The following is a 56,025-nucleotide window of genomic DNA, read 5'->3' on the forward strand; positions in this document are numbered from 1 at the left end:
CCATTTGTCCTTCCCTCAGGGCCTCTGAGAAAGCCTTGGTAGCAGCCTGACTCCCTGAGTCTTCTGAATTTGTTGTGCTGTCTGAGTGGGTAGTGTGTTATTTTATGCCCTTCATCCAATCCAGAGTTAAAACATCAGTGTTGTATTTCTTGCTCATATTACAAATTGATCCCGAGTCGATGGGGGGATGGTTCATTCCATCGCTCAGGTACTGAGGCAGGGGTATAGCTGGTTCTAAAACCTTGTGGTCACTGTGTCAGAGCAGATCTCGGGGGCATCTTACAGTGCAACGAGATCTGCTGGCTATAAATGATGCTCGGCACTTCTGCTCACAAGAGCTCATATGGCCCTGCTGACAGGTCATTTGAAAGATGGTTGACTGCTCAGGACTCAGTTTCTTTCTTTTTTTGTTTTTGTTTTTGTTTTGGGGTTTTTTGTTTGTTTGTTTGTTTGGTTTGGTTTTTCGAGACAGGGTTTCTCTGTGTAGCCCTGGCTGTCCTGGAATTCACTCTATAGACCAGGCTGGCCTCAAACTCAGAAATCTGCCTCTCAAGTGCTGGGCTTAAAGGCATGTGCCACCACGCCTAGCAGTTTCTTTATTTTTATTTTATTTTAAAGCTTTATTTATTTTTATGAGTACACTGTAGCTGTCATCAGACACACCAGAAGAGGGCATCGAATCTTATTACAGATGGTCGAGACCCACCACGTGGTTATTGGGAGTTGAACTCAGGACCTCTAGAAGAGCAGTCAGTGCTCTTAACCACTGAGCCATCTCTCCAGCCCCCTGGACTCAGTTTCAATATATTGGTGGGAATAGACAGTATTCAGTAGTGTGCTCCTATACAGCTGAGTCACTCACGCTGAGGCTGAGCGACTTGGTCACACTCTTGCTATTTGCAGGGCTCTGGGGTCTTTCTCCCGCATCTGCTTCACTCCATGGCCTTCACCCATGGCCTTGTACACTCTGGAGTGTCCAGATGGAAAGCTTTGGTGCAGCCTCTTTCTCACAGTCCTGCAGTTGGGTATGCTCTTGACCTGTGGGTTTCATTTGCCATCTGTGATCTACCTTTGTAAGAAACCTGTGTAGTATTGGAAAGAGTGAAAATCTGTATTCGCCTGGAGCACGGCGTTGCTCATCCTACGTGGGCTTCCCCATGGTTCTCTCAACATCGGTTTCTCCAGAGTTCTGACCCCTGTGGAACGCATGGTCCCAAGGAGTCCAGCCTGTCCGGGGGAAGAGGGAGGAGCCTGAGCTTGCCTACCAATGGACTGAAGTCTTTGCCAAGTCTTTGCCAAGGCCTGGGATTGGCTCTTTAGAACAGTGGCCTGCTCTTATCCTGAGACATGTGTCCCTACACCACAGAGGAAAATCTCACCCTTGTGTTTCAAATTCCTTTTCTTGTCCCATTCACTAAATGTGTCTGTGCAAGAGATGTTGGATATCTAAAGAGCTGTCTTTCAAAGTAAACATCTCTTATTTTCCTCCTGCAAAGGCTAATTTCATTCTGTTAAGAGCTTATAGCCTGGGCTGGAGAGATGGTTAAGAGCACTGACTGCTCTTCAAGAGGACCCAGGTTCAATTCCCAGGGCCACATGGCAGCTCACAACTGACTAACTCTAGTTCTAGGGGGTGCTGGGAAAAACCACACATATAGTATCAACTGTCTTACCTGTGTTCTCAGTTGTTAACTGCTGTGCAGGCAAGCAGGATGTGTAAATGTCATTTCCTTGTCTACGTACAAAGAAAAGGCTAGATGCTTGGTGAAGATCATTTATCCCTGACCTCAATGCCAACTGGATGAGAAAGGACTGTGGCTTTTTACATAATAAAGAGCTGGGCTGCTGTAGCTGGGCTGGCGCTAGGGAAGGACTGGGGAGTAGACAGAAGGGAGACAGGGTGGAGCCGGGAGTGGAACAGTGAGAGCCATGTGAGAAGTGATGGCAGAGAAAGCTGCCTAAGTTAGATAGATGGTCTAGCTGAGAGACTGCCCCAGCAAAAAGGCCAACAGCCGTAGACTGTACAGATGTCTCTGTGTCATTATTAGCACCTCAGGTGGGACCCTGGAAGCCCACAATAAGAGGTCTGCCACCCTCATACATGTAGGCAAAACACCACTTTACATAAGATGTAAATAAGTTAGTAAATGAATAAATACAGTAAGAGCCTTCTCTCTGGGAAGGACTGAGCCTAGAGCTAAGCAAATGGGCAGAATGAAGGGTTATTTGCCACCCCAAGCCCATTTATTTTACTAGTTATAAAATATAAAAATCTATACAATTGACTTTGAAATGAATGATTCAGATATTTTTTTAATATTTAAAAAAACATTAGAGCAATTTTAAAACAAAGGGACATCATCATATTTCTGTGTGTGATTGGATAGCTTAACTGCGGGTCCAGGGTGGTCAGGAGCTCTGCTATCCAGACGTTAGAGCTTCTTTGCCTAACTTCTTTGTTGGCCACTTTTACTTATTTTTAATACAGTCTTCTTAGTTATTTAAAATATTTATTTATAGATTTTTTTTTTCTGCAAGTATGTCTGTGTACCATGTGTGTACAGTGCCCTTAGAGGCCAGAAGAGGGCGTTGGATCCCCCGGAGCTGGAGTTACAGTAGGTCTTGAGCCACCGTATTTCCATAGATGCTGGGACTCAAACTCTGGTCATCTGGAAGAGCAGCCAGTGCTTGTCGCCACTGAGCCGTCCCTCGGCCCTCTCTTAGTCACTCTGGTTTTTGTTTTTTTTCTATTAGTCACTTTTATATCTTTGGTTTCAGCCTGTTCTTTAATGGTTGACAGTCTCCTGCAGGTCACTTTTTAAAAATCCTTTTTTCTTCTATATTTTTTATGACCAAAACCCCTTTTGCTGTTGTGTTTTTTAGCCCTTGAATTCCTTCTAGTTCAACTCCCGTTTGTGATTTGTTAAATTTTGACTTTTTTTGTAAATTCTATAATTACTGAGTTATAATTACACACAGCAGTATTGATTCATTTACATCACATGTTAGTTAATCTTATTCTGTTTTGTGTGTGTGTGTGTGTGTTATAGTTTTGTGTGTCTAGGGAACATTTTCTGAATTCCTGTTTAGTTTTCACTGGCAGGAAAAGAGGAAGTGACATAGCAGCTCCTGAGTGACTGGGGAGTTAGTTACAACATGGTTACCCAACCAAGAGCCTGTAACATCCTGTAATGTACCAGATAATTTCTGAGCAAAACCTCATTCAATACCACAGCTTACAAATGGTCTCATCATTGGCAAGGAACCTGGAGATCACACAGCGACTGCGGGTGGTGTGGGTGCTTGTGGTCATTTCGACCGCTTCAGGGGACTAAGTCCTCAGTTTCTGCCTGATAGCTGTGGTTAAGTGGGCAGTGTCTCCTTCATCTCCCTCTGCAGCCTGGCCTGGTCCTGGGCTCACTGGGCGTGTGCTGGGCAATAACTCTCCCACTCCCTCATGCCATCTGTTCTTTGCCTGCTGTGCTCTTTCAGCCTTTCCACACTTTGGTCAGTTTTCTACATTACACATTTCTTTGAACTAGATATCAAAAGTCGTTCCAGATGGACATTCTCTGATATACTTAATTTCTTTTGTCTTCCTCATTATTTTGTCCATTAAATAAGCATTCTTGGGCTTCTGTTAATGTGACAAGCACTCTGGAAACAATAAGCAGCGAGACAGAGTCAGACAAAAAGGGTAAACATCTTTCTTTTTTTTAAGATTTATTTATTATTATTTTTTTTAAAGATTTATTTATTTATATGTAAGTACACTGTAGCTGTCTTCAGACACTCCAGAAGAGGGAGTCAGATCTGGTTAGGATGGTTGTGAGCCACCATGTGGTTGCTGGGATTTGAACTCCAGACCTTCAGAAGAGCAGTCTGGAAGAACAGTCGGGTGCGCTCTTACCCACTGAGCCATCTCACCAGCTCCCCAATTTATTTATTATTACATCTAAGCACACTGTAGCTGTCTTCAGACACACCAGAAGAGGGTGTCAGATCTCACTATGGATGGTTGTGAGCCACCATGTGGTTGCTGGGATTTGAACTCATGACCTTTGAAAGAACAGTCAGTGATCTTACCCACTGAGCCATCTCTCCAGCCCCGGCAAACATCTTTCAAAAGATGACTTAAGGCTATAAAAAATAGGGCACCCTGTCCAGGCCTGGAATGTTAGCACTGGGGTAAGCTGAGGCCAGTCTGGATTAATGGCAAGACTCAGCCTCAAAAGTCCAAGCAAAGCAAAGCAATGTGAGAAATCTTATAAAAAGTAAACTATCCTGACTCTGAAGACTTCATCTTTCCTGTGTAGATTAACCGCGGAGGTGAAGGCAGGTTCCTTCGGACTGCTGTGGTTGCTTTAAATACCGGTTTCCTTCAAGCTCAGTGGCTCATTTTTCCACAGTTGTGACCCTCTTCCTGTGGTCCAATATGACCCTAGTTCCCAGCCACACCCTGAATCCTGGCAGATGAATGGAGGGAGGGATTAAAAGGTGAAGACTGGCCGGGCGTGGTGGCGCACGCCTTTAATCCCAATACTCGGGAGGCAGAGGCAGGTGGATTTCTGAGTTCGAGGCCAGCCTGGTCCACAAATTGAGGTCCAGGACAGCCAGGGCTATACAGAGAAACCCTGTCTCGAAAAACCAAAAAAAAAAAAAAAAGTGAAGACTGAAGCCAGACTCGGGTGGTGAATGAATTTTATCCCAGCAGAGGCAAAGACAGGCCCATCTCTGTGAGTTCGAGGCCAGCCAGGTCTACAAAGTGAGTTCCAGGACAGCCAGGGCTATACAGAGAAACCTTGTCTAGAAAAAAAAAAACAACAACAACAACAACAAAAAAGTTTTCTCTGTGACTTGGAAAGATTTCTTCTTGACAGGTTTATTCTTGATCAACCAAGTATAATCCCAGTTTGTCTTTTGGCTCAGGTGTGATTGGTATTAATGTAATTTTGGAAGTTAATATGATATCTTAAATAAGCCAAGAAGCCATTGTTAGCAAACAGTACAGAGTATCTTGTGCCATCTCAGTTTCTCTCGGTAGCCTATGAGTTTATACAGAGTGAGCAAGACACCATGTCTACCTCTGCCTTCCTAGGGTGTTGAATGTTAGCATTGTAAAAAAGCTGTTAGCACTACTCACCTAGGTTTTTGATGAGGCCAAAAGTAATCAGAGAGAGGAATTTGAGCCAGTGAGAAGTTGTATGTGTGCATGTTTGTGTTTGTATGTGTGCACATTTGTGCATGTGGGTGTGGAAGCCAGAAGTCTACTTTGTGTGTTGTTCCTCAGGCTCCCTCCACCTTGTTTCTCCCAAGTGCCTACAGCTCAGAGTAGGCTTGGCTCACTAGCTATAAGCCTCATAGAGCTCCCTATCTCTGCCTGCTCAACACCTGCCCACCTGCCCAGCACCTGCCCAGCACCTGCCTAGCACCTGCCTAGCACCTGCCCAGCACCTGCCTAGCACCTGCCTAGCACCTGCCCAGCACCTGCCTAGCACCTGCCCAGCACCTGCCTAGCACCTGCCCAGCACCTGCCCAGCACCTGCCCAGCACCTGCCTAGCACCTGTCCAGCACCATGTTCAGGTTTTCCTCCTGGAGTCCAGGTACTGAATTCTTGTCTTCATGCTTATGTAGCTAGCTGAGCTACCTCTCCACCAATGGTAATCTTCTTTTTGGAGACAGCTGTTTCACATATTCCAGACTAGTCTCAAACTCACTAGCTAAGGATGGCTTTGAGCTTTATAGCCTCCTGCCTCAGTTTCTTGAGTGCTGCCATGTTTTGGGAGGTGCTGTAGGGTTTGGTATATATCAGGAAAGCATTTTACAACTCAGTCACACCCCAGCCTTCAATAGTTGTCTTATAGTATATAGTATTTACATCTTTACCCCATTAACAGGATGTTGTGTTTTTATCCTTATTTTACACTTGAAGAAATAGAGGCTCTGTGAGGATCAAGATGCTGCACTTAACAAGTATTAATAGCTGAAGCTAAAAACCAAAACATACCTTTCTTATCAATAAAACACTTTATTTTTAATAAAAGGAATTCAGTGAAGTTACTGAGTATTAAGACGGCAGCTTCAGTATCCTGTGGTTTCACTTTTAGAAAGATGCCATTCTGGGCTGAAGAGATGGCTCAACTCTTAAGAGCACTGACTGCTCTTCCAGAGGTCCTGAGTTCAATTCCCAGCAACCACATGGTGGCTCAGGACCATCTGTAATGGGATCTGATGCCCTCTTCTGGTGTGTCTGAAGACAGCTACAGTGTACTCATATAAATAAAATAAATGCATCTTTAAAAAAAAAAGAAGAAGAAAGATGGCATTCTGGAAGAAAAAGTGATATAACAACCTTTTCACTCCCAGTGGTTATTACAGCTTTAGTTAAAAAAAAGAAAGAAAAAAATAGAAGAGAAAGGGAGGGGCTGGGAGGTGAGTCCCGTAAAAGGCTGCTCCTCTAGAGTATCCGGGTTTAATTCCCAGTAACCACATGGCAGCCAACAACTGTAACTCCAGTTCTAGGACACCCCAACTTGCTTCTCGTTACACCGCGAGCCTGTACTTTGGAACTCCAAGTTCCAGAATGCAACGCTCCTCTTCCCCTTGGTTCTCAGGGGTCGTCGAGACTACAGTTCCCAGCATGCAGCACCGTCGCCCTTTGTTTTTGACGCCCAGATGGACCCTGCTTCGGAAGGACTTTTTGGACTCCAGAGGACGCTTCCTCGAGTCACAGCCCACCTGGAGGCATGTGGCTACGGGGAAGTTCTGGCCGGTTGAGTCTGTTCAGGCGAAGCTGCGGAGAGATGGTCTGGCGGCTTTGCAGAACCCTGCCCAGGCAGCGTACCGGGCAGCCCCAGCTGGGTCCTCCCGGGGCCTTCCTGCCTTTGAACAGTGGTGGCGGGCGGACACTCTGTCCCCGGCACGCTTGAGAGCGGGGGCCGCCATCTCCATGGCCACGGCTGCGAGCGGGCCCTGCGCCGGCGGGTCGCCGCGGGACATCCTTTGGCGCGTGAGTTAGCGAGCCGTGGCGCTCCCTGCCTCTCTGGCGGTGCCTGCGCGCTTGGCTAAAGGGGCCTGTCTTGGAGGCGCTTTAGGAATAGCGTGTAGGGATCTGACCGCCTCGGGGATTGGGTGCAAGGGTGTGTGGGCGTCCCCGAGTGGAAGTTAGGTCTGGGGTGTTGAGCTGGAGTCCGAAGTGGAAGTTTGTCAGCGTGGTTGGGATGGCCCGAATGGAAATTTGGTGGAAAAGTTGTAGAGCAAAAGGTTAGTGATTCGAGCTAATGCATAATAAATGGCTTGATTCCTTGGGCTAGGAAACGGGAAGGGCTGCTCTGTGTTGAAAGAATGTGGCCTTAGCAGACTCTGGGGTTGGGGAGACGCTAAACCGAGCATATATTCATGGTTTATTTAAGACAGCCTACTCTAGGCTTCAGCTAAGGAGAGCTCACCTCCTTGCATCCATTCTGTGTTTGGGGGGTGGGGAGTGGGCGCAAGGAGAGAAGTAAAGAGAATGCAAATAGTAGTGGTTCATGTTAATAGCCTAAATGGAGAAGCAGGATTTGCATGTCTGAGTTAGAGTAACTGACTTCTTGATTGAAGAGTTGTGTTTAATTTTAGGTTTTGGGTTGGAGGATAGTTACCAGCATCGTTTGGTCAGTAGTGCTTCTACCCGTCTGCATCACAGCCTTTATAGTCTTAAGCAGCATCAATTTATTCCACCCTATACAGTGGCTGTCAGGTAAGTGGTGATTTTTAATTACTGTCTGTATTGACATTAAAACATTACGTAAAGGCACTCACTCTCTGCATTTCTGCACTCACAGAACTGTCATTTTTGTTATATAAAATCAGTAAGTGTGTCAGGGATTATGTATGATGACAGGACAGATCATTAGAAGACTACTTATATACACAGCTAGGTGTGATGGCCCAGTGTCCTGGGAGGCAGAGGCAGGACGACCTGAGTTCAAGGCCAATCTGGGGCATATATATAGTAAATCCCTAGAGGTGCAGTAAAAAAGAAAAGGAAGCCACACAAGTATTTATCCTTTTGTCTTTTCCTTAAAAAAGGAAAAGAAAAGTTGGCTTATTTGTATTTTTCATGTGTATAAGTATTTAACTTGTATATATGTATGTTCATCACCACGTGTGTGCCTGGTGCTTATGGATCCCCCTGGAAGAGTTGCAGATGGTTGTGAGCCACCATGTGGGTGCTGGGACTGAACCCAGGTCCTTTGGAAAAGCCCTCTGCTGAGCCATCTCTCCAGCCCCAGTTCCCTTGTCTTTTCTTGTTTTTCCTTTCCCTGCCATCCATTTAAAATTGCAGATGGGAATTGTGACTGGTATTAAAAAAAAAGTCTAATCTAGCTAGTTGTAGCACATTCTTATAATCCAACTCTTAGGAGAGTGTAGCAAGAGGCTCCAGAGATCCTGGCTAGCCTGGGATACATATAGAGAAACTATTTCAAAAGCAATAAGAAAAAGCTATACAGTTATTTAAAGAATACTTTATTCTTATGTTGTAGCCAACAAAGAGAAGAGAGGCCAAAAACTAAAGAATGTCAGGGAAGACTTAGTACAAGTCTGCTGAGACAGAGGAGATGGAAACAGGCTGGATGCTTATTGGAATCTTTGGATGTGAAAATAAAATGATGATGTTAGGAGCTGGAAAGACGCTGAGAGGGTAAAGTGCTTGCTGCTTGAGTTGAAGACCTGAATTTAGATTCTCAGTACAATCAAGAGTCAGCTGTGTGATGCATATCCTAACCCCAGTGTTGTGGCTCATTGGCCAGCCAGCCAGCTGCTGAGCTCTCGGTTCCGTGAGAGACCCTAGCTCAAAAAATAAGGAGAGCCACAGAGGAAGAGAGCTAGTGTCGCTGTGGCCTTTACATGTGTGTGCATGAGCAAGCACACTCATACAAGACTCATTATGGTCCATGAGTTCACTGAAGCACAAATTAAAAAAATTAAAAAGTCATAAAGGTACAGAATAGGTTTTGAAGTCTTGAAAATATTCCCTAAGACTAAAAAACACAAATTACTTTGGGAGATTTTTTTTCTCAATAATATATTCCTTATTTTTCTTATAAGAAAGTGTAGGCCATCAAGGAGTTAGAATTTGTTGTCGTTGTTGTTTGGCCTTTGAGAATATCGCTACTAAGCGATACAATCATGCTTTAGCTGATGTGTGTCATATTTGCTGAATCATGCAGGACTGATGAACATAACCCATAAGCCCTGGCAGAGATGGCAGATGATTAATTGTTGGAGACCTAGGAAATCTGGGATTAATTTTGGTTTCTGAATTCTACTTTGAAAATAATTGCTTTCATTATTAAGTGAGTCTATTCAGCCAGCATGTCTCATGTCTCTTTCTTTTGTTCATATTTTTAGATAGTAACATACTCATAGTTTAAACTTGGAAGCATGTTGGTTGTTGAGTGTCTGGTTGGGTTTTGTTGTTTAGACTAACCCTTTTTAGGACTGGTAAGTTACACTGTTTCCACATTACTTTTCCTTAGCTGAGGCACTAATTGCCTTTACTATATAAAGTTCAGAAATACTGTTTACATTTTGAAAACAAACTTGGCTTGTTACTATGGTAGCTTTCCTATGATGAAATGTTTACATATGGTTGTATTTTCTCTGTTAGCAACATCTGTGTGAATTAAAAGAAATTCTAATACCATTTTCCAGTACCCAAAACAAAATCTGAATAATTTACTTTGGAGTTCTTGTGTTGATGTCCTATTGGACCTGACAGCAGCATACAAGTAAATTCTTAAAAATTCTTTGAAAGTTAAAATTATAGTTGTAGAGTCTGTTGAGATGGCTCAATGGTTAAGGATGTTTGCTGTCTAAGTGTGGAGACCTGGGCTTGGATCTCAACACTCACAGAATAAACCAGGTATCCCGTAGATGCCTGTAACGCCAGCTAGGAGAGATCTAGTGCCCTCTCAGGCCCGTGCCGTGTACACAGATACATTTAACGTTCACAAATACATCTGCATACACAAATAAATGAAGTTAAAAACACCATAGTTGTAGTTCAAATGTTGCAGTGTGCTGAACACAACTGAAAAACTGAATGAGCATCACTAATTCATTTCTCTTGTGTTTTAGATTCTTGCAATGACTTCTATAGTTCCCAAGTCATCTTTCACCTCCTGCTGCTGGCCGTGGTCATTATAATAATAAGTATTTTCAATGTGGAATTCTATACAGGTAGGTTTCAGAATTTTAACTTTCTTAAAAGTTTGAGCATCAGATGTGGTGGCACATGCTTGTAATCTTAGCACTGAGTAGGTCTGAAGGAGGGTCACCATAAGTTTGAGGCCAGCTTCCGCCACATAGTGAGTTAGACAGTTAGCCTAGGTTAGATGGCAGATTTTGTCTCAAACAAAACAAAAATAATTCATCTTACTTAGGGCAGACTTTAAGAAATGTGTGCATAGCTGTATTCTGTTATCCTTTCAGTTGTACTTACAATTACTTTGGTGTTTCTCTTTTGAAGAGACATTTAGACCTTTCATGATAGTCGTTTATGAGTCTGCTGTGGGGAAGCTGGGTATATAAAGAGGTCAAGTCATAAAGACAGAGTGGACTGTTAGTGCCAGGGGCTGCAGCACAAAGGGGTCAGGAGGGCCTGGGGCAACTTGCCAGCAGTGTGACTGTCCTCCTGTCTCAGAACTGTGCATTTAAAAATGATTCAAAGGTAAATTTTATTTTATATTTTGCCACAATGAAAAATGTAAAACCTTTTATTAGTTCACAGCTAGTGTTAAAGCTGTGAGTTAGTAAATGAATTATTAGATAATTCTTGTAAGGTAGGGGACTACATCTGGACTGACCTCAAGGTTATAACACTCCTGCCTCAGCCTCCTGGGCACTGGGATTGCAAGCATGTGCCACTGCATTTGTGGCTGTTGACTTATTTTTTCTTTCCCCAAATAACAAAGTCTGTGGTTTTATAATAATTACAGAAAGCTGGGCTTTCCCTTGGGCGCAGCCTGGATTCCAGAACAGTGCCCACTTGGCTTGTTCCTTCTCTGCCTTTCCAGATTCCCGAGTGGTCACTTACGGCCTTTCTGATTATTTATCGCTTATTCATGTATTCCATCTACTTATAGTTTTTGCTGTAACATCTCTTAACTCTTTAGTATTTAAAGAATTCTATATTTAAAAATAGTGTGTAAAATTTTAAGTCCTTACTGGGTATTGTAATACATATTATTTTTCTTTGCTTTCTTAGTGCTTTCTTGGTGGCTAGGTCTCTTTGTCTAGTCAGCCCTGTTCAGAACCCCTTGGCTTATGGCCTGTGTGCTCTTTCCCTCTCTCCTCTGCTCCTGGGCCTTCTCTATGTAGGGCCAGGTGAGGGCGCTCGAGTCAGCATTTTTAGTTTACTTTATTTTTATTTTTATATTTTGAGACCAGTTTTCTCTGTGTAGACCAGGTTGTCTTAGAATTCACTCTGTAGACCAGGCTGGCTTCAAAGTCAGTGAAACTTGACTTTGAATAAATAATACTCAAATTATTTATTTGAGTTTGCCTCTGCCTCCTGAGTGCTGGGATTAAAGGCGTTCACTCTTGTTTTTAAAGCCTCACTGGTCACTTGGCTCGTTCTGTAGGAGTAGGCCCTATGTGCCGTGCACTGGGCAGGTCTGAGGGAGCACAGAGGGCCATCTTTGACCCAGTGTGGAGGCTGCCTAGAGGAGCTGATGGCTCATCAGACTTTGAAGGAGGAGTTGTGTTAGGCAGACAAAGAAGAGAAATGATTTTTCTAGGAAGATGGAGCTTGAAAGAACATTGAGAGACATGGCAGGGTTTGCCACGTTAGGAAGTTAGTCACATAATTGGCTTTGGGGACATTTTTGATGGGGAAGAGGAGGTGTTAGCCACATCTTTCCTAAAATGCCAAGCCCCCTGTTGCCCACACTGCCATGGCTTTTCCTTGGGTGACCTAAAGGAAGGTTATTACCTGCTGTGTCAGGGAGCCCAGGGCTGCCGGGGCTCAGGCACAAACGCCCTTTACCCTTTCCCACAGCTGTCCACCACGCCACTTCCAAAGAGCTCTTTGGATTGTTGGAGAGGTCCTAAAACTACCTGTGTAGGAGCGAGTATGGAGGCTCAGTGGGTTACAGAGAACCAGCTCTAACCTCTGCACATACCTCACTGCAAACAAATGACTGGATGTAATGAAAATGCCTATTCAGAGTTGGGTGTAGTGGCGCACATGTCCGTGATAGCGCTATAAACACTTGATATTCATTATTGTAAGTTTCGTCTTTGTGGCTTATTTTTCACAGATGGACTCTTAATGAATCTCAAATGTTGAAATAAAGGCAATTTGGAGCTATCTTCTAAATTATTTATTTTATGTTACTTAGAAAAACGTCAGAGTTGGCATTATATTAGCTATCAGGGAATACTAAGTTAAAGAAATGAGCCGGGCGGTGGTGGCGCACGCCTTTAGTCCCAGCACTTGGGAGGCAGAGGCAGGCGGATTTCTGAGTTCGAGGCCAGCCTAGTTACAGAGTGAGTTCCAGGACAGCTAGGGCTATACAGAGAAACCCTGTCTCAAAAAACCAAAAAAAAAAAAAAAAAAGAAAATAGGAAAAAAAAAGAAAGAAAGAAGAAAGAAATGAACAGGCCAATTGCATGAGGACACATCTGTAGTCAGGAGACAGGCAGGAGAATATTTGTAGTTCAGAAATGTCCTCCACTCTACAATCAAGTTTGAGGCCAGCTTGGGCAACATGAGCCCTTGTCTATAAGAAAAACAAACGAAACCAAGGAAGTTGAAGTGAATTGTGTCAAGGCCCTATCTCGATTCTCTAGGTTTTCTTGTATGTGTATTTCTTTATTTTCAAGAGTTTTGAGGTTGGGGTCATTAGCTGGAGCTTTCTGTAGTGGATTTCCGTCGGTTGGTTGTGTCTGTGGTGCGAGGGAAGGCGCTGCTCCTCGACTTGAGGTGCCACACTTAGAAAGCTGTGCTGTGCTCTCTGCAGTTGTGCCCTCCATATCCGGCTCCAGACTGGCCCTGATAGCGCGGATCCTGCATCCCCAGCAGCTCACGCACTCCTTCATCCACGCCGCGATGGGAATGGCTGTGGCTTGGTGTGCGGCCATCATGACCAAGGGCCAGTACAGCTCTCTCGTGGTTCCCTGCACTGGAACTGAGAGGTATGGTCAAGTTTTCTTCTTTTCTTTCTAGAAAGCCTGTTATTTACCAGGTCAAAGGAGACCCGTGGAGATCACTAGTGTTGCACCCTGTTTTCCAGACTCTCACAGGCATTCCTGTTTCTGTGTATCAAGTTGTTAAGTGATATTTTATGTTTGAGAAAATTAGCAAAATTCTCAGTATATTTGTGTGTGGAAGGTGCTGTGTGGGCACTGTTGGGTTCCTGAGGGTGATTCAGGGACAGTCTCTGAGCTGCCTGACAGTTGAGAGTGCTGGGACATAGCTGCAGAGAGAGAGGGAGGAGGAGAGGGAGGCACGGTCCAGGTGAGTCAGGAGCGGGCTGTCCTGATTTAGAGGTTAGTGCTCCCCAGGTCTGCAGTCTTTCCAGGCATCCGGAGGCCCTGAGAAGGTGGCCTGGTTAGGAGAGACTGGAGAAGCTCAGATCGTCAGCACCTCCACTAGGTCCATGCAGATTATTTATAGTTCCTTATCAGATGCAGCCAGCTTGCCTTTGGAGCAAGATGACTGTTTCACACATTCTTACCTCAGATTCCCAAGGTGACAGCAGTAGTGACAATCCCTGGCGTCAGGGGAGAATACTTCAGTATTTGTTTGCTCCCGTTTACCTAAAGTGAGTCATTTGGTTAGAATTTGGGGCATTTCTTAAGTTATTAACTTGGAATTTTGCCTTCTGGCAAATAGCCTTAAAACAACAGTGATGTGTTTTCAACTATTAATAGCTTAACTTTTTCCCTCAGCTTAGATAGCCCTGCTGCTCAGACCTGCTTGAATGAATATCATCTGTTTTTCCTACTGTCCGGAGCATTCATGGGCTATAGCTATAGTCTTCTGTATTTCATTAACAACATGAATTATCTCCCGTTTCCTATTATACAGGTAAGATACAATTTGAGCATTTCCTAGCTATCATTTGGTAATATCAACACTGTCATGTCTGTGTATGGCCAGCCTCACCCGATTATTTCAAGATTTGATCAGTAAAATTAAAATGGCCTGACCGCCAAGCTCAGGCCCATGAAGGTGCAGTAGCACAGATGTCTGTAATCCCAGCTCGCTCTGAGGTCAGCCAGCCTGGAGGATAGCAGTGGAGAGAACCTCTCCTACACAGTTTAACTTCAGAGTGTTTGAGGGCTAAGCCGAGCTTCCTTCCCCGCTGCCTCTCTTGGGAGGCTGCTCCCTCTTTCCTGGTCACTAGTCCCACTTGCTGGGACGGAGCAGGCTGTGCCATCAGGGGAAGTGTTGTGGAGCCACCTGCTTAGGGATGTGCACGTGATTTAAGAACACTCAGCCATTGTCTCAGACCCTTTCCAGAACAAGACATGGCTATGTAAATAAAACTCCTTCACCTGGTTTGAGTGCTGTAGTAAAAACTATGCTTCAGTTAGGGTGTGTGTGTGTGTGTGTGTGTGTGTGTGTGTAGTGGACACATGCGCACATGTGTGTGCTTGCTCACCTGGGTGTGTTGGGACCAGAGGTTGATGTTGACTGTGGTCCTCAATTGCTTTTCACTTTAGATTTTGAGACAGAGTCTCTTACTTAATTTGGAATTTATTAACTTGGCAAAGTGGGCTCCAGGAATCCTCCTGCCTGGTGTGCCTAGTGCTAACATAGGCATGTGCTGCCATTTCTGTCTTTTCACATGAGTGGGGGGAATCTAAACTCAAGCCCTCATGCTTGGATGGCAAAACCTTGACTAAGCCATCTTCTCAGCATATTCACTGGTTTGTTTTAAACTAAACTGAAACAGGTGAGGGTCTTAGCAGTTAAAAGCACTTGGCATACAAGTTGATGATCTGTGCTCAGTCTCTGGGTCCCGATTTCTGCTTGTGTTTTTATGTACTTCATTTCTGCCCTGACTGGGAGATCTGGACATGGTGAGAAGAAGTGAGGCATAAAGCAGTCATGTAGTGATGAGAATGTTGTCCTTGAGGAGGGGTCGCTAGGCCTTGTCACATGCCCATGGTGTTGGTGAGCCGAGCTGGGGACAACAGATCTGTGAGGAGGTCACGTCCTCACCTTCTGCAGCTGTGAGTGTGAGAACAACGCTTCCGCCTAGGGCCGCTGCTCACTGTGAAGAGGAGAGACAGTGGATGCACTCACAGCATCTCAAGGAGAAAACCTCCGTACAGGATGCCCCGTGGTCCATGGTCTCAAGGCCAAGCGTAACAGATACAGAGAAGGGGAAAGAGAAAGTGCTGGAGAAAATAGGACACTCCTGAACATGTTGCTGGGCCTTGAGGTGAAGTGGACGTCTATTTTACAGATAGACGTTGATCACAGGAGCATTAGTTGACGTTGCTGATAAGTTATTGTATCTACCATATAGTGCCAAATTTTAGTACTTATTTTTATAATTTCTTTTGATAAAATTTTGGGTTCTTGTATCTCAAAAGTTTATTCTGATATGATAAACTTTCACTTTAGATTAACTTTGTAAGATTTTCTTTTTGAGGCAGGGTCTTAGTAGTAGACTCTGGATCTTCCTGCCTCAGCTTCCCAAGTGTTAGTTACAGGCGCGTGCTATCGCGCCTCGCTTTAAAATTTAACATTTGACCAAAATAGACATTTGGGACATGGCTTGTAGCCACACAATGTAGTCATCTGTCAGGTGCTGTCCTCTGAGTACTGCTGGGCAGGGCAGTAGTGGGGGGATTGATAGGGAAGAAGTAGATGTGAGAAGACAGGCCACTCCCTTCCCCTGAGCTGAGCCTCTAGGATGCTGGATACCTGTAATCACAGACTTCTTCTTTACTTACTTTATTTTATGTGAGACAGGGTGTTACAATGTAGCTTACTTGTCCCAGAATTCATTTTACACACACACACACACACAAACACACACACACACACAAACACACGCCAAATTGGCCTTGAACTCACAGACATCTGCCTGCCTTTGCCTCCCAAGTGCTGGGATTAAAGGTTTGGGCCACTCTGCCTGGCCTACGTACTTTTTTTTTTTTTTTTGGTTTTTCGAGACAGGGTTTCTCTGTGTAACCCTGGCTGTCCTGGAACTTACTTTGTAGACCATGCTGGCCTCGAACTCAGAAATTCGCCTGCCTCTGCCTCCCGAGTGCTAGGATTAAAGGCATGTGCCACCACGCCTGGCGCCCCCCACCCCTTTTTAACAAGCAAAAATAATCATTATCATTATCATCATTGTCACTGTCATAATTGTTTTTGGTCCTGCCTGTCAGCCAGCTTCCTAAGAATAATAGAGTTTACACATTGTACATATCACTTAGGGTTTTTTTTTTTTTTTTTTTTTGGTTTTTCGAGACAGGGTTTCTCTGTGTATCCCTGGCTGTCCTGGAACTCACTCTGTAGACCAGGCTGGCCTCGAACTCAGAAATCCGCCTGCCTCTGCCTCCCGAGTGCTGGGATTAAAGGCATGCGCCACCACTGCCCGGCTCATTTACTATTTTTTTAATGTAACCTATGAGAAATCTAATCAGCCCATTAGTTGTTTTGCTTTAAGCGTGCTTAATACAATTAAAATGCTCATGTCAGATATTATTTTATTTCTCATAATATTACTATGACCACCACCAACTGCTATTATTTTAGACAGGGTTTCCCTGTTTCCCTGGCTTCCCTGCAACTGGATATGTAGACCAGGCTGGCCTTGCATTCAGGGAGATCAGACTGCCTCTGCCTCCTGAGCTCTGGGGTTAGAGGTGTGCATCAGCACACCCTGCCTAGATTCCTTTTTTTTTTTTTTAAGGTTGATTTTTTAAAATTCCATGTTTGTGAGCAGGTGTGTACATTTGCATCCAGGAGCCCTGAAGAACCTGGAAAGCCCTTGGGATTTGGAGTGACAGTTGTGAGGTGCCTGATGGGGGTTCTGGGAACTGAGCATAAGTTCTAATCCCCTGAACTGTCTCTCTAGCCCCCGTAACGACAAGAGTGATGGGGGAACGTCCCTAATGTTAATATTTACAAAGGCATGAGCTTCCTACCAACATGCCTTGTGTGCAGGCACTGACCAGATGAGAGCTGTAGAGCGCTGCGTAGCATCTAGTATGTTGTATGCAGTAAATAGCCAAGGCCCTCTAAAACCTAACTGGAAGACATTTGAGCTTGGGAGCAAGTGGAGGCATGGTGGATGCTCGTGATGCCAAGAGCTGCTGTAGGAGATGTGTCCTTGCTGTTGTGAGGTGATAGGTGGCAGCACCAGTGCCTACGTGGAGGAATACAGTTTCATGTCTGTACTCTGGAATCTTTGACTGCAACAGTGGAGTGGAAGCTGTACAGTTTGTGACCACATAGACATGCTACAATCATGGTACCAAAGTAGCTTCCATCTGTTACTGCAATTCTATGCTTTTCTTTAGCTTCTAAACTTCCTTAAAGAGGGTCAGTTCCATTAGCATTTCAGGAAGAGGAGGAAGCAGCTAGCCAATGTTTCTGAAGTGTGGTTTGGTTTTTTTGTTTGTTTTGTTTTTTGTTTTTTTCGAGACAGGGTTTCTCTGTATAGCCCTGGCTGTCCTGGAACTCACTCTGTAGACCAGGCTGGCCTCGAACTCAGAAATCCGCCTGCCTCTGCCTCCCGAGTGCTGGGATTAAAGGTGTGCATCACCATGCCCAGCTTTTATTATTTTTTTAATATGGTAATTTTTGTTGTTATTAGAATTGTCAAGTAATAAGGGATTGCTTTTATTTAGCAGCTATGTTGATTTTGCAGATGATTGGAGCGATGTGAGTGCTTCTGTTGCAGCATCCAGGAAGCTGTACATGCAGATGCCTGGGCTGGTGCTACCAGGCGTCTACGGGGAAGTTAGCACAGAGTCCACAGGGTCCAGGCAGGGTCCATGCAGAGCCGTCTGTAGGACTATGGACTCAGGCTGGCCTGCTGGGAGTTGGCTAGCCATTCGGATTGGCTGTTTACACTCTTCAGTCCTTGGATTTGTCATCTGTAAGATGAGACTAGTTATCTCCCGTTAGAGGGTTGTGAGGTGTAAATGACTTAAGCATGATCAGAATAACCTGGTACATAGTCAGTGCCAGGAAAACAGTCTCTGCCGTTGCCTTCTTCCCTTTACTCATGGATTTGATTTCTACAATTTTATTCTCAGTAGTTAACCACAATCTGACTCTACTAAACAGAAAATTCCACAAATAGTAAATTTTAATCAAGAACTAGACACGAGTGTTTTATTTTTATTAGATGTTATTGTTGTTTTACTGAAACATTTTTATCATAGGTATGTTTTATACGTAGGAACAAGTACAGTATGTATAGGGTTTGGTGCTACCTGTCCTCTACTAGGGTTTGGGATATATTCCCCATGGAAAAAGAGGGGAATATATCATATGTTCCTGATCAATAACATCTTATGAATTAGTATTGTTCTTTTCTTATTTCTGATCTTAGTTGTATAGTGTTAAAATTGTTTAATTATTTAAACATCAGAATAGTTTTTTTCTACAGTTTTCTAAGTTACACGTGTGTGTGTGTGTGTGAATGTGCACATGCACATAGCTTACTCTTTTTTTTTTAAATATATATTTTTCTCAAAAATTGTGGTCAGAACACTTAAAAACTACTTTCTTACAAATTTTTAAATATGATACATTATTCTACAAACAAGGTACATAACAGATCTGTAAAGCTTAACTGAAACTTTGTATCTTTTGACCAACATCTCTTAAATCTTCTAGCTCCTATTTATACTACAGAAAATTATCATTTTTCAGGATTTCTATCAGTTCAGATTTGTCTTTTTAAGATTCCACATGTGAGATCATTGATATTTCTCTTGCTGTGCCTGCCTGGCTTCTTTGAACATCATGCATTTCAGGCTCATCCACGTTTTAAACATGATTTTCTGATCCTTAGAAGGAAACCGTATTCCGTCAATACGCTGTACTAGGTTTGAATGCTGCCTTTTCTGGAGACAGTAGCCGCACACTTTGATGTGGCTCAGTCTAAGATGCTCAACTGGAACTCTGCAAATTGAGCAACTGTTTCATAGCTTACTCTTGTACTATGCTCATGTGGGCTAGAACTCAGATCATCAGGTGTGGCAAGCAGGCATCTTTATCCACTGAGCCATCTCCTAGGCTTTTTTTAAATTTGATTCTGGGTGGTGGGGATTGAGCCAGGCCTCACACGTGCTAGGGAAGCATGGAGCTGGAGCCCTCCCTCACTTGCTCGCTCAGTCTGAATGTCTGGGTCTCACCTGCTGTGCTAGTTAGTCCTTCACCAGGATGATGCTGAGTGTGTCCCTTCACATTTTTCTTGTTGTTTTTCACAGCAGTACAAATTTTTGCGTTTCCGGAGATCTCTCCTCTTACTAGTTAAACATAGCTGTGTGGAATCCCTGTTCATGGTCAGAAATTTCTGCATTGTGTATTATTTTTTTGGTAAGAATTTCTACTTTCTAATATAGTTTATTATTAGCTCATAATGTAGAAAAAGTCAGTCACAAGGTTACTCTTTATTGAATTAATATTTTTTATATATATTTATATTGATCAGCCCAACTGATTTCATTGTTTGAATTGTCAGGATTTGGTAAGGGAATTTTTTATTAAAGGAAATGTGGGGTGTGTATGTGTGTGTAAAATACTCTTTAAACACAGAGAAATCCATTGTGTTGCAGTACTAAATAAATTGTGAGCAATTACATTCACCTCAGAAAAACAGGCAGTACAACTCAGGACAGAAAGCTGTTGTAGAGGCTGAGAGCAGGGCAAAGGGGAGCTGCTCGGGGGCGGGGCCAGCTGTTCACTCCTGCATGGGGAGAACGGTCTGGAGATCTGAGCACAGCAGTCTGCACCATTCAAGATGATAAACGTGTTAGAGCCAGAGAGCGGCTGCAAGAGTTGGTTCTCTCCTGTCGTGTGGGTTCTGGGAATTGAACTCAGGTTGGTAGACTTGGTGGTGAGCTCTCTTACCTGCTGAGCTATATCTCGCTGCCTTGAAGCTCCACAACTACGTGCTTTGCTCTCACAAGTGAGAGGCAGGGTGAGTGACTTCTTACCTGTAGACTTGAGGTTATAATGGAATTGGTCATAGTTCATGATACACATCTGTTACCCACACGCTTTCTGTACTGAAAAGCTGGAAGTGCTGCACACAGTCCGTCATAGTTGTCTTGCTTATCGTAGTTGTCATAGTTGTTTTGTTTTAATAACCATGGTGACTAAGACATGTATATTTCAGAGTCGTACAAGTCTTCCAGGATTTAGAAATTATTTTCTTCTCTATTCCTAGTCAGATAGTGTAGCATTTTAACTGAGGTCTCCTTGTGTACTTGAACCTCATAGTTTAAGGCATGGTGAAGAGTTTTACTAACTTCTCATGATCTTCTCTTGGTCTTGTTTTCCCAGGCCATATTCCCAAAGCATGGATTAGCACTGCTCTGGACCTTCACACAGATGAGTGAGTCAAGTCTGAGTGGACCTCTGTTTCCTTCCTTTTACAGTTCCATACTTTGTAGCAGCTTTGTTTAGGTTTATCCCTTACCTTCTTTTAATTGAAATAAGAATCAACAGACGAGAGGGTGGTACTTGGTATGACAAGAAGGTGCTGGCTCCTGCCCCTGCCCATCCTGTTTATAGGTTGAAAACTCCACTCTGTTGCTCATCCTTAGCTGCTGTGGGGTCAGGTGAAGGCTAAGCTTTCAGTGACTGTTCTTCCTGGCTTCCTCACCAGTCTGTCCTGCGATGGACTTAGCGTCTCACGCTTAGTTAAGTTTGGGTGTTGAATGCCATATGCTCTCTTTGTGCCATTGCATTAGTCTGCAGTTAGTCCAAAACCAAAGGGAGAGAGCCTCCGCCTCCCTCCCTCCCTCCCTCAGACCTCTCCCAGACATAGAAACAGTGGTCCGCTCTGTTGCTGTGCCACCAGGTACCTTCTGTACTAAAGGAAGGTGAGCTTTCTGAGTTGCTGTGTCTTTTGTCATTCGTTATGTGTCAGATTTTATCCTGTTGATCCTATCTTTGCTTTATTAAAAATAAATGTAATTTTTTTTAAAAGCTGGGTTGTGGTAGCAGATGCTTTTAATTCCAGCATTTGGGAAGCAGAAGCAGTCAGGTGTGTTGAGTTCTACAGAGCCAGTTTCAGGACAGCCAGGGCTACACAGAGAAATCCTTTCTCAAAAAACCACAATTAACTAAATGTAATTTTTTTCTCATAGAATTTTTTACCTACCTACCTTCCTACCTTCCTTTTTTTTTTTTTTTTTTTTTTTTTTGAGACAGGGTTTCTCTGTGTAGCCCTGGCTGTCCTGGAACTCACTCTGTAGACCAGGCTGGCCTCAAACTCAGAAATCTGCCTGCCTCTGCCTCCCAAGTGCTGGGATTAAAGGCGTGCGCCACCACTGTCCGTCTATATATTTATTTCTTTAGTGTGTGTTTGTGTGGCCACCAGAGGCCATCTTGTGGCGCTCTCTTTCCACTATGTTCGCTCCTTTTACCACGTGGACCCTGGAGATTGAACTCAGGTCGTCAGACTTGGCAGCAAGACCGTTACCCACTGAGCCCTAACACTGGCTCTCTCGATGGTTTAACTTTTGATGATGTAGTGATGGTTTAACCGTCACATAAATACTGAAGAAATTTGCACACTAGTCACATGTCCAAGTCATTCCTTTGCCCTTGCTTGAGACGTCAGTCATATGGTGAAGGTGCAGCCAGGTGGATGCCTGAGGGGCACTGCTGCAGTCACCTTACTCAGTGTGTGCTCCACACACAGCCAAAGGGTTCACCTAAGTCGCATGGAGGTGCATTCCTGCAGCCCTAGGACTAGTGAGGCTTTTTAGCATTCTAATAGTTTCTAAAAGTTGTTTAAAATGCAGAGACCATTGTTTTTGCAGCTCTGAACCCGTCTATATGGCGCACATGAAGCTGATGTGTCTGATCCAGAGGTCCTAACCATGTTTTTGAGACTGCTGGCCTTGCACTTGAGATCCTTTTGACTCCCTTCTTCATTTCTTGTGTGCTGGATGACACACAGGAGCCACCGTACCCTCCTCCTCACATGTTTAATAGGTTTAAGGAGTTGCCATGAATCAGCAGTAATACTTTGACCTGTCCTAAGTAGTTAGGCCTGTAGACACTGCTCTGGTCTCCACAGTAAGTGGTACTGCAGGCCCAGTCCCTGCCTGCCTGAGGTTTCCCCTTCCTCTGAGGAAGTGTGAGGGAAAGCGCTCCAGTGAAGTACCAGCAAGTAGGGTGTGTGTCTTTGGCGGAATCCTTGTCTTTGCCATGGAGTTAATGGTACTTGCTACTTTCATAGGCAGGCTCACAGGCCTCTTGACACGATAGGCGGTCTCCTGAACGTCTCATTACTCTACCACGTCTGGCTGTGTGGCGTCTTCCTCTTGGTGACTTGGTATAGCTCATGGATACTCTTCAAAATCTATGCCACCGAGGTCAGTAGTGGAATTTTCTTGTCACTACTGTTATGTTTCAGAGTATAGAAAGTTGTGCTCAAAGCCATGCCACTCTATTGGTTTTCAGTTTGATCGCTCACTCTGTGTTTCTGGGGGACAGAGTTTCTGCAAATTAAACAGGGTGGTATTGACCGTGCTTACTTAGAGCCTGGCTTTCTTCCTGGGATTTTGAGTACAAGGTAGGCCTAATGATGCTATTAAAGTTGATACTGTTAACATATAAATATGTGGTTATATAATATTTACTTTTTGAAAAACATCTTGAAATTTATGCTGAAGAAATGATTCTGAGAATAGAATTAATATGGACAGTTTTATTCTATGTGTATGGGCATTTTGTGTGTATATATATATATATATATGTATGTATGTATATATATATGCACCACATACATGCCTGTTGTATGGATCCCCTGAAACTGGAGTTAATATACAATTATGAGCTGCCAAGTGGGTGCTGAGACTTGAACCTGGATCCTCTAGAGGAGCAACCAGTACTTCAAACTCTCAATGTATTTGTCATAGAAGTGTTTTATTTGATCTTACTGTCTTTGTGGTCATTTTCAGTGGTTTCACAGGATTAATAGATATTAGTTTAATAAAATTGGGACTGTGACACTTTAGAAAGTATATTAATTTTTGTTTAAAACCTTATGTGTATGAGTATTTTGCCTACATGTGTATCTATGTACCACGTGAGTGCCTGGTGTCTGGATCCCAGAAGAGACAGTTGGGTCTCCTGGGACTGGAGTTAAGGACACACACCCTTGCAATGCATGCACTGAGAATCGAACCTATGTCCTCTGCAAGAGCAGCCAGTGCCTTTAATCACTGGGCTGTCTCTCTAGCCCCACACAGTAGCACTTCTTTTTAAACAATGCTTTTTCAAGGAGCACTGAAGATGTTGATTTGATTGTATTTGTTTCTTTATAATGTCAGCCATTGCTTACTGACTAAAGCGAGGTCAGGAACAGAAATCCCGTCATGTCACATTAAAGAATGTGTCTGATTACATTAAAGAATGTGTCTGATTGTATCCGACAGGCGCATGTGTTCCCTGTTCAGCCGCCTTTTGCAGAAGCCTCAGATGAATGCCTTCCTAAAGTCTTAAACAGCAACCCCCCACGCATCGTAAAGGTACCACAAGCGTGCATCTTAGGACTTCACAGTTATCTTTGACTTACCTTACAGAATTAGAGTCACAGCATAGCTAGGCATTTCGATATATTTTTTTGAGGGCCTAGAATAGTGGTTTTCAACTTGTAGGTTGTGACCCATTCACAGGGGTTGCCTAAGACCATCCTGAAAACCCAGATATTTACATTATGACTCATAATAGTAGCAAAATTACAGCTATGAAGTAGTAATGAAAATAATTTTATGGCTGGAGGTCCACACAACGTGAGGAACGTGAGGGTCGCAGCATCAGGAAGGTCAAGAACCACTGCTCTAGAATCTTCTAGTATTGGTATTGTAAAAATTACCTACTTGCTAGCTAGTCTTTTTTTTTTTTAATTCAAGTGATTAAATATGACAGTAAAGCACCACCCTGTGTATGTACCTGCTATGTGTGTATGTTTCCCAGGATGGCTTTGAACTCTAGGACTCATGTTGTCCTTGTGTCTCAGCTTCCTGAATAGTGATGAGCACGGCCGTGTGCTACCACACTAGCTAAGTCAGCTATTGATCATAGGAGACGTGTAAGATGCACCTCTCTCGAACAGAAGGTGCTAGCCAACTAAATGCAGAGCGTAGACGAACCATTCCAGCTAGTCCAGCAGGAACACTAGTGTGCTTTTAAATTGCTGTATCAGGTAGTGTGATACACAAGATGCTTGTAATTCTAAAACAAATCATAATCATAAAAGTTAAATAAGTTTACAAATCAAACTAAAAATTTTGTTTGATTCAGATTATAATTTGAAATTGTAAAGGAAATCTAAGTATAACAGGATATGTCTTACCCTGTTAAAAGATCATAGTGCCTTATTTATATTTTTTGGTTTTTGAGACAGGATCCTGCTATGTAGGCCAGGTTGGAGTTGATTTTGCAATTCTCGTGCCTAAGCCACATTCTAAGTGCTAAGATAACAGGCATCTTCTGGCGTGCGCAGCTGGATTAGTACTTTAAAATCAGTTAAAAGAAATGGAGCCCAGTGTTTTTGGCATAGTCTAGAGAAGCATAAACAAGTAGGAAAATGAGCTATTGCAGCACTAATTGCTAGTAAGTGTTAGCCATTCGTTTGGCCACTTACTGAATCTTTATTAGAAGGTCAGTTGTCAGGTGCTGTGGGTTGTGTTGGGTAGGACAATGACTAAGACACATGACAGTGCTAGGTTTCTACTGGCAAGAGCAGTGGCACCACCGTCTCCCCTGGTCCCAGTACCAGACGCTCAGAACTGATGCTTTGAAGAAATAAAGAGGCTTGTCCAGGAGAAGGTAGCTTTTCGGAAAGAGCAAAAAATGAGTGTTTTGTGTGTTAGGCCCTGCCATTGGATGTAGCAGTAGTGAGCAAGGCCATGTCCCTGTTCCTATGGGCCTCGCACTGCTGAGTAGAAGCAGATGAGGCAGCAGGCACAAGTGCTGTGGCCCAGATCTGGGGGCGGGGGCGGGACCGGGGCAGGAACTTATAGGAGGAGGGGGTATTGGAGTTAACCCTACAGACCTGAAAAAAAAAAAAAAATACAGAGCTCTGTAGTTCCTGTAAGTAGCCAGAGCCTAGAGTGTGTGGGGAGGTAGAGGCATGCATGAGAGTTAGAAGGGAAGTTGTGATTCCTTGGATATTTATGTGCCTACTTTTTACATATGATTTTGTTAAAGCTTTAACAGTCTGTCTTTCTTTGTTCCTTTTAGTATTTGGCCTTACAGGACCTGATGCTGCTTTCTCAATATTCTCCTTCTCGGAGGCAAGAAGTTTTCAGTCTCAGCCAACCAGGTATTGCTGAGAGTCATAGACTTAATTGGGCTCGTGCGTGCTCAGAGTGCCCCAGAGCCTTTGAAAGAGAGGTATGGTTTGTCCTCACTGCACCTCTGAGACCTTAGATGAACACTGGACTGAATATTACATGGCCCAAGTGGTGACACTGCTGAGTAGATTTATGTCACCAGGGAAAAGCATTGATTTGTAGATATTCATTTTTTCTTTTTTTTCAGCTCCTTAAATACCTGAACCTGAAGAAATTGTGTACTAAGTGTCTTATCAGAAAAGTTCAACCTAGGAATCTTAGCTCTGGTAATGCCATTGAGGACTTAAAAACCAGGTGACTTCCCCTAGATGGGAGTAAGGATTGGAGTCCGATTTATCTTTTGACTCCATGGACGTAGCTCTCTGCTCCTGCTAGGTTACGCTGCCTCCCTTAGAAGAAAAGTTAGCCAGAAACTGGATTTGTTAGTGACTGAGGGTGACTTTGGCAGGCCTGGTGTTCTCTGCTGTGCTTGCCAAGACTGTACAAGCTCAAGACTGACTTTGCCAGAACTCTCACCATGTTCCTGGCGTGGAACTGGTCCAGCCTAGTCCTATCCCCAGTGGGAAAGAAAGGGCCTGGGTAACCTTTCATCTGCTTTCTAATTAGCTCTCAATCATTTTGCAAAGCTTGCCAATTCCCAGACTGTAAAAAGATCATCTGTAGTTAAATGTGATGTGGAAATGAAACCCAGTTATATAAAAATATAATTGATCAGAGCTGCTTTCTTTTTAGCGCTGAGAAATCCAGTGCTGGGTTGTGGAGAAAACGAGGCCGCTGTGCTTTCTGTCACACTTGGGCTTTCTGTCACACTTGGGCTCTTCTTCTGCACTTTGTTATTCAAGCAACTACAAAATAGCATGTGCTTCGCCAGAGGCCTGCTCTGGGGCATGTGATTGAAGGTTAATTAGAATATCACACAGCTCCTAGCTGTCCGGAGTTGCATCTCAGTCTGATGAGGATCTTGTGTGTGCTTGCTGGTTAGGCGACGGTCCCTGCACGTGGTAGGAAAGGAGTGTGTTTCAGAGGGATCTGTGTGATGAGGGGCTGAGTGACATGAGATGGGAGGAGTTTACAGTGCCTTCTGCTGTTCTTAGCACGCCATGGCACATGTGACAACTCTTAATAGGCAAAGGGCTTGGGAATCAAAGACAGGTGAGGGTGTTTGTTTGTTTGTTTTTCTTTAAGAATGAGAACTATTAGTTCATGTTAAATAACATAATGGCCCATATATAAGATCTCTAAGTATGAAAAATTGAATCGTAGAGTTGTGTGTGCTTAATTTTGGTGTATGAATTTTTTGCCTTTGTTTGTTTGTTTTTGTTTTTTGAGACAGCGTTTCTCTGTGTAGCCCTGGCTGTCCTGGAACTCACTCTGTAGACAAGGCTGGCTTCAAACTCAGAAATCCTCCTGCCTCTGCCTCCTGTGCTGGGATCAAAGGTGTGCGCCACCACGCCCAGCGCCTTTTTTGTTTTTTTTTTTTTTAAATATACTAAAGTTTAAAATAGATTTTAAAAATTAGAAAGAGAGCAGGGCGTGGTGGCACACGCCTTTAATCCCAGCACTCGGGAGGCAGAGGCAGGCGGATTTCTGAGTTCGAGACCAGCCTGGTCTACAAAGTGAGTTCCAGGACAGCCAGGGCTATACAGAGAAACCCTGTCTCAAAAAAAAAAAAACCAAAAAAAAAAAAAATTAGAAAGAGTAAAGGTCATTGTCAAACAGCCAAGCCACTCCTAGAGACAGCATAACAAATGCTGGCTGCTTTTTTTAAACTTTTGAGACATGGCTACATGGCTGCCCTGGACTTAGCTCTGTGGCCTCAAACTCAGAGATCCACCTGGCTGCACCAGCATACCTGGTGTGGATATTGGCTCTTACACATAGTCTCTCCTTTATTTATCTTGGAACGTGTTCCAAGATACTCAATGGTGCTTAAAACTGTGGATGGTGGTGAACTCTGTATCTGTTGCTTCCTAATGCATATATACCTGTATACCTATGATGAAATGTATGAATTAAACACCATAGGGATGAGCAGCAATAAGAAGAAAATACAGCAGTTATAATAATGTACTATGATGAAGTTGCCACCATCTCTGGTGCAGTGGGGCCATTGTCACATAAAGTAGGGATGTTTGAGAACAAGGTTGTGCTGCTGTGGATTGCTTAGAGGGTAAGTTAGTGGCTGCTAGCATGAGTGTGTTAGACGTGAGGGTGGTTAAATGTCCTGGGAGTCAGTTATGGAGCAGCGCTGGATTATGTCATGCTGTTCAGAATAGCTGTTTAAAATGTAAGAATGATTTCTTCTTGGATGTTTGTGCAACTGTTAATTGGGAGGAGCTCCTATAAATGGACATGTAAGGAAACCCCGTGAATAGGCAGGTAGTATAGCATCCCCTGGAGGTACCGTTATGCATCCTAGCTTTCACTGCCCTGGTTCATTTTTCACAGACTTAACAATCTTAAGCATTGCTAGTGAAGTAATTCTGGTCTTAAAAAAATATGGCCTAGTCCTTGGCTTAGTTTTGGCAACTAATTTAAGAGTAAAATCCAAAGTTTTGCTTGCAGGCTTTTGAGCAAATTGATTCAGCCAAGTAGTTCTTAAATTGCTGTGTTAGGTGGCTTGAGTAACAATAATAGCTTAACTGAGAAAGTGGGTTTTCTTGCTGACTGCCCCTGCCCCAAGCTTTGGGAAGAGAATATGGGTTTTTTTATATTTTAATAGGTGTTGTTTGGCTACCGTAGGTGGACATCCCCACAATTGGACTGCTATTTCGAGGGAGTGTTTGAATCTTTTAAATGATATGACTCAGAAACTGGTTCTCTACCAAGAAGCTGCTGCTACAAATGGGAGGATGTATTCATCATACTCAGTGGAACCCAAGAAACTGAGCTCTGCAGGTGACTCCTAGTCCTACACAAAGGGGAATGTATCCGTTTCCTAGGGAAGTGACAGTAGTTAGTTCCTGGCTAATTGCATGTGTGAGGTAGCTATGTTTAGCATTTTTCTCCTTGCCCATCTTTTCCATAAGTATGATGTGTTTTGTTAGTAGTTAAAATAGGGACGCAGAGCAGACTGGGTAGACTGACGAGGTAAAGTGCAGATGGTGAGTTCATTTGACAGTGCTTAGAGGACTGAGCCCCGGGAGTGAACAGAAAACATAGGTATCTACAGGCTGGTGACGCAAGCCTGACAGGCTGGCTTTGATCCTGGAGCCCACAGTGAAAGGAGAGAACAACTCCTAAAAGTTGTCCCATGATCTCTCTGCATGTGCCTGCTCTTAAGCACATACTCACAATACTAATGCATGGAACAAACACATCTAAAACTCCTTGAGTGGTTTCTGGATTACAGAAATAAAACATAGACATTGGGACTTAAATCTAAATGGAAGCCATCTACTGTGCTTTGGTTTAAAGCCTTAAGAGGGCGGGGAGGAGTGTAGAAGTTGAACCCCTGAGTGCTGCCTGCCTGGGCCAAGCTTTCTTATCACCACTGCATATGCTCTGTTACAGAAGAAACTGCTTTTCAGACTCCAAAACCTAGTCAGACGCCTTCCGTGCCGCCGTTAGTTAAAACTTCACTGTTTTCTCCAAAATTATCTACACCCAATGTTTCAAGTCCTTTTGGGACCCCGTTTGGCTCCAGCGTAGTGAACCGAATGGCTGGAATTCTTGATGTAAACCCCTTCTCTGGGTCTCCCCAAAGTCCTCAGCTCATAAGAAGAGGACCGAGGCTGTGGACTCACACTTCTGGTGAGGGCTGGCTACTTTCCAGGTTTAAAGTTGTATAGTTGTAGCTTAGACAGCTTATGTCCTCATCTCATCCTTTCTCTTTTCTAGATCAACAAGTGTCTGCAATTTCTAACCCATCTCCTTGCGCCTCTGTTACTGCTGAGGGTAAGACAGTGAGACAGCCCAGTGTGATCTACTCGTGGATTCAGAATAAACGAGAACAGGTAGGAAGACGCATCTATGGGCTTTATATGTATATGTGAGATCTCCACTGGGAGAGAGGTCAGAGCTCTCACAGCAGTAGCTTTCTGTTTGTTTTATGCTTCTGGCATCAGATTGGCTCATGAAATCACCCATAGTTGAGTATTTTGACTTATACTGCATTTCATATGACTTAATTCTTTAAGAGATAGTTGAGTTAGGCTCTGGGATAGACAGCAAGTAAACAAAGCCATTTCCCATATGTTTATATCTTAGTAGGGGAAGTAGATGAATAAGCAAGTATATTACTCTATATATCTTTATAATTTAGAACTGAATTAATGTCAGGGCTGTTCTGGGAACTGTTAAGAGCAAAAGTTGCTTCATGCTGAAACATGCTATTAATTCTAAGCTGTATCCTGATAGATCATGCCCAAGATGAGGAAAATATACTCAAAGGAAGATAATTTTAATGTGTTAAATGTTATATAGGAAAAGCAGAGCCAGTACGAAAGGCAGTACTTAAAGGCAGGGTATAGTTTTCCATGGACTGCTCAGAGGCGTCTCATTGAAGAGCTGACGCTGACTGAGAGCAGCAGGACGGATGGGAGGTGCACGTACCCGCAGGAGGGAGGATTCGCCATCTGTGTGAGGAACATCGGAAACTGTGTGTCTTGAGCTCAGCGAGGGACAGTGGTGGGGACAGTGCTTGGTAGGAGGTGAACTCCCAGAGGTGTCAGGAACCAGAGTTGAGGCAGCACTGGATGGTGCCAAAACTGGTCCCTCCAGTGAGCTGGAAAGCCACCATACTGTTCTGACCATAGGATGTTATAATGTTACTTATATTGTGGAAGGGCTTTTCTAAAGCAGGGTTGAGGTAAGACTTTTCCGTATCTGAAGTTTGACTCCTAAGCAGCATAGAAGCTGAGAACCAGTGTTAAAGTTGCTGCAGTCGTCACATAGTGGGAGTGGTGGGTGTGATCGTGGGGACTGTGATAGCAGCTGTAAGGTATGGTCAAGATCTGTGCTCATGCCAACGTAACAGGATTTGCTTATAATTTGCTTTTTGTATTCAGGGTAAAGTTCCAGTGTTTCCTCTAAGGCTTTTGGCCTGAGGCATAGTTGCAGTTGATTGGGGCAATTTACCACTGATTCCGAAGGCATTGCCAGTGGTGAAGGGGAAAGCTGAAGTTTGATCTTGGGCATGACAAATCTGAGATATCTGTGTATAAAGCAAAAGATTAGATGTGTACGTGGAACATAGTTGGAAGCCATGAGGTTCAGACAGTAATCAAAGAAAGCCATGAGACTCAGTGCTGTTGAGTGTAGAAGGAAAGAGCTCTAAGCTGGACCCTCCACTCATTAAGGGTCAATAGCAAAGGGGTCTAAGGAGCAGCAACTGAGGCGAGTTTTTTTTGTTTGTTTGTTTGTTTATTTTTGTTTTTGTTTTTTTTTTTTTGGTTTTTTTTTTTGGTTTTTTTGAGACAGGGTTTCTCTGTGTAGCCCTGGCTGTCCTGGAACTCACTCTGTAGACCAGGCTGGCCTCGAACTCAGAAATCCACCTGCCTCTGCCTCCCGAGTGCTGGGATTAAAGGCGTGCGCCACCATGCCCGGCGAGTTTTATTTTCTTTGGAATCAGGATCTCCTCAGCTGCCCAGGTTGGCCTCAGACTTCCTCTGTAGCCTAGCCAGGCAGTCTTTGAACCCCAGTTTCTGAGGTTTATAGGGCTGAGCCATCTTGCCTGTGTTTTGCAAAGTTGGTGACAGGAGTTCTTGGGTAGAGGCGGCTGGATTAGGAGGAATTTGGGCGAGGAAATAGAACCTCCAAAGAAGCCAGTCTCTCACACGCTTTTGCTTTTAATGGTGAGAAAATGGCTTGTACCTGTTCAGAGTTGAGGGGTCAAGGACTTGAAAGAATCTTCTTTTCTTGAGTGGGAGAAATAGAAACATGTTTGCTGGTGAAATGATGAGGTTAGTATAGAATAGAGGAACTGCTGTGACACCAGTTCTGGTCCTGCGAGTTTTTGTAGTGACTAGACAGTTCAGCCTTCTACATCCTGTGCTTTACTGTGGCTGTGGGCGAGAGGAGAGTAAGTCAGCGGGCTTAGAGTCTGATACAGACACTTACATTTTCTGTAAATGTCACCTTGTAGGAAATGTCTTAGGGAAGTTTGAGGTGTTAAAGGGCCAGCAGTTGTATCAAACTGAGGGAAAAAAAATAGGTTTCAAAACAAAACAACTACCCAGACAGCTTAGATTTCCTTTTATTATGGCAAGGATCTAATTGGTGTCCAGTGTATGTGCAAGGGAGCACAGTCACGGTAAGATGGCTCGTTGTGGGTATCCAGTCGGTAGCACAGAGGTGTTTACTTAGTTTATTGTAAATATTGTTCAGGGCTACATTTTAATTTAGAAGACTTCTCCAGGAAGAACTTAGAAATGTGTACTGCACTTGAGTAGACTTGAAAGTATAACCATGTTCATTCTTCTTATCCAACTCAGATTAAGAATTTCTTGTCAAAACGGGTGCTGATAATGTACTTTTTCAGTAAGGTAAGACTATAAAATTACAGCTTGAGAATGGGAGGGAGGAGATTGGTGTGAGATGGATGATGGGATCGGACTTAGAAGATTTTACAGACGCTCCCTGCAAGCCATGCTGGCATCGTGTCCTCTGCCCAGACACACATGTCACCATGGTTGCTGGGCTTGGCCTCTGTGGTGGCTCCTGAGACTGCTGGCAGCTTTGTGCTGGTTTCAGCTTTGACCCTTTCATGCTGGCTGGAGGCACGTCCAGCTTTTGGGTGCTTGCTGGCTCACTTAACTGCTCACATCTTTGTGGCCTGTTAAAAAGGAGACTAAGTTAGAGGATAGACGTTGAAATGTTGGTGGGTTAGAAAGTTGTATTTTAGGCCACAGAGTTGTTTTATGTGCCAGCATGGCGGCTTCCATGTGTAATCCCAGCACTCCGGGTGCTGAGGCAGGAAGATGGAGAGTTTGAAGTGAGACCTGGCAACTTATGAAATCCTGATCCAAGAAACGCAACCCTAAACTCCCAAACAAACAACCTTTCAGCTGGCTTCCCACTTGTTGGAGCTGTCTCTGGGCAGTAAATCTAAGTTGTAAAAATTAAAGATTTATTTGTGTTTTCACTTAGATGCAGCAGTTTTGTGTCAATCGTTTCTCAAGCAGAACCTCTGTCCACACACAGGGCAGAGTACTTTTGCCCTTAGTCTTCATGCCTTGCCTCTTTGTGTGTGCACCGCAGTATTAGTGACTGGGCTGTGGAGTGTATCACACACAAGCAAAAGCTTTCATTACTCATTTTACTCTCTGAAGCCAAACAGTGATGGGGAAAGAATTGAGCAATCCTGATAGGAACAGGGGAATAGAAATGAGAGCCATCTCAGCTTCTTCCCTCCAGGGGAAGGGAAGGGAAGGTCTGTCTAATCATCAGTTGCCTTTCCAAAAACTAGTCTACCTAGGACCATCTTTTAGCAACAAGGGTCTTATCCCTCACCAAGAAGATGAGAATTCTCTGAAGTTTACTGCAGCTCTTTGTTTCCACAGGGGAAAAAGGCTTACTGTGAGTGCCTTATGTATGCCACGCACTTTCCCTTAAATTCCCTCCCATAACTCTAACACTGGTCCTCTTTGCTCCTCATTTTATGGGGAAGAAGAAAGTTTCTGCTCCTAGCATAAAAACCTTTCCCTCTGTGAGTAAAAGCAAAAATCTACTTTGATTCTTATTCTGCAAGAGCTGTTGTGTGGTGTTAGGTGCAGACAGTGGTGAGAAGCACTGTAGTAGCCCGCCCAGTCTTCGGCAGATACTTACAAAAACCAGGGTTCTTGGTTTTAGTTTGGGTTTTGAGATGGTCTCAATAAGTTGCAGTTGGTCTTGAATTCATTCTCGTAGCCCATGTAGGCCTTGAACTTCAGATCTTCCTGCCTTTGCTTCCTTAGTAACTGGGATTACAAGCCTGTGCAGCCCAGTTCTGCCAGCATTTATTTAGATGGGCCAGTTGTTGCTTCATAATGTCTAACCCAGGGCAGATTAAAGAAAGCCACACTGGGTTCCTTTTTATTGGGTTGAACGTAGTAGACAGTTATGAGACGCAACCCTAGTTAGGCTGTTCTCTCTCCTTGAGTGATCATCATGCTGGTTTCCTGAGCTGGGAACTCTTCCTTTACATAAGGACATTTGGATGTTCTCTTGTACTTAGTCTTTAGATAAGAAATTATTTCAGTTTAAAATTTGGGAGACAGCTGTGAGTCTTGCTGCTAAAGACCACACAGCTGGTACAATGGCAGTTTTTGCACAGGGGACTTGACTTAGAGATTTTTGTTCTATTTGTAGCACCCAGAGGCCTCCATTCAGGCTGTTTTTTCAGATGCCCAAATGCATATTTGGGCTTTAGAAGGTAAGTAGTATCTTTGAAGTATAATCTGTGACTGTTACTCTAATTAGTTAATTTTGAAGTCTGTTCATGAAAGGTCAGCTCTGGTATTGGGTTTTTAATCCTTGAATTTTCAGAAAATTTTTATCTTTGTTTTATAGGGATAACTAACTGTCTTATTTTCCTCCCTGGCCTGCCAGTCCTAGGCACAGAAGTGGGGCCTCATGACTGCTGGGCAAGCACCCCTGCTGAGTCTCAGCTCTCAGCCTGATAGGTTTTGATTTGGGTAGAATTTTTCTTGTACATAAAGAAGTTGAGGCTGTAAGAGTCTTCCATATCTTTCTATGTAATTAAAGTGCAACCAATAGATAATCTTTACCTTAAGGTTGCTTTCATAGGCTATGAAAACGTGATTGGTGAGGAACTGTTTCTCCTTATTAGTACTGCCTCGTGATACAGAGACCCACGCCATGGAAATGTCCTCACAGCTGTCAGGCCTTCTTTGTTTCAGTGTTTTGTGGTGCTAAGGCATCTCTATCTGAATGCTGCTTATTCCATGTGCTGTCCAGTTTTGTATTGTAGCTCTTTTATAATTCCCTTTATATCCAGACTATTAGCATCTTCCCAAGTAGATATATTTCAGATGGGTTTGTCTAATTTTAATTTGGCGTTCCTGTTTTCTCCCCCTCTTGAGGTCTGTCTCACTTAGTAGCAGCGTCATTTACAGAAGATAGATTTGGAGTTGTCCAGACCACACTCCCAGCTATCCTTCATACGCTGTTGACTCTGCAGGAGGTGAGTAACAGTGCTCGGTGTGAGTGCAGGCTGTCCCCCAGTGCCCAGTGTGAGTGCAGGCTGTCCCCCAGTGCCCATTGTGAGTGCAGGCTGTCCCCCAGTGCCCATTGTGAGTGCAGGCTGTCCTCCAGTGCCCAGTGTGAGTGCAGGCTGTCCCCCAGTGCCCATTGTGAGTGCAGGCTGTCCCCCAGTGCCCATTGTGAGTGCAGGCTGTCCTCCAGTGCCCAGTGTGAGTGCAGGCTGTCCTCCAGTGCCCAGTGTGAGTGCAGGCTGTCCTCCAGTGCCCAGTGTGAGCGCAGGCTGTCCTCCAGTGCCCAGTGTGAGCGCAGGCTGTCCTCCAGTGCCCAGTGTGAGTGCAGGCTGTCCTCCAGTGCCCAGCGATTTCTCCAGGCCGGAACAAAACATGTTGGAAGTGAAAATCCCCTTCTGACCCTTATAGTCTAAAAGAGAGAACAAGAAAAACTTTACTTGCTTAAAACTTTTTCGAGAAACTGAAGAAGAAAATATGTTACTGTGTGTGAGAGGCTTTTGGAATTCAGGTAGATAGTCCAGGCTGTTTTGTTCAAGTGCGGGGACCTGTTTTTGGGACAGGAGCTCATGTATCTCAGACCATTCAGACTGGCCTTAAACTCACTGTATGCCAAGGACAGTCTAGAATGTCTGACCCTTCTGTCTCTATCTCCCAAGTGCTAGAGCACTGGGTAAAAGCCACTGTACTCCACTGTGTGTGTGTGTGTGTGTGTGTGTGTGTGTGTGTGTGTGTGTGTGTGTGTGTGGTTGTTGTTGTTGTTGTTTGGTTTTGAGACAGGATCTCAATGTAGCCTCTGTTAGAGATGGAACTATCTGTCTCCTCAGTGCTGGGACTAAAGGCAACTGCTACCACACCCAGCCCTTTCTGAATTTAAGTGATTTGTTTTATTCTATCTTTTGTTATTGTGGCTATGGGAGGTATAAAAAAGGAGCTTGGGGCATATGGAAATAGTGTTTGAGTGTAATAGGCTCTTTATAGGAGGTGTTAAGCTTGGCCCAACGAGTTCAATTGTTGCATCTTTTGGTCTGGGGAGCCATTTCAGAAAGGAGGAAGAAGCTTGCTCCATAGTTACTCTATTTAAAATTTAGTTCATATCACCACTTACTCAGTAAAACCAGTGACTTTTTCTCCTCTTTTTTTTTATTTTTTATTTTTTATTATTGTTGCTTTGGATATTCTGAGTTTTGTATTTTGGGGGCTTTTTGAGATGGAGTCTTAGTAGGTAGCTCACATGACCCAATAAAGTCCTAATCCTCTTAGCCTTGCCATCCAAGGTAGGGATTATAGGTGTGCCCCACCCACTCCCAGACCAACACTGCCATGCAGTAGAGCAGCTGGCACTCGAACATGCGTTCTGTCCTTGGAGCATCTTCATTTCCACCTTGTAAAATGAGCAGTCACTCTGATGACAGACGAGGAGGCTCGTCAGAGTGCAGGGATGTAATCTGAGTTTACACACAAACCCCCGAGAGGGCAGCGCTAGGACTCGGCCCTGGACTACCTGCAGGGCGCTGACAGCGTGGTGGCCCTGGAAGAACAGCAGGTCACATCCATCATCCTTCCTCACCTTGCCGACCGCCACGCCCAGGCCACGTAGGATTCTTGAGAGAGTGATTCTGTCCTTTTGGCTCATGATCTATATAGTGTGTTATGTTCAACTAAGGCGTGTGTGTGTGTGTGTGTGTGTGTGTGTGTGTGTGTGTGTGTGTAAATAATAGAAACAAGATTCCTGACCCAGTGCTTAACTTTGCTTGCAATGTATTTTAATATTTTGTTGTTTAATTTCCTTAAAAAGTACCAACTGGAACTCACTGAAATTGAGCATACAATGCTGTGAGCGAGCATGGTGACCTCACTGACTACATAGAGATCTCTCTGCCCTACAAGTGTTCTGTGCTTCGGTTATTCCGGTCACACCTACCCCATCATTGGGATTCTAGAAAAAAAGTAGCCTACTTATATTTGTTGCAGTTATTCATACCTGTGAGTGGGAAGATAAAATTTCAGATTTGTCAAAAAGTCAGCCCTTTCCTTGAAACACAAAGGAGTTTAGATGGAAGAGTTGGAGGCAGAGGCCTGTGCTCTGCAGTTGAGAGTCAGGGACAGAGAATAGGACTAGGGGGCTGACACTTGTGAGAATTCAGGTCCCTTTGTGAGGCTCCTGTTGAAGTCACAGATATCCTCAGGCCTGACCCCCAGCACTACTGCCTGCTGTGCCATCCTACCAGTCCAGTAGTGTTCTTAAAGCCCTTAGGGCTAGGAAGGAAATCAATTATATTGAGTTGTAGTTATCAAGATACGAGTTTATGCTATCTTGATCTGTGCTTTCTGATTGTTTTAAGTGGGAGGCTCTGTCCATGAGTTCATGCTTTGTCATCATTTTGAAGCAGTTGGGTGAATGGTGCTTTTAGATAACTGTAACAGCAATAATAGGATGTGAAGGTAGTGGTGACATCTTTAATGCAGTAACTGCTTTGATGTCCCTGTTCATAATTAAAGTCAACACTAAATTATAATTTAGTGCTTTGGGAAGGAAGGTAAATGTAGAACAGCCCTTTCTCCAAGCCCAGCCCTCTGTGCTCTTGCATCACAGAGCATTTTCCTGGTTCCTTGCCTTTCAGCTCCTGCCTTGGCTGAGGGTCTTCCCTCTCCAGGTCAGGCCTTACAGTCTCTTACTTCAGCCACTTTAGTAGTAGATGCTATCTACATCTTTGTGTTTTTAAGTTCCCCATCCCCAAACTGTCAAAACATCCTGCATCTGCTACCCACCCATTCTTTTCCCAGTTGTTCCTGACTTATCTTCAGGCCTTTGTCATTCCTTACTGCTCCCACCACCTCTTACCCAAGATCCTCTCGTCCTGACTAGACACTGCCATTTCTCCCTTGTGCCATCTGCCTTAAAGCCACTGTAGATTATTCTGTTTTCCCTCAAGCGTGACTTACATGACTGTTCTTTGTCTTGAATGTACTTTTCTTTCTTCTGGCTCTGCTGTGTAATTCCCATGTCAGCACTCAATTAGTAGAACAGAAGCCAGGATCCACCTTCTCATTTTCTTATTCCTAGCGTATGATATGGCCTGGCTAGTGACTCCTATGATATGGCCTGGCTAGTGACAGGTGCTTATTAAGATGCTTGTTGGATGTCTGTTGATCTGCTTGATTACTGGATAAGCAAGTGAAGCCATCTCTTCTGGGTGTTGAATTGAATGGCAATTCAGATGCTGTGGGCTGATTATAATGACTGCTCCTTATTTCAAGGAGGCAGAGATGTTGTGCCAGTCATATTAGTTCTCTTTTATGTCTCTGGTTTTATGTTCTGTGATCAAGAAAGTAACTTGCAGCTTAGTAACTCAAGGCAAGTTGTGCAGTATTAGCTTCTGGCTGGCTACTAAGGGGCATTTGTGAGGTACTAGTCTGTCTGACTTCTCATTGGCAATAGCATCAGTCATTTAGCTGTGAGCCTTTAAAGGCAAAACGGAAAGAACTGGGAGGCTCTCACCCAGGACTGGGGGCTCTCCCCTTTTAAGAAAGGGCTGGGAGACTCTCACCCTTTAAGCAATTCAAGGTCAAAGAATGGAGAAATGGTTATCCTGATATCGTTTCTGCTGGAGGCCAGGTCATCTGATTTAATTAACCTGTATCCTAACAAGTATCCAGCTACTTCCCCAAGATTTTGATTAGTCAAAATAGAAATTCATTGGAGAGCATTGCTGAGTTTGTGGTAGTTAATTTGGGTAGGGAAACAGCTGCCATCTTGCTTAATTTCAGTAATTGTTGTCTTTAAAGAGGTCTTTAGAGGTAAAAAGTTGTGGGCTAAGATGTTTTTTGTTTGTGTCTCCCCCCACACCCCGCCATATCCCCCCAAGACAGGGTTTCTCTGTGTAGCCCTGGCTGTCCTGGAGCTTGCTCTATAGACCAGGCTGGACTTGAACTCACAAGAGATGTGCTTGCCTCTGCCTCCCGAGTACTGAGATTAAAGGTATGTGCCATCATCACCTGGCTATGGATTTTAAGTTTGTATATATGTATTTGTGTGTACGATTTTTTTGAGGCTAGGCATGGTGGTACACATTTTTTAATTTTAGCATCCTGGAGGTAAAGACAGATGGATCCATGAGTTCAAGGGGAGCCTGGTTATATTGTAAGGTTTAGAACAGCCAAAACTACAGAATGAGATTTCCTTCCTTCCTTCCTTCCTTCCTTCCTTCCTTCCTTCCTTCCTTCCTTCCTTCCTTCCTTTTTGACCTAGTTATGCAGGCATAAAATCTCAGTTCTCCAGGAAGATGAGAAAGGAAAATTGTAACTTCATTCCTCACCTTGGTTAAAAAATGAGTTCAAAGTTAGCCAGAGCAACTTAATGAGACCTAGTCTCAAAGAAGAGGATCAAGAGGGCTGAGGATTAGCTCAGTGGTGAAGCACTTGCCTGTAGTATGCCCAGAGGCAAAGCCCTGGGCTACATTCTCTAGCAACGGGGAGAAAAGTCACGGGACAGTTGAGTGGCCTAGGGTATATTCATTTATCCCATGCAACCCTCAGCACCGTCCGTCCTGTTCATCTGGAGAGCGCGGTACCTTAAATGTTGAGAGTCAGGAGACCTGCCCTGTTTTTATCTCATTATCTGCAAGTGAGATTTTGATCTTGGAACATTGAAATTGATTTTGTTCACAGATTCATTCATCCAACAAATACTCCGCTATCTAGGAGTTACCATGGAATGACATAGAGTAGGAACTACAGACAGGATTCTTGTCCAGTAGGAGCCTGTAGGCTAGAACTAAGTACTGTTGTAAGGACTCAGCGCATAGAAATGCAGGATGATGACAGAACCTAACAGATAATTCTGAACTGAGATTGTGGGGCACGTGCCTTTGGTGGAGGGCAGAGGGCAATTGTCAGGAGTTGGTTTTCTGCCACCATTTGTGTGTCCCGGGGATCAAATTCAGGGCAGCGAGCTTGATAGCAAGTACCTTTATCCGTTGAATTGTCTTGATGGTCCCAAACTAAGATAGTTTTGGAAATGAGAGGTAGAAAGGGTTCCTTGGGGATAAAGAGGTTAGAAGGAAGTGAGGGGGAAAAATATTCGTGAGGGCCAGGGCTTTAAGTTTGAAGGTGTGTTAGTTAAAACTGTTTTCTCCTCACTATGACTTAGGGGAAGGAGGGGTTGTATGGGTTCCCAGGCAAACAGTACATTATGGTAAAGAAGGCATGATGACAGGAGCAGCGTGTCCATGCTACCAACCAAAAGCACAGAAGAGGTTTCCAGTGATCATACGTCTTTCCTTTTGTCCTCCTTATTTAGTCTGGACATCACTACGTCTCTGGCATGGGGTTAATTCACATTCAAGGAAAGTAGTCTTATCTCTGGAAACCCCCACATGTAAAAGTAGCCTGATTGTCATCTCCAAGGCTGCCTTGGTTTGCTAACCTAAGCCCAGTCCTGGAAGCTTCCAGTCTCCTACAGTCTAATCTAGACCTAGACTTTTAGCTTCTGAGACTTGCTGCTGAATACGCGTACCCTTTCCTGGGTCTTTCTAAACTCTAGTTGGCTGATTCAATTCTGCTGTTCTGGCTCAAACTCCTCTTGAACTGACTGATTCAGTCGCCTCCTTTCTCTTAGTCTTACCTGAATTGCTCTGCTTGTCCTCATACTAACTTTGGCAATCTGTTCTAATCTTCTGGCTCATTCTCATTTCTTGATTCATTCTGTCTACCTATGTCTAGCTTGTTTGCTCTTCAACCTGTCTCTCTAAAACTGCCTCTCTCTCTTCACTACCCATTAATTAGATTTCCTTTCCTCTATCTTCTCATGAGAGTTGGGCAGATCCTATTCTGTCAAATCTTTCTCTGATTCATCGCTTTGTCTGCCACTCAATTAGACATCACTTTCAAACATGGGTGCTTCCTTCTGCAAACTAATTTTACCTTCGTTGTTTGGGATTAAAGATGTGTACCAAGATCATGTCCACCTTCCAGCCAGAGGGGATCAAGGTGTTTGCTAAGGGCTGAACCACACCACAACTAGAAACAGGTTTTTTTCAGTAAATAACACAATTTCAGGGTTCAGTGTGAACAAATGTCCTGTAACACCCTGATAGACAGACATACCCTGAGGTATGTCACCTGATAGACAGACATACCCTGAGGTATGTCACCTAGGTGTTTCTTAATCCCATAAAGTTGTCAGTGAAAATTGGCATTCATAAAAATCCCAGAGAGTTTTCACCAGAATCCTGCAATCAGGGTGTATATCTCATTTCTCTAGAATTTTATGTAGTTTGACTTAACATAGGTACAGTACTCAGAAGGAAATGGTTTATAAAAATGTAACAGCTTGGGAAGTTAAGACAAGGCTTGTTTTGTGTCACTGAATTTTTCTTGAAAGACTACATATTGCTATGATTTATTCAATCAAAATCATACTCAGTAAATGGTTGAGTCAGAATTGGAAACCAGGCTTTTGGACCCCAAGTCCCGAGTAGTCCATGTATCAGATTACCTCTTTAGGGCTTGGCAAAGGTGTACGTTTCTTCACTTAAGAAGGAATGGCCATCTGACACAAGTGCCAGAGTGTCAGATCTGGAGTCAAATAGGGTTGGGTTTTATTGGGGAAGGCGTTTGTTGCATTTCTTAGCATTCAAGATTCCATTCATTAGAAGCTACGTCTCCATGTCGGAAATTATGAAATGCACAAAAGGATACATTGTCTGAGTGCTCACATCTGGGTGATTGAGTAGTTCTCGCCTCAGGAGTGTGGAGGGTCAATCCACTCTGTGTAGCACTCAGGTATCTGGCATGGTTAGTAAGAGCTTTTTCTCGTGACTGTGTTGTCAGCACTCCTGTGCAGTGCAACAGAGCTGCCACATCAACACCAGGGTTTGTCCCTAAGAAGTTTTTGGGGGTGCCACCAGCAACAGTCTAGAGCAGACAGCACCAAATTCATAGCCAGGCCTTACTGCTTTCTGAGTGGCCAGCCAGAATAATTAGTTCTGCTTTCTGAGATCAGTGTCAAATCCATGAAGAGGGAATACATGTCAGTTGTCACTGCTAGAGTGCTCGGTGCTGACGCGCTTCCAGTGTCTGCTCAGTCAGTCGGGTGCTCACACAAGCAGGCGGGTGAACTTGCTCCTGAGCAACTACAGAAGAGCAGCGTGCTGGTTTAAAGTCTCAGGGATGTGACCCCTGGGCTCACTGGTCAGCCTCTCCAACCAGTGACCTCCAGCTCCTAGTAAGCTTAAACAGCTAGTAACTCATCAAACAGTGGCTGAGGAATGCCACCTGAGGTTGACTTCTGGCACCTGCACACATGGTGTTTTAGATTTTGAGGTTTTTCAGATTTGAAAATATTTGGGTAGACTTTAGTAATTGGGGGATCCCTCATCTGAAATATCTCGGAATCCATTTTGGAGCATTTCAGATTTTAAAGCATTTTGACTCCCAAAATTTTAGATTGGGATATTCATAATCCTGTATTTTACAGAATTATGAGGTTTCTCAGGAATAATTTAGCTATAAGGGTCTAGAATGGTTTCTTTACCTGTTGAGACTATGGTTAAATAGCAGGTGCTATTAACATGCACATAGCTTGCCGCATGGCTGCTTTAGCCGGTTGTTATTTGAGATGGTGCTTTGGAAGCGCTCATCTCAGTTGTCCCTTACGGTAGTCAAGTCATCACTACTGAGAGTGCTTTCACCCACAGGCCAGTTTGTCTCCTTGGAGACTTTAGCAATGTGTGAGAACACTTCTGATTGCCTTTATTTTGGCTTTTGCTAATGTATGACTGGAAATGTAAGTAGGCAGTTACTCTCATAATAGCATTCTCTCTGTAGGCTTCTTTGGGCCCAAAGTATAAGTAGTGGTAAATTTTTTCTGCAAGAGTAATTGCCCGTTAGCGTGCTGTGTTGGGTATCACTCTTCATTTCAGGTTCTTGCTTCTTACTTGAGAGTCTCCTCACGCATGTGGTCTGCATGAGAGCAAGGCCCACATACAAGGGATGCTTGTGTGGCATTGACTGAGGAGTATTTTTCTCTATACTACAGGTACTGCAGAGATTGTTATGAACCACCGTTGCCTAGATTGAACCTACATTCAAAAGCTTGATCTTAGCTGCTCCTCACCACATAACTTCCATTGTCCTAACCATACTTAATCACTTGAGCTTTTTTCTTGTAATATTTTAAGTCATTCATTTTAACTTAATTTTAAAAGGAAACATAACTATTGTTAAAAGTAGAAATCTAGTTTGGCTTCCTATAGCTAGGATATATGTTTAAGATAGTATGCTGTCTCAAACCATATCATATCTTGAGAATTTAGATTTAAATTCTTTTTTAATGATTTATTTGTTTTTATTTCATCTGCATTATTGTTTTGCCTGCATGTGTGTCTAGGTGAAATGCCCTGTAGCTGGAGTTACAGAGAGTTGTGAGCTGCTGTGTGGGTGCTGGGAATTAAACTTAGGTCCTCTTGCCAGTCCCTAAAGATTATTTTAAGTGTACCACTTTAGACTTATACATAGGCAAACTCTGTTATGCTCCTTACAGTATCTGAGGTAGGTCCCCTAGGAAGAAAATGAATATTTTATCTTCTGTGACGTAGCTAAGCATGTGTGGGTAAGGAGATGAGGACTATAAATAACTTATGTCAGGTCAGGTCAGGTTTTTCTACCAGATGACAGAGTTTAGGTCAGTTTTTGCCCCCCAGAGGAACAAAACTTTTAGCTGTCAGTGGGTTTTGGTGGTGGAGGAGGAGGAGGAGGAGGAGGAGGAGGAGGAGGAGGAGGAGGAGGTGGTGGTGGTGGTGGTGGTGGTGGTGGAGGTGGTGGTGGTGGAGGTGGTGGTGGTGGTGGTGGTGGTGGTGGAGGTGGTGGTGGTGGTGGTGGAGGTGGTGGTGGAGGTGGTGGTGGTGGTGGTGGAGGTGGTGGTGGAGGTGGTGGTGGAGGTGGTGGTGGAGGTGGTGGTGGTGGTGGTGGTGGTGGTGGAGGTGGTGGTGGAGGTGGTGGTGGAGGTGGTGGTGGTGGTGGAGGTGGAGGTGGAGGTGGAGGTGGTGGTGGTGGTGGTGGAGGTGGTGGTGGAGGTGGTGGTGGTGGTGGTGGAGGTGGTGGTGGAGGTGGTGGTGGAGGTGGTGGTGGTGGTGGTGGTGGAGGTGGTGGTGGAGGTGGTGGTGGAGGTGGTGGTGGTGGTGGTGGAGGTGGTGGTGGAGGTGGTGGTGGAGGTGGTGGTGGAGGTGGAGGTGGAGGTGGTGGTGGTGGTGGTGGTGGTGGTGGTGGAGGTGGTAGTGATGGTGGTTTGTTTTTGTTTTTTTTCCAGAATTTTGGGGATAAGGCAGTTAAAATAAGAAAAGACAATGGGTTTAATTTCTCTGTAGATACTATTGTTTTGAAGTCCCTGAACCTGAGAATTCCCTGTCCTTTGTTATGCATGGATGTTAATAAGGATTAGAGATGGTGAGAATAATTAGTTCATTTCTTTAACCCTGATGCATTTCTTTTTTGAGCAGTTTTAACTGAAGATTGTTTTGGACTGGAGTAAATGTGTGCCTGCTGTAAAAGCTTTGGCTCCTGAATTTGGATCTTTAGGGCCCAGGAGAAAAGCCCGGCATGGCTCATATGGCTGTAACCTCATCCTTGCTGGAGAGAGGATAAGATAGTAAGATGGAAAGCCACTGAGGGAAGCAAGATGGGAAAACTCCAAGTTTTCACAAGTGTGCACATTCATACACTCATGTGTACATGCCCCATACACACAAGAGATTGGTGCTTTTGTGGTTTTATTCCTTTTTTTTTTTTTTTTTTTTTTTTTGGTTTTCCGAGACAGGGTTGTGGTTTTATTCTTAATTTGGAGCCTTTCAAAAAACAATTTACTTACAAAACTTCAATAAAGTCAGTCTCTTGCAGTTATACATTAGATGGAGTGACTCCTTTTAAAATCCAAGGACAGTGGCCCCAGTGGTGGATTAGACCTTTACTGCCAGTGCTCAGGAGGTAGAGCAAGGTGGACCTCTGGCTTAGAGGCCAGCCTGGTCTACAGAGTGAGTTCCAGGACAACCAGGGCTACAGAGAAACCCTGTCTCAAAAAAAACCAAACAAATAAAAACAAAAATTCAAGGGCAGGTGTATTGTGAGGGCACAGTGATTTGACATTTCTAGTCGTTTGAACAATTTGTTGCTATCCTAAGAAATATTTCCCTATTAATAATAATTTCCCCCATTTCGGGTAAGAATGTTAAAATTATATTTGTACATTTCCAAGAAACTATGTAAGAAGTTTGGACGCAGGTCTTTATGGTTATCATTCATAAAGGACAGTTGGTAGTGCAGATCTTAAGACGTCTTCAGCGGAGTGTGCTGGTGCACACCTTTCATCCATCACATGTGAGGCGGAGGCAGAGGCAGGCTGGGTCTGCAGAGCAAGTTCCAGCATAGCCAGGATCACATCGAGAGACCCCTTCTCAAAAGCAAGCAAACAAAACGCTCCGTATGGATTTTACACGTGGATGGATGCTTTGCCTGCATGTGCATGTGAGCACCATGTGTAGCTCATTGCCTGTGTAGGCCAAAAGAGCGCATTGCGTCCGAGTGCCCAGAAGTGGGGTAACATGACTGGGAGCTGCCGTGTTGGTGCTGAGAACCACACCTGAGGCCTCTGCAAGAACAGCAAGTTGCTGAGCCATCGCTCTAGCCTTGAATTCAGGGTTTGTTTGTTTGTTTGTTTTTTGTCAAAACAGCAACAAAAATCTTGTGCTGATGGTGGCAGTGGATGGAATGCTGCTCTACTTAGCGGTTGCTTAGACAAAGCAGGAGGACGCAGTCGGGCAGCAGCAGCTCAGCTTTGTGAAGCTGTATCAACAGAGTGCAGCTGTTAATAATTCAAATTCGTGTTGATTTATTTTACTTAGCTCAGTCATTTTACTGTGATCAGTGTACAATTTTTTTTTGTTTGTTTGTTTTGCTTTTTTCTTCAAGACAGGGTTTCTCTGTGTAGCCCTGGCTGTCCTGGAACTCACTTTGTAGACCAGGCTGGCCTCGAACTCAGAAATCCACCTGCCTCTGCCTCCTGAGTGCTGGCATTAAAGGTGTCCGCCACCACGCCCAGCTGTGGACAGTTGTTAATAAGGTATTTTTTATCCTTTTCTTCACTCTGTCTTTGGAAATCCAGTGTGTATCTTACTGTAGCTCATCTGAGTTCAGTGCTGTCACATTTCAAGTGCTCGGCAGCAATGTCTGAATAGCAGTTGAGTTCGGCAGCATGGTTCTGAAATTTAATGATTGGGACATTGATTATCTTTTAAGATTTGGGAATCAAGCATGGCAGCGCATGCCTGTAATCTACCTCATGGGCAGCTCAGACAGGAGAAATGCTCGTTTGATGCCAGCCAGTACTACATACACATTGAGATATAGACTAGCTTTAGAAACATGGAAAGAAGCTCTAACTAAAACACAGGTCTAGGAAGATGGGTTTGTAAAGCACTTGCTGTTTAAGCATGTTACGTAGTTCAAACCCATGTAAAGCTGAGTGGCAATGTGTATCACTTTCATAATTAAAAATTAAAATTATTCTATGTGTATAGATATTTTGCCTACATGTAAGTCTGTATACCATTTGCATGCTTGGTGCCTACAGAGGCCAGAAGAGGGTGTTAGCTTCTCTGGAACTGGAGTTGAAAAGGTTGTTAGCTGTTCTGTGTGTGCTGGGAATAGAACATTGGTCTCCCAAGAGCAGCTAGTGCTCTTAACTCTGAGCCATCTCTCCAGCCTCAGTGTATAGCTTTAATCTCAGTATGCCTATGGCAAGATGAGAGGCAGAGACTGGAAAATTCCTGGAAGTCTGTTGGCCATCTAGCTTGGCGTATACAGTGAGAAACTGTCTTAATGTGGAGAGTGCAGTCTTGACACTGTCCTTTGATCTGCGCATGGGCACTATGTCATATGTGTGATTCACATACATGATAAATAGTTCTGACAGAATAATAGTCTGTATGTGTGTATGTGTATATATACATACATACACATGAAAACACACACGTGCCAGCCATAGACAATCTATTTTTTTTTTAAAGATTTATTTATTATTATTATATATGAGTACACTGTAGCTGTTCAGGCACACCAGAAGAGGGCATCAGATCTCATTACAGGTGGTTGTGAGCCACCATGTGGTTTTGAACTCAGGACCTCTGGAATTTGAACTCGGGACCTCTGGAAGAGCAGTCAGTGCTCTTACCCGCTGAGCCATCTCTCCAGCCCCGAACAATCTATTCTTAAGAAGAAAGAAAAATATATGTGGATTCCCACTAGTAAGTCACTCAGCAGCAAGAACAATATTTTATAAGTTCATCATCTATTCTTCAGAGACTGTACATGCCAGTTTCCCTTGATCTTTTATGGTATTTGTGCCCCAAACTTAATTTATGAGAGTATGGAAATTAGTGGAGATGTCCAGATAAGGATGGGGACTGTGGTGAAGTCAGTGTGGTCCTTGTATCAGTCCCTTGGTTTGTATTTATAACCCTGACGGTGCATAAAATAAATAAACAAATCTTTAAAAAAGGGAGGGAGGGGGCTGGAGAGATGGCTCAGTGGTTAAGAGCTCCAACTGCTCTTTCAGAGGTCCTGAGTTCAATTCCCAGCAACCACATGGTGGCTCACAACCATCTGTAATGGGATCTGATGCCCTCTTCTGGTGTGTCTGAAGAGAGCAATGGTGTACTTATATACATAAAATATATAAATGAATCTTTAAAAAAAAAACAAACTGCCGGGCAGTGGTGGCACATGCCTTTAATCCCAGCACTTGGGAGGCAGAGGCAGGCGGATTTCTGAGTTCGAGGTCAGCCTGGTCTACAAAGTGAGTTCCAGGACAGCCAGAGCTACACAGAGAAATCCTGTCTTAAAAAACAAAACAAAACCAAAAAACCAAAAATCCCTGACAGTGGAACTATTTGTAACTATATTGCAAAGGAAATGTCTGTGTTTTCTTCAACAAAATCCTAAAATTTTAAACACTAATTGCATTTTGATTGTACAAACACAACAGAACTTTTGGTGACCTTGAATGTATTAGGAATACATCTTCAATTTTAAATCAGTATTTACAGATGAGATGTGTTTCAGATTTTTCATGGCAGCTGTTGGGCAGCTGATTGCATACAGAGGGTAGTTTCCCATTTCAGTTGCATCTTACCTTTAAACTGAAAAATGTGAGCCTGGTATAGTAGCCCAGGCCTTTAATACCAGCAAGCAGGAGGCAGAAGCAGGGGAGTCTTGCTCAGGTCAGCTTGGTCTACACAGCAAGTTCCAGGCCACCAGGACTAAAGAGGAATACTCTGGTTCATTTTTGTTTTTATTTTTGTCTCTAGACTAAAACTGAAAAATGCTAAAGGTTTGCTACCTTTATGTTCTGACTTATATTTGTATATTCATTTCACATTGTCATGTCATTCTTCTGTCAGTGTTTTGTAGGCTACTATGTGTGTCTGCGTGTGTGCATGCATGCATGTGGATGTGGCACTAAGAGAATCCAGGAGGTAGTGTAACCTTAGACTACAAAAATAGCAAGTTTACTGCATCCAGGTAGTAAGTAACTAATGATGGCTGAGAAAATCACAGCGAGAATCACGTCTCTGTTATGACTTGGGGTTACTTAATATTGCTCAAATGTTTCTCTGAACACTACCTCCCATACTGCCTAAAAGTATTTCAAGTATGCCCCAGCCTCAGGAAATGCTCTAATAAGTGATTGTTGCGAAAGAACAAATGATTGGACTTGAAGTTAACATGGCAGACTTAACATATGCATTAAATTTTGTTCCTTTTCCAAAATTCTACTATTGTTAAAATACATAAATCCATAAGCAGGGTTGGAATCAATAGCACAGTTTGTGGAGCTGGAAAGCAGATGTTGAGTTGTTGTGCTTAGCAGATTCCAGAGGCAGGTCCTACGTTGGCAGTGGGAAAGCTCTGGGTACCTTTCCAACCAAGGTTAGGTTCCAAAAGAGGGTGAATCCGAAACCAGTTGGGCTGCCACCTGTTCTGTTCCCACTGCCACCTAGGTTCATCCCCTAGAGAGCAGGACATGGGCCCCGCCTGACAGAGGCCTGCCAGTGTGGGCATTCTGCACAAGATGAGTTCTAATGAACACTGGCCCAGCCTTTCACACAGGCTCGTGGGTGACTGTCCCCAGGGTGATCTAGGGACAAAGACTTCACGTGACTGAGGTGGAGTTCACCTCAGAGCCCAGCTGATCACTGTTAGCTCCTTGGGAGGTTCCATTTGCAGTCAGGAGCTGAGCATCACCAGATCTGAGGAAAGTCTCTAATATGACTGATAGAGACCAAAAGCAGCGAAAGGGTGGAAAGTATAAGAAAACAAAAGAACTATCATCAAAATCCACAGGAATAGGGAATGTTTTACCCTTGAGCAAAAATAGGGTGCTAAAATGGGAAAGAACAACAAGATGACACACAAGGGCTTGAAAAATGACAACAGGACGGCTGGAGCAGTTTCCTTCCTGGTGGCTGTATCTTTGGTGTGAATAAATGTGTGTGATGTGCTCTCACTGGCTCCAGAGGCCAGTGACTCTCTGCCGTCAGAGGCTGACGTCCTCACCTCTACCTTTTGCTCCTCTGACTGTAATAGTTGTGTTATTTTTAAATTCTATTATTTGTCTTTGGCCTTTTAAAGCTTTTGCTTCCTATCTGTTGGTTTCACTGTGTATGGCCTCTGCTCATCACAAAGAAAGAGAAAAGGATGAAAGTCACTCTGTCACCAGTGACAAACAGCATGGGGTCTTGGGGCTCTGCTGGGTCATGGAACTTGGGGTGTCCCAGAACAGGTGTTTTGGAAGTATTGTGATTGGTCACTAAAGAACACACATGTCTTTGTAGATGTATATGCAACCAATAATAACAATTTCATTTGTTAGATTGACTTTTTAAAATTTATTACTTAAAACATTGGTGTTTTCCTTTTGTTTTTTGCATTTGTTTGCTTAGTGGGTATGTGCATGCAGTGTGCTTGTAGACGTCAGAGAGCAGCTTTAGAGTCAGATCGCTCCTATGTGGGCTGTGAGATTGACTCCTGTGAACCCGGGTCATCTGGCTTTGCTGCAGTGTCTTCACCCACCGAGACATCGCAGGCCTTCTCGCCTGCACGGCCTTTCGTGATAGTCTGAACTAATGTGTTTTCTTTCTTTCTGGTCTAGGCTGTCGACAAGTACTTCAAGCTGCCTCATGCTTCTAGTAAACCACCCCGAGCTTCAGGAAGCCTTGTGGACACGTCCTACAAAACATTGAGATTTGCTTTCAGGGCCTCCCTGAAAACCGCTATCTACCGTATAACCACCACGTTTGGTGAACATCTGAAGTAAGTTACCCATCCGAGCACACTGCGGGCCTGCCCTTAGGAGTTCTCCAAGAGCTAATACGAGAAGGCTTGTGCATTGAAAGTTTTTTCTAGGTCCTTGATGGGCCTCTGGGATTAAGAGCTTACATATGGACTTGGTATGACCATCTCTGGGGATTTCTTGCAAATGACAAAGTTGTAAAATAGCAAATGTGATGTGTATATGATACATATTTTTTTTAAAGTCACCAAAGATCCTTAAAAGAGAAAAGAATCCTTAGTGCCTTTCCAAAAAAGAGTATCAAAAATAATTTTCTTGTTACATTTTGGTCAGGAAGCTAAGCCTTGGTTCCCTGGATGAGCAGGATATTCCATAAATGAGGCTGTGGCGCTTTGTGAATCATGCTGGACAAACACCGGCAGATCAACACCTTCAGAAACTGAACCAGAGAGAAACCACAAACGCCGGGCCTGTTTATATTTAGTTTCATTGGTGTTTACTGCTTTGCTCTCATGAAATGCTCTGGCTGGACAGGATGAAGGATACTGGCTTCCTAACTAAGCTATGTTTATTGTAATTAGACATGAGCTCTAGAAGGCAGGAGAGGTGGTTGTGCCTTGCTGTATGCAGGCAGCAAACAGAATACTGTATACTGCCTGCTTGTTTTGTTGTACTTCCGTGGCACAAGGCAGTAGTAACAGCAGATAGTCCTGGCACACATCAGTTGTGTGTGAGAATAGAAAAGAACTGTAAATGACCCTGTGTCATTGAGACATTTATTAAATTGCCTAAAAGGAAACAAAAAGTATGTATTAATGTCCAGACCCATGCTGTCCAATACAATGACCATGACCATGGATTGTAGCTTTCTGTTTATTTTTTTCTCAACAATTTAGTGAGAGGCAGGGGTTATCCTCATTGACACAGAGGTGTCAGCGGAGACACAGAGCAGTTAAATCTTGTCAGAAAGTATGTTTGTGCTAGAACATGAACCTAACAGGAGGTCTGGCTTGCTCTTAAATATCTATCTTCTTTGCATTTCCAGCACTAGTTTGCCCCTAAGTTGCCAGGTACCGGGGATAAGGACTCATTAGCTAAGAGAGCTGGCAGATGGCAGATGGAGGTTCTGCCTTTCTCTTCCTCCGAGGAAAGCCAGATTTTATGTTTAACTGGCACCGATGAGCAGAGCCAGGACAGTGGTACAGGGGAGTCGCTCAAGCTTGTGGGGTTGTCTGGTTACAGACTTGGCTGTCTGGGGTCGTGGGGAGTTCCTGAAGCATCTCAGCCAGGGCCAGGCCACACAGGTAGTCAGTTACAGAGCCAGGATTCACACCAGATCTTGCTAACTCTGATTCTAGCTAATGTCTGCACTCTTAATCAGTGAGCCCCTTGGCCCCTAGATCTAAACCTGTAGATGGTGTTCAGGCCCCTACTTTGCTTTGTTTGGTGTTGATAGAGAAAAAAATGGGATCATGCATATGTGAAAAGCCTGGAATACATTTTATTATGACTGCATAATACCTAATTATTTACCTGGAGTTCTACCCTGAGAACCAGATGCAGACAAGGTAAACTCTTTATATTTTGACACAGGGTCTCTCTATGTAGTCCTAGCTGTCCTAGAACTTGCCATGTAGGCCAGACCAGCCTTGATCTTAGAGATTTGCCTGCCTCTGCCTCCTGAATGCAGGAATTACAGATGTGAGCCATCATAGCTAGCTCCGTTAGTTCAAAATTAGACAGATTTGGTTTACTTCCAACTAACAGCGAAATCAAGTAGCAGAGCTTAGAGCTTAGGGCAAGTCTCTACCTGCTAGTAGAGGGGAGAGTGATGGGGCAAGTTGATCGTTAGTGGCCCCGTTGGAGGTTTCTTCATGGTCAGGAAGCAGAGATGATCATGAGGCATTGTAGGATAATATGTAGCAAAGGCATTCAAACAAGAATTTTGTGGTACTGAAAAGGGTGATCTTCAGCTGTCTGGAGTTTTATCATTCAGTGATGATTCTATTACTAATTAAGAACTAGAAAACTGCCGGGCGTGGTGGCTCACACCTTTAATCCCAGCACTTGGGAGGCAGAGGCAGGCGGATTTCTGAGTTGGAGGCCAGCCTGGTCTACAGAGTGAGTTCCAGGACAGCCAGGGCTACACAGAGAAACCTTGTCTCAAAAAATAAACAAACAAACAGAAGAACTAGAAAACCAACATTTTTATTGTGTTCAATTTTTACCCCAAAAGTTTGCAAAGAAGTTGTATACTACTTCTAGGGTGTATCTGGCTGCCTTCTGCCAAGGTGATGCAGAGTGGAGGGACAACCTCGTCCCGCCATACATAGTGCACGTTCAAAGGGAGAAATAAATCCAAGCCACCAAGCTGTTACCTTTGAAAACGATTAATGGAATCTATTGTGTTTTAACCAAACATTTTAGTTTAAAGGATTTTATATTAAAGGCAATTCAAATACTCCACAATTCAAAGATAATGTTTGAATCTGGTTTGAATAAAATAATAAAATCCAGAAAATGTACTGCAGGGCCTGGAACTCTGCACAGCAGGTTCCGTAGTAGAGCAGGTTAGAGCGGTGCCTGCACTTGTCAGTCTGCATTTGCTCTGGTCTTTGAGAAGGTAGGAACATGCCATTGCCCCATGCAAGCCCTTGCCTTCATTAGATTAAAAAATGTTTTCATCCTGTTTTTTCAGAAGTACTAAGTAAGTGAAGATTTCTATTCATTTTTAATTGTTTTGAAAAATATTGACTGTGCGCTCTGTGGTTCACTTAATGCAGACTAAAGCTTATGCTTTGCATTTATGTTTCATTTAGCGCTGTGCAGGCATCTGCAGAACATCAGAAAAGACTTCAGCAATTCTTGGAGTTCAAAGAATAGTGAAGTAATATAAACTGTGTTCATTACCCTGCTGATACAACTACAGATGGGACAGTAAATGTTGAGCATTCTTGGATCAGAAGAGAGCGGACTAATTAGACGCTTCCTTTGTCGTGGTGCTTGCTTTGAAAACTATACTTTAATGGGAGAAATCATGGAAAGAAATTCTCAGCAGAATAACCGAAAACTGCCTTTTCTGTACCCAGTGCTTTTTGTGTGTGTGGTATAATAAAATCTTTATTCAGTTTTACAGGAGCGTCTATGGCAGCCGAACTGTCTCTTGCTCATATAACTTGATAATGATTATTCACAATTGTTTGTAGAATTTACTTTTGAAAAGAGTGGAGCCAGCTCAGAAGTTAAAGCAGGTGGTCTTTCCCAGCTGCTCTAAGAGGTTAGCTCTTTGTAAACTCTCAAAATACATAAACTTAAGATTAGTTTGTTTACTAAAGGATAAAAATGGTAACGGTGGAGAAAAACTCACAGTAAAAATGTTGTCTACAGGACATATTTTGTTAATCTGTTAGGTTGTGTTTTTGTTTCCAGGGACAAATTAAATTTGCATGATTGTCCAAAAAGAGTCTCGATTTACAGATGTTAACTCTATATAAAGGAATGTAGAAAAATTGAAATCTTAAGGTACACGACTAAGCATTCACATTCGGGTAGAGCAACGTCTCTGAGTTCACTGTGTGATGCTAGTGGAGGATGAGGGCATCTTGTTTCCTAGCCAGGCTTGCTTGCTTTTTTGAAATAACATTAAACAGTTGGCAGAGGTTTTCAAATGAGGGGAAAAGGAGACCTGGAAACTTCCCTTTCCCTACGGTTTGTCTTTACCAGGTCAAATTATGTTGTGAGTCTAGTCTGTCTTCACATGGGAGCAGCCTCTGCTGTGCTAACTGGCTAATAAAAACACAGTAGGCCAAGCTTTAGAGCCAAAAGCACATAGTCATCAGATAGGCAGGTGAATGTCAGAGGCTCTCCGCAGGAGCGGGTACGCCCCGGATGTACTGTACAGGCGGTCATTTTATGACTTATGAGATCATTTCTTTGGAGATGAAACATGGGAGGTCCTGCTGGCAGATATTCATTGGACCAGCTTTGGGCCAAATCCTCCTTTATAAATCCTTTTCTGTTATCTTTTTCTTTAAAGTCAGCACAGTATTGTATATGAGTCTTAAATGTGATGTGTATGCCTAGCCTTTGTCGGCTTCATTAATGTATTACATCTTTACAGTAGTGTATTTTAGCCCCAGATCTACTGCCCATTCAACCAGCACATGGCAAATTATAAACGAATCCCGCTAGCCTTAAAAATGTCTCTATGGGACAATTCCTCACCTTAATTGTTAAGTTTTGGGTCTTTTAAGTCCCCTCTCTACCTTGTGTGTGAAGTTCTCTTGATGTGTTGTGAAAGTTGGGTTTCCAGTGTGTTGGTTTCTTCAGATACTCAGAGGAGCCTGGCTAGATAACAGAATTAAAGCCATAGGCCTTTTGTGTTTGCTGGCTGCCTCTGACTGAAGCATTTCGGGAGACAAATCTAAATGTTGTGTTTCCATAAAGAACTGTGGCATGTGTGTAGCTCACTAAAGAGAGCATTCATTTTAACTTGGACTTACTCCTGTGAAATGTCTGGTCCAGTTTAGGTTCTTGCCTTTCCCACTTCCTCTGGGTGAAAGTATATTTGATAGAAATATGAATCTTTCTGGATGTTCTGTGTCTGAGGTATTGACCACACCATGTCTGCCTGCTGGGGAGCAGGACACTGCCATCCCCTCAGACCTGTACAGTCCCTGGAAGGTGAGGGGTCATTCTTTTTCTCCATTGTATATTGGTGGGCACTCTTTTTTTTTAAAGGCACCTTTCCTCCCGCATGCAACGAGGACTTGAGGGAGGCCAGCAGGAGAGAAGCGTTGGCTTTGGTGAAGTTGCAGCCTGCTGACGTGATGGCCTGAAGTTAGCCTTCACAAGCCTTTGTCCCTGTTAGTAACACCATGCTCCGAGCCCCTCTGTGTGTGTCTCTAGTGGGACATACAAAGCCACAGGCTGCTTGTGCAGAGTGACGGGACACTCACCCTTATCCTGGTGAGTAGGCATGGAGAAGTCCCACTCGTTCCTGTGCTTGGTTTCTTCAGCAGTGTTTTGTATGTCTTCCTGTTAGTATTTATGGCAGTCTGCTTATATCCTTCTGTATATCATCAGTACTGAATTGGTAGAAAAATAAAGTGACAATTCCTAACTGAGACTGTTCATCAAACACTGAATCTCTGTGTGTTTCATTAGCCATTGCGGTTTGGCTGAGTTGTTGCTTATGAAGCCTGCAGGGGGCTAACTTTAGAGGTAACAGCTTTCGCTCTACACCAGACTCAGTTGATGGATGATCGATGTTGGTAGTCATTTCAAAGAGCCTGAATTCTGAAACACAAACGCTCTCTCTCTCTCTCTCTCTCTCTCTCTCTCTCTCTCTCTCTCTCTCTCTCTCTCTCCCTCCCTCCCTCCCTCCCTCCCTCCCTCCCTCCCTCCCTCTCTCCCTCCCTCCCTTTCTTGCCTTTCTTGGCTCTTTTTTTCAAAAACTAAATAAACAAAGACGGCAGGCGCTGAAAGCCATCTCTTAACAGGTTTCTTTTCTTGCCAAAATAGCATTTCTAAACAGATTATATTCCCCAGGCTGACGGTCCTGCCAGCTTTACTTAGGTCAGTTTGAACTTCACCTTTAGGTACGAAGACTGGCTCTTGCTCTCCCAGCCCCTAAAGTCCAATCACTTAGCACATCCGTCCCTCACCAGTCCAACCATTCCTAGCAAGTGTGTACTACCATTCTACTTGTTAGGAATGTTTTAGCCTAATTAATTTGAAGGCAGAGCCTTTTGAGTGCTAGGTTCTATGCAGGTGTGTTTCACCATGCCTGGCTTCTGCTCGTCTTAAAAGTAAGCCCAGGTTACAGGAAGCTGCCATTTTATTTAACCTTCCTCCATATCCCCATGTGTTCAATGTGATTCCTCACCTGCCCAATTGAATAGCCATTGAATTGGCCTGGTCGGCATTAAATCACACTGAGCATGGATTTGCCTCCC

At 43.7% G+C, this 56,025-nt stretch overlaps 1 protein-coding gene across 2 annotated transcripts; it reads left to right on the forward strand.

Moving 5' to 3' along the window:
* Window positions 1–6,908: 6,908 nt before the first annotated feature.
* On the forward strand, window positions 6,909–55,208 carry Ndc1 (NDC1 transmembrane nucleoporin). Of its 2 annotated transcripts, none has more exons than NR_165083.1 (18): window positions 6,909–7,264; window positions 7,619–7,739; window positions 10,124–10,225; window positions 13,009–13,183; window positions 13,940–14,078; window positions 19,460–19,568; window positions 20,538–20,589; window positions 22,447–22,582; window positions 23,648–23,740; window positions 25,458–25,539; window positions 28,313–28,468; window positions 29,084–29,323; window positions 29,411–29,526; window positions 32,005–32,055; window positions 33,860–33,923; window positions 34,594–34,694; window positions 49,928–50,088; window positions 52,888–55,208. NR_165083.1 is itself a non-coding variant. In NM_028355.4 (18 exons), the coding sequence occupies exons 1-18, from the start codon at window positions 6,951–6,953 to the stop codon at window positions 52,949–52,951; spliced, it is 2,022 nt and encodes a 673-aa protein (NP_082631.1). In that variant the 5' UTR covers window positions 6,909–6,950; the 3' UTR covers window positions 52,952–55,208. The 2 variants fall into 2 exon arrangements, 1 of the variants encoding a protein (NP_082631.1); NM_028355.4 differs by having other exon boundaries at window positions 6,909–7,010.
* Window positions 55,209–56,025: the final 817 nt, after the last annotated feature.

The sequence above is a fragment of the Mus musculus genome, chromosome 4, assembly GCF_000001635.26.
Source record: "Mus musculus strain C57BL/6J chromosome 4, GRCm38.p6 C57BL/6J".
NCBI classification, from domain to species: domain Eukaryota; kingdom Metazoa; phylum Chordata; class Mammalia; order Rodentia; family Muridae; genus Mus; species Mus musculus.

Excerpts from the sequence above, each read along its gene's own strand:
- Ndc1 (NM_028355.4), top strand. The coding sequence starts at position 6,951 with ATGGCCACGGCTGCGAGCGGGCCCTGCGCCGGCGGGTCGCCGCGGGAC. Across the intron at positions 23,741-25,457 it reads ACCCCCCACGCATCGTAAAG|TATTTGGCCTTACAGGACCT; the intron begins GTACCACAAGCG and ends TGTTCCTTTTAG. Across the intron at positions 32,056-33,859 it reads TAATGTACTTTTTCAGTAAG|CACCCAGAGGCCTCCATTCA; the intron begins GTAAGACTATAA and ends TTCTATTTGTAG.